The following is a 72089-nucleotide window of genomic DNA, read 5'->3' as shown; positions in this document are numbered from 1 at the left end:
TCGGGATGACGTGGGTATGTGATGATAGGTCCTCCACTAGCACCTGTCTCAGATCCTGAACAAAAAGTGCAACAAGTGTAGTATGAGTACGTAAACAACATGTACCCAGTAAGTATCAAGCCTAATCTCGAAGTGATAGAGACGAGATGGACGACTTTGACACTCACTATGGGTCAATAATAATAACTGAAATATATCTAGAATATTTAAATCAGCATGATTTATAGAATTTACAATAATTTGTTTAATCAGCAGAGATAATCAAATTCCTTCAAATGTAACAATTCTCAATATATTAATTAAATTCTTTCAATTTAGAAAAATTCCAATTTATCAATTTAAATCTCATTTACAGGAGTAACAATTAATTTTATAAACAAGCAAGAATAATAATTCATTAAATTCCAAAGATTTTTCCAATTTATTAATTAGCTTCTCAAGCTGAAATAAATTATTAAAGTATCGTGTAATTATTATTATTAAGCACGATTTCTGCCGAGGACGTACGGCGCGATCCATAGATGCATCTATCCTGCCGAGGCGTTCGGCCCGCTCCACAAGAAAGGAGGATATTTTCTTATGTGCCTCCGGAAGGACAGTATGTTTATTATAAGATAAATTTGGGAGGAGAACAATTTCTTTTGACAATTAATTGATTTAAATAGAAATAAAGCCTATGAGATTTCCATCCTTTAATATCTTTATCAAACAATTCACAATATATTCATATATATCAATAATATTAATTAATCAAAGAATACAATTTACACAAGTAATACATGCTTTGAGTCCTAAACTACCCGGACTTTAGCATTAATCGTAGCTACGCACGGACTCTCGTCACCTCGTGCGTACGTAGCCCCCACAATTAGCAACAATTATTTAATTTTAATCATCTATGAGGTAATTTCCCCCTCACAAGATTAGACAAGAGACTTACCTCGTCTTGCTCCAATTTAATCCACTATAAGGCCTTTTCCACGATTATCGAACTCCGTCTGGCTCGAATCTAGCCAAAATAATTTGATACAATCACTAAATATTATAGGAATCAATTCTATAAGAGAATACTACATTTTAAAGAAAAGATCCGAAATTAATTAAAAATTCGGCCGCGGGACCCACATCTTGGAATCCGGCAAAAGTTATGAAATCCGACAACCCATTCAATTACGAGTCCATACCATACCAGTTTCACTCAAATCCGACTCCGAATCGATACCGAAATCTCAAAATTTTGTTTCTATGAGATTTCTAAACTTTTTCCAAATTTCAATCTCAAAATACTAATTAAATTGTGAAAACAATAATATATTCGTGTATATTGATTAAATCCGAGTTAGAATCACTTACCCCAAATGTCTTTCCTTGAAAATCTGTCAAAAGTCGCCTCTGTTCAATCTCAAGTTTGTCAAAAATGGCAAATGGGTTGAATGCCTCTGTTTTTTTATAACTTACAGATCTGCCCAGTTCGATCTTGGGAGCTCGATCTGTCCAGTTCGATCTTGGGAGCTTGATATTGGGAGCTCGATCTCGGGAGCTCGTTCTTGGGAGCTCGATCTCGGAAACTCGATCTCGGGAACTCGATCTCGGGAGCTCGATCTCGGGAGCTCGTTCTTGGGAGCTCGATCTCGGGAGCTCGATTTTGTCGGGGGTTCGATTTTTGTAAGGCAGTTCAATTTTGACAGGCAGCCCGATTTTGACAGCATTTCCAGCAGAAAAAATGCAGCAGCTTTTGCAGTAGCTAAGTCCTACTTTTGATCCGTTAACCATCCGAAACTCACCCGAGGCCCTCGGGACCTCAACTCAAAACACCAACAAGTCCTAAAACATCATACAAACTTATTTGAAATCTCAAATCACATCAAACAACGCTAAAATCACGAATCATGCTCCAATTCAAGCTTAATGAAACTTAGAATTTTAACCTTCTACATTCGATGTCGGAACCCATCAAATCAACTCCGATTAACCTCAAATTTTACACACAAGTCATAAATTACATAATGGAGCTATAAAAATTTTCGGAACTGGATTCCGACTCCGGTATCAAAAAGTCAACTCCCCGGTCAAACTTTTAGACTTTAAATTCCTATTTTAGCCATTTCAAGCCTAATTTCACTACGGACTTCCAAATAAAATTTCGATTACGCTCCTAAGTCCAAAATCACCATACGGAGCTGTTGGAATCATCAAAATTCTATTCCGGGGTCGTTTTCCCAAAATGTTGACCGAAGTCAAACTTAGCACTTTAAGGCCAACTTAAGAAACCAAGTGTTCCGGTTTCACCTCAAACACTTTCAAATCCCGAACCAACCATCCCCGCAAGTCATAAATCATTACAAGCACCTACGAAAAGTTTTATTTTAGGGGACGGGGTTCTAAAAGTTAAAATGACCGATTGGGTCATTACATCCACCATAATTTAATTTTTCTTATAACACTCCTCCTTAGATGTCCATAGATAATGTGCCTCGTTAAAACCTTATTAGGGAAAAACTCTATGGGAAAAAAATTCTAGTGAAGGAAAAAGAGTACACATGTTTAGAAATATGCCTTTTGGTTGCCTCGTTAAAAACCTTGCAAGGAAAACCCAGTGGGACAAAACCTTGTAAGGAAAAAAGAGTACAATGCGTATTAACTCCCCCTGATGAGAACATCAATTCACATCCTTAAGCCTTCGCATCCCAATCTTGTACACTAGTTTCTTGAAGGTTGACGTCGGTAGAGATTTGGTGAACAAATCAGCCATATTATCACTTGAACGGATCTGTTGCACATTGATATCACCATTATTTTGAAGATCATGTGTGAAAAATAACTTTGGTGAAATGTGCTTTGTCCTATCCTCTTTTATGAATCCTCCCTTCAACAGGGCTATGCATATTGCATTATCTTCATACAAAATTGTGGGTAGTTTGTCACACTTCAAACCACATTTGTCTCGAATAAGGTGTATTATAGACCTCAACCATACACATTCTCGACTTGCTTCACGAATAGCAATTATCTCAGCATGATTAGATGAAATAGCCACGATTGATTGCTTAGTAGATCACCAAGATATGGCAGTGCCTCCATATGTAAACACATAGCCTGTTTGAGATCGAACCTTTTGTAGGTTATATAAATACCCACCATCGGCATAACCAGCAAGATCAGGACTGCAATCATTGCCATAAAATAATCTCATATCGGTAGTCCCTATTAGATACCGCAATATGTGTTTGATTCCATTCCAATATCTCATTGTAGGAGCATAGCTATATGTTATTAAGACATTAACTGAAAAAATTATGTCAAACCTTGTAATGTTAGAAAGATACATTAGTGCACCAATTGCACTAAGATATGGTACGTCGGGACCAAGAAGCTCTTCATTATTTTTATGAGGTCGGAATGGATGTGCTTTATCCATATAAAATCGCTTTAAAATCATTTTAGTGTATGCTGATTGATGGACAAAATTTCCATCTTTCATATACTCAATTTGTAGACCAAGACAAAATTTTGTCTTTCCAAGATCTTTCATTTCAAATTCTTTCTTTAAATAGTCTACTACTTTAGGAAGCTCTACTGCTTTAGGAAGCTCCCTAGGAGTTCCAATGATATTTAAATCATCAACATACACGGTGATTATAACAAATTTAGATCCAGATCTTTTTATAAAGACACAAGGATAAATTGAATCATTCTTGTACTCTTCTTTCAGCAGGTACTCATTCAGGCGATTATACCACGTGCGCCCTGATTGTTTCTATTCGTATAAGGATTTTTGAAGCTTTATTTAATAAATTTCTTGGAAACCTTAATATACTTCAGAACAATTTAAATCCTTCAATGATTTCTATTATACGCATATCACGTTTTTCTTGTATTGCCAGATTAAAACCTGAAATGACGACATCCACCACAGGAGAACATGTCTCTATATAATCAATGCCAGGATATTTACAAATCTTCTTGTGACACAAGTCGTCTTTATGTCTATCGACTTGACCTTTTTTTTTCGCACAAGAACACATTTATACCTTCACTGGCTTTATACTTTCAGGTGTTGGGACTATCCGTCCAACTTCATATTTTTCATGTGAAATCAATTTTCATTGCTATTTTTTTTTCATTTGGTCAATCATTATTCTGTCCAAATTTCATGACAAATTTGAGCTCAAGATCCTCGTCAATATTAATAATATTGAGTGCTATATTATATTAACAATATCGTCGGCGATCATTTTATATCGGTTCTACTATTACCCAATAAAGACATAACTTATTGAGATCTCTTTATCTTATTATTTTCAGGTACCTGAGCCTCTCCCATGAGGTCTTATGAAGTGTTATGTCGTGATGCTCTTCTAGAGCACTTGCCTCCTTATTATAATCATCTTGAACATTTGCTCTTCTCCTTCTTCAATGAGTTTTATCTTTGGAACCGATTAGTCTATTATGCTTTATGCATGCCATGGACTCTATTCATTATGAACTTTATTTTATTTGGAGCATTAGCAGCTGAATATGACATTTAGATTTGGGTCAGCAAATACGCCTGGCAATATTTTGCAAATGAATTATCACTTGAACTCCAAGTTCACATTTTCTCGTACGAGGATCTCGATATACTCATAATAATTCATTACATGCATTATTTTTTCAGCTGCCCATTTTCTCCCCTTATTGTTGGGATCACTAACACATATCCCTAGCCTTATTTGGGGATCCATCTTTGTGCATTGTGGTGAAATAATTAAATCATATAGCACATTTATATTTCTAGATAGAAATTATTTGGTTCTGACCCTGAACCGATTGTGATAGGGAGAACTTATCATAACTTGGCTAGATGCATACAAGTGTTGTTGTATATTAAATAATACATCACATACCAAATTTTATTTTGGAAATTTTGTTCTCATAACCAATGGTTTAGATATAATTGGAGGCATACAATTTCTGCTAAACCAACTTGGATTTAAACTAGTATTATCAAGATAAATTATCATAATTTATATTCTGGAACTGTGCTCTAATAATTTGAGCAATCAATCTTGCAAAAGTCAAACTACAAGTTGATAACAAATGCACATGTGACCATAGAATAGATGCATCTATTAAAATCATATAATAGTAAACGGTCCATATGGAAGGTGACTGGGCCCATATATTTATCACCTTTTATTCGTTCCAGAAATCAAGGGATTCAATCTCAACCTTAACTGGTATATCATGAGAATAAGCAGTACAAGAGAATTCTTGAAGAATCTTATATTTCTTCAATATATGCCAATGTAATTGTCAATTAATTTTTTCGCATCATAATTGAACCGAGATGGTCAACCGGTCATGCCAACTAATATTTATTTCAGTAAACCTCTAGTTTACTTGTGGCTTGTGATTTCATCATTATGCTTATACTTGTGTAGTACAAATAGAAGAAAAGTCAGGTAACCTTTCATATTTACCCGGTATGATTATAGTAATATAAATATATTCAATCTTCTTTTCATTCATAGTCTCAATATGCCAACAACTTTGGCTAATATATTTGTAAATCAAAATATTTCTTTTGAGACTTACTACAATATTAATATCATGAACAATTTCATTCATCCGGGTAGTAACAAATTAGTTCTTTCAGAGCTCTTAACTGCTTTTGTAGTACAAGATCTTTTGTCACACCATCCATATAATGAATGTCTCATTCACAAAGAGAATCATATCATAATAATTGTCATGTTTAAAATCATCATAAGCAAAATAATTTCTTGCTTTAATTTTGCTTTTAATAATTTCACTAGGACTCGCACTCGAACCTTTAAAATATTATTACTTCATAATTATAGGCATAAGTAAATTAACTTTCAAGAAGACATATATAACTATTTCAATCTTGAAACAGTTCCTCTGCAACAAAAATGCTAGTTATATTTTTTTTAAATGATACAATCACTTTTATATTTTAATAAATTAATTAGGAAAAATGTGCAGATAACCTACAACCACTTAAATTTCAAGGACTATAAGAACTTCACTAAAAAAAATTCAATACGGAGGAATGAGCCTTATGTTTCCAGCAAAAATATTTAAGACTCAATGCATAACCGTGACTATTATAAATTATAACTATAATGAGTTTATATTGATTGTATATTCGAATGCCAAATTTGCAAGGTACTGTAAAATCGCCTACATATTTGATAATTTTGCTTTCAATGAAATACATCATGTGATGGTAAAAATATTATTACGAAATTACTTTAATAATTATCTATCATAGTATGAACGGTCAGAACAAATATATACATTGGAATATTATTTTTGTCCTATAAGAGATGTAGCAAATAAAGAGATACTTTTTCAGTTCTTTATTTCACTGGATACAATTAAAAAAAATATTTTTACTAAACACCGCACATAAAGTTAATGCAAAGATATGAAAGTTTGAATGGGTTTAGATGGATGTAAAACTTATCTTTGTATTATCATCCAAGATATTTTTCATTATACTTGATCTCATTGCCTGCTTATAATTTACATAGTCTTGACGTAGAAGATCATGAAATGAGCAATTCGTGCTGGTAACGTGTTATAAAATAAAAGCAACTTAGTAAGACATGAACAAGACATGTTGTTATGAAATAAAAGCAATTTAGTAAAATATGGACAAGAAATGGAGATAGAGAGAAGAAAGAGATCTTCTTCTTCAATTGTGTGTATTTTTCTATCTATTACAAGGCCTTTATATAGGCATGAAAAGTGAAGAAAAATATGTCATTGAATATGTCATTAAGCATAAAAATATGTCATTGAATATGTCATTAAGCATTTGAGAAAATCATGGAGGAAGAGTAGACATCCACCATAATTTGATTTTTCTTATAACAAAGCTCAAATTTTCTGCATAAAACTACTGTACGATGTGAGATGAAAGAATTGTATAATACCAGAAAAATGGACCGATCATTTCCACATAGCAAATAGCTCTCAATTCCTGTCATATACTGTGGATTATGTAAAAATTATTATAAAATAAAAGCAACTTAGTAAAACATGAACAAGACATGTTGTTATGAAATAAAAGCAATTTAGTAAAACATGAACAAGAAATGGAGATAGAGAGAAGAAAGAGATCTTCTTCTTCAATTGTGTGTATTTTTCTATCTATTACAAGGCCTTTATATAGGCATGAAAAGTGAAGAAAAATATGTCATTGAATATGTCATTAAACATAGAAATATGTCATTGAATATGTCATTAAGCATTTGAGAAGATCATGGAGGAAGAGTAGACATCCACCATAATTTGATTTTTTTTATAATACTCCCCCTTGGATGTCCATAGATAATGTGCCTCGTTAAAACCTTATTAGGAAAAAACCCTATGGGAAAAAATTCCTAGTAAAGGAAAAAGAGTACACATGTTTAGAAATACGCCTTTTGGTTGCCTCGTTAAAAACCTTGCAAGGAAAACCCAGTGGGACAAAACTTTGTAAGGGAAAAAGAGTACAACGCGTATTAACCCCCCCTGATGAGAGCATCAATTCACATCCTTGAGCCTTCGCATCCCAATCTTATACACTAGTTTCTTGAAGGTTGACGTCGGTAGATATTTGGTAAACAAATCAGCCATATTATTACTTGAACGGATCTGTTGCACATTGATATCACCATTCTTTTGAAGATCATGTGTGAAAAATAACTTTGGTGAAATGTGCTTTGTCCTATCCCCTTTTATGAATCCTCCCTTCAACTGGGCTATGCATATTGCATTATCTTCATACAAAATTGTGGGTAGTTTGTCACACTTCAAACCATATTTGTCTCGAATAAGGTGTATTATAGACCTCAACCATACACATTCTCGACTTGATTCATGAATAGCAATTATCTCAGCATGATTAGATGAAGTAGCCACGATTGATTGCTTAGTCGATCACCAAGATATGGCAGTGCCTCCATATGTAAATACATAGCCTGTTTGAGATCGAACCTTTTGTGGGTCATATAAATACCCAGCATTGGCATAACCAACAAGATCAGGACTGCAATCATTGCCATAAAATAATCTCATATCGGTAGTTCATTTTAGATACCGCAATATGTGTTTGATTCCATTCCAATGTCTCATTGTAGGAGCATAGCTATATCTTGTTAAGACATTAACTAAAAAACTTATGTCAGACCTTGTAATGTTTGAAAGATACATTAGTGCACCAATTGCACTAAGATATGGTACGTCGGGACCAAGAAGCTCTTCATTATTTTTATGAGATCGGAATGGATGTGCTTTATCCATATAAAATCGCTTTAAAATCATTTTAGTGTATGCTGATTGATGGACAAAAATTCCATATTTCATATACTCAATTTGTAGACCAAGACAAAATTTTGTCTTTCTAAGATCTTTCATTTCAAATTCTTTCTTTAAATAGTCTACTACTTTAGGAAGCTCTACTGCTTTAGGAAGCTCCCTAGGAGTTCCAATGATATTTAAATCATCAACATACACGGTGATTATAACAAATTTAGATCCAGATCTTTTTATAAAGACACAAGGACAAATTGAATCATTCTTGTACTTTTCTTTCAGCAGGTACTCATTCAGGCGATTATACCACGTGCGCCCTGATTGTTTCAATTCGTATAAGGATTTTTGAAGCTTTATTTAATAAATTTCTTGGAAACCTTAATATACTTCAGAACAATTTAAATCCTTCAATGATTTCTATTATACGCATATCACGTTTTTCTTGTATTGCCAGATTAAAACCTGAAATGACGACATCCACCACAGGAGAACATGTCTCTATATAATCAATGCCAGGATATTTACAAATCTTCTTGTGACATAAGTCGTCTTTATATCTATCGACTTGACCTTTTTTTTCCGCACAAGAACACATTTATACCTTCACTGGCTTTATACTTTCAGGTGTTGGGACTATCCGTCCAACTTCATATTTTTCATGTGAAATCAATTTTCATTGCGTATATTATTTTTTCATTTGGTCAATCATTATTCTGTCCAAATTTCATGACAGATTTGAGCTCAAGATCCTCGTCAATATTAATAATATTGAGCGCTACATTATATTAACAATATCGTCGACGATCATTTTATATCGGTTCTACTATTACCCAATAAAGACATAACTTATTGAGATCTCTTTATCTTATTATTTGCAGGTACCTGAGCCTCTCCCATGAGGTCTTATGAAGTGTTATGTCGTGGTGCTCTTCTAGAGCACTTGCCTCCTTATTATGACCATCTTGAACATTTGCTCTTCTCCTTCTTCAAGAAGTTTTATCTTTAGAACCGATTAGTCTATTATGCTTTATGCATGCCATGGACTCTATTCATTATGAACTTTATTTTATTTGGAGCATTAGCAGCTGAATATGACATTTAGATTTGGGTCAGCAGATACGCTTGGCAATATTTTGCAAATGAATTATCACTTGAACTTCAAGTTCACATTTTCTCGTACGAGGATCTCGATATACTCATAATAATTCATTACATGTATTACTTTTTCAGCTGCCCATTTTCTCCCCCTATTGTTGGGATCACCAACACATATCCCTAGCCTTATTTGGGGATCCATCTTTGTGCATTGAGGTAGAATAATTAAATCATATAGAACATTCATATTTCTAGATGGAAATTATTTGGTTCTCGACCCTGAACCGATTGTGATTGGGAGAACTTATCATAACTTGGCTAGATGCGTACAAGTGCTGTTGTATATTAAATAATACATCACATACCAAATTTTATTTTGGCAATTTTGTTCTCATAACCAATGGTTTAGATATAATTGGAGGCATACAATTTCTGCTAAACCAACTTGGATTTAAACCAGTATTATCAAGATAAATTATCATAATTTTATATTCTGGAACTGTGCTCTAATAATTTGAGCAATCAATCTTGCAAAAGTCAAACTACAAGTTGATAACAAATGCACATGTGACCATAGAATAGATGCATCTATTAAAATTATATAATAGTAAACGGTCCACATGAAAGGTGACTCGGCCCATATATTTATCACCTTTTATTCGTTCGAGAAATCAAGGGATTCAATCTCAACCTTAACTGGTATATCATGAGAATAAGCAGCACAAGAGAATTCTTGAAGAATCTTATATTTCTTCAATATATGCCAATGTAATTCTCAATTAATTTTTTCGCATCATAATTGAACCGAGATGGTCAACCGGTCATGCTAACTAATATTTATTTCAGTAAACCTCTAGTTTACTTGTAGCTTGTGATTGCATCATCATGCTTATACTTGTGTAGTACAAATAGAAGAAAAGTCGGGTAACCTTTCATATTTACCCGGTATGATTATAGTAATATAAAGATATTCAATCTTGTTTTCATTTATACTCTCAATATGCCAATAACTTTGGCTAATATATTTGTAAATCAAAATATTTCTTTTGAGACTTACTACAATATTAATGTCATGAATAATTTCATTCATCCGGATAGTAACAAATTAGTTCTTTCAGAACTCTTAACTGCTTTTGTAGTACAAGATCTTTTGTCACACCATCCATATAATGAATGTGTCATTCACAAAGAGAATCATATCATAATAATTGTCATGTTCAAAATTATCATAAGCAAAATAATTTCTTGCTTTAATTTTGCTTTTAATAATTTCACTAGGACTCGCACTCGAGCCTTTAAAATATTATTACTTCATAATTATAGGCATAAGTAAATTAACTTTTAAGAAGACATATATAACTATTTCAATTTTAAAACAGTTCCTCTGCAACAAAAATGCTAGTTATATTTTTTAAATGATACAATCGCTTTTATATTTTAATAAATTAATTAGGAAAAAGGTGAAAATAACCTACAACCACTTATATTTCAAAGACTATAAGAACTTCACCAAAAAAAATTCAATATGGAGGAATGAGCCTTATGTTTCAGCAAAAATATTTAAGACTTAATGCATAATCGTGACTATTATAAATTATAACTATAATGAGTTTATATTGATTGTATATTCGAACGCCAAATTTACAAAGTACTGTAAAATCGCCTACATATTTGATAATTTTGCTTTCAATGATTTACATCATGTGATGGTAAAAATATTATTACTAAATTACCTTAATAATTATCTATCATAGTATGTAAACGGTCAGAACAAATATATACGTTGGAATATTATCTTTGTCCTATAAGAGATGTAGCAAATAAAGACATACCTTTCTAGTTCTTTATTTTACTGGATACAATTGAAAAAAATATTTTTACTAAACACCGCACACAAAGTTAATGCAAAGATATGAAAGTGTGAATGGGTTTAGATGGATGTAAAACTTATCTTTGTATTATCATCCAAGACATTTTTTATTGTACTTGATCTCATTGCTTGCTTATAATTTACATAGTCTTGACGTAGAAGATCATGAAATGAGCAATTCGTGTTGATAACGTATTATAAAATAAAAGTAACTTAGTAAAACATGAACAAGACATGTTGTTATGAAATAAAAGCAATTTAGTAAAACATGAACAAGAAATGGAGATAGAGAGAAAAAAGAGATCTTCTTCTTCAATTGTGTGTATTTTTCTATCTATTACAAGGCCTTTATATAAGCATAAAAAGTGAAGAAAAATATGTCATTGAATATGTCATTAAGCATAGAAATATGTCATTGAATATGTCATTAAACATTTGAGAAGATCATGGAAGAAGAGTAGACATCCACCATAATTTGATTTTTCTTATAACAAAAATAAATTTCTTTACTTTTTTGAGAATCAAAATCTATTTTTTATAACTATTTGAGCACAGGTGCCACGTGTCTTCATTATAGTTTTTATTGTCACATCATTTGCGCGTGAATTACACGCTAATAATTATTTTGACTGGTTTGTTAGTGAAGTGTTTAATAAACACAGATTGAATTAAGCCTGCTTAATGGGCGGGTTGACCCATTTCCGGATCGGACCGGTAGTTAGGGAGGCGGGTGGGCTGGGTTAGGGGGTTGGTCCGTGAAAAAAAAATTCGATTAATCGGATCGGTCAAACCCGATCAAGGAAAATCACTGTTGAACCGGTTAACCGGACCGGGCCGGCCCGGTTCAACAGTGATTTTCTTTTCTTTTTTTTTAAATTTATTTGATCGTTGGTAACGGCCCCCTCTTCTTCATTTATTCACTCATCTCTCATTTCTCAAACTCAAATTCTCAATTCAAGTTAAATCATGCCCCGTGATTCTATAATCTAGAGTGCGCTCATATATTTGGGAACACTTTGAGGTGGTAGAAGAAAATGAAGAAGTTCATAAAGTAAAGTGCAAGAACTGTGGTCGAGTCTTAAATCTTCGTCTAAGTTGATTTGAGACAATTTGTGTTATTTTAAAATTATTAAACGTATTATGCTTAATGTTTTAGTTTGTTAGATTAATTTGAAATTTTGAATTTGAATTTAACACTCCAAAAGATGGTCAAGAAGGTCATATTGATTATGAAGAACTTACTAAGGCAATGCAAAACCTTTGAAGTTCTAGATTTATATTTAATAATTAAACTTTGAATTTATTCTTTTTCATTAATTTAGTTGTTGTTAAATGTAAACATTAATTTGTAAGTTTGAACTTGCAAATTATAAGTGCAATTTTTTTCATCTTTATTGTATTCTATAATCTTAAATTCTTAATGAAATATTCAAATATAAAATTTTTAAAGTCTTTGCATCCTTTATTCAAACACTCTTTTTATAAATTTTTTTTTTTTTTTATATTTTTACTTTAGTTATACAAAATACAAAAAAAAATAAATTACACTAACCCGGCCCGGCCTGGATCGGTGACCGTTCTGGTTTAATTTTTGACCGGATGGGGCCGGACCCGTTAAGCCCGATTCGTAAAACTCGGAACCCGGCCCGGATCGGTGACCGACCGATTACTTTTTTTCTCGACCCGGACCGGCCCGACCCACCCGTTTGTCACCTTTAGTTTGAATATAAGTCTCGTGTTTAATAGGATAGTCTTAGTTAAAGTATCTATAATGCAATCAAGGATGTGGGCCTAATGACCAACAACAAGTTATTTCTGATAAACCCTCGGCTTCCTCCATCCAAGAACTCCCCACATTACTCTTGGGATGACTCGAACTCATAACCCCTTGGTTGGAAGTGGAGGGTGCTCACCATTAGAGCAACCTACTCTTGTCGTGGGCGTAATGACCAATGAAATAGAAAGAGAATCTTGAGATTTCTTGTTCAAATTTTAGTAGAGTAGGAAAATATTAGGTGATTTCTTCTCATCTATCTTAATCTTAGTGCAAAGTGTGCTGGTGGAAGTTAGCAGGTAAGTATTAATATTCTGGTGTGCAAGCTAATTTGAACGTTACCGTCGTACAAAAAATATCTCAATTAAAAAAGATGGCAAATTTAAGGAGCTGTCTATGTATTTGAAAAAAAAATTAAACTAGCAATTTCTCTAGACATGTAAATACAAAATAGCCACAGATTCAAAAGTCATTAAAAATATAAATTTTTAGAATCCTTGACAATATTATGGATTTTGAACTTACAACAATAATAACAACATACCAGTGTAATCCCACAAATAGGGTTTGAGGAGGGTAAAGTGTACGAAGTCCTTACCCCTACCTTTAAGAAGGTAGAGAGACTATTTTCGGTAGACCCTCGGCTCAGGAAAGATAAATGGAAGGGGCAATAACAAATAAACCAAATCTGACAACCAAAGCGAAAATACAAACTAATACTAAGGAATGCAAACAGAAAACCGAAACAAAGGGAGTAACAAGTAATAATAGAAGTCTAGGGATACGAAAATACACAAATGACACTAAGTGATGTATCAAAGCTACTGCTACAAACACGGATAATGCTCGCTACCTAACCTTTTACCTTTATTCTCAACCTCCACACCTTCCTATCCATGGTCATGTCCTAACCACTTCTCCGGCTCTCCCAAATACTTCTTTGGCCTACCTCTATCTCTACGTTGGCCATCCAATGCCAGCCTCTCACACCTACTCACCAGTGCATATATGCCTCTTCTCTTCACATGGCCGAATTATCTAAGTCTCGCCTCCCATATCTTGTCCTCCATTGAAGCTATGCGCACCTTGTATCTCGTTTCGAATATGGATTTTGAACTTAAAAAGGTGAAATTCCATGGGCTATTCTTCGTAAACTGGTCCGAAAAGTGACTAATCCGTACAATTTTTTCATGTATCGTTAAAAGCTTTGTTCCATCATTTATAATCCTAACAAAAACTCGCTACTCTTCTTCTTAGTGTTGTGCATAATTTGGTAAATACCGAATTACCATATTGAAACCGAAAAATTTGGTATTTGGTAATTCGATAATTTAGTATTTGATATGGTATTTGATTTAAATCTTAAAAAAGTATTAGATATGGTATTTGGTATTTAAAAATAAAATACCTAAATACTGATATCGTACCGAAATATACACTAAGTTACATAATACATATATTATTGATTATAACATAACTATTAAAGTTTTAAATTTTTCTTTCTGTTAATTTTATAGCTTTCTTTAATTTTTACCATCTTTTTTTTCCTCACTATACTTGCCTTTCCCCCTTTTTTATGGTTGATACTTACATTTCAACCATTCTCTCATCTAGGTTTAGCATTTTTAGTTTTTATCGTTTCTTTCACTATATTATACTATTTTTATTTTTGTATTTGTGAATACCTTACTTAAGAGTATTACTTTGAGTCGAACAAACCAAAGTTATGCCCATATTTTTGTCACAATGACAATACTACAATATCTACCTTTATCACTTCGCGCCTCGACACAACAGCAAGCCAACCTTATCGCTCAACACCCAACACAATAACAATATCCGCCCTTATTGCTCCCTGACACAATAACAATATCTACCCTTATTGCCCCGCACCCAACACAATAGCAATATCCGCCCTTATCGCTCCGCACCGACATAATAACAATATCAATCATAATTGTACGGTAAAATCTTGTGCCAATACTCACACAATCCGCACAACATGTCCATATGTGCCATAATTATCACAAAACAATGATGCCAAATTTTTATCAAGATATAAGCCCATTAACAAATTGTACAAGAACATGACAATAATAAAAATGCGGAACTACGATGATGGGACTAATCTTCTCAAGTTAATGCCCCTCTCTCTCTCTCTCTCTCTCTCTCTCTCTCTCTCTATATATATATATATATATATATATTAAAAGTCTTTTTTTTTTTCTAAAGAAAATCGATGATGAAAAACAAATTCATTTAAACTCGAATTCTAATAAATAGAGTATTATCTTTTGTGATTTCGGCAATAAAATAATATTAAACTTATATTATGTATATACATGGATATTTTATCTATTCTATATCGACTAAATTCCTTAAAATATTATTTCTTTAATTTGGTTGTTAGTACTTTCTTCGTTCACTTTTATTTGTTCACTATTGACGTTGCACACCCTTAAGAAATAATAAATGAAGTGTATAATTTACATGATATTCATATTAATTGATGTATATATTTAATTGATTTGAAAAAATAATTTAAAATGAGTAATTAATACTATGAGTATAAGAGAAAAAAGAAATTATTTTCAAAAAATGACAAGTAAAAGTAAAAATATATTTTTAGAATGATAGACAAGTAAAGTGAACGGACTGAGTATTTTTTTATACAAATTCACTAGTATCTAAATATACCGTAAGTAACGGAGGAACCTACCTCTTCTGCTCCCCTACTCCAAAAGATAAAACAAAATTTCAAATATTACGGGTAGTAATCTGCACCTTTTCTCTCTTTTTTTCTGTTAGTTTCGTCGTTGATATAATCTTCTCCTCTGGCCTCTGCCATTGGATCGTGGTCTTGGACTCTTCGATCCCCTTTACTTCCTTTCCTTCTTTGATCTTTCAACTCCAGCCGCTCAATTAAGCAGGGGTTTTCGCATAGATTTGCAAGACCTCATGTTTGTTCTAAAATAACATTGTTTTTGTTTTTATTGGGGGGGAGATGGGGAATATATTCGTGAAGAAACCGAAGATCACCGAAGTGGATAAAGCAATTCTCTCTTTAAAGACTCAAAGGCGTAAGCTTGCCCAATATCAACAACAGGTATATAAGAATAATTTCTGAAGTTATTTATGGAACTTGATTTTCCCCCTTTTGGATTTCATTTTTGTTGGGCTAAACTTAATTTGCTTTATTCTAGGATGGCTAATTCACTTTGCAGATAAGAGTCTTGCTACCAGCATTCTATTGATCCTTGTGTCAAAAATGATTTGATACCCATCCCTTCATTATGCTAATTTCCATCCCAAAACAATTAAATATTTAAAAAAAACCAAAAAAAGAATAAGTTAGTCTAAGATGAGTTAGGAGAAGTTTCTTGGAATTCTGCTAAAACACAAAAATTGAAGGTCCAAGGTGATTGTCTACCTTGAGAATAAGAATTCTACTGAATTCTTAAGGCTCCACTTAGGGACTGATTTACAAGATGTCTTCAAGGAATATTCTACTGAATAAGTGTTGGTTTACGACCTGCGAATCCTTTCTGTTATTCATTGCTCTCAGCTGGAAGCTGTCATTGAAGCTGAGAAACAAGCTGCAAAGGACTTGCTACGCGAAAAGAAGAAAGATAGGGCCCTTTTAGCATTAAAGAAGAAGAAAGTTCAAGAAGAACTATTAAAGCAAGTTGATGTCTGGCTCATAAATGTTGAGCAGCAAGTAAGTAATTCTTCTTATTACAGTTTCATACTTTTACTACCATGCTAAATGTACTTATTCCTTTTAAGGCATTTAAGCATTTAAATTATTCTTCTGATTCTATGTGCAAATTCTTTTAGTTGGCAGATATTGAACTGACAAGCAAGCAGAAGGCTGTCTTTGAGAGTTTGAAAACTGGAAATAATGCAATCAAAGCAATACAAAGTGAGATCAACCTAGAGGACGTTCAGAAGTTAATGGATGATACCGCAGAGGCAAAAGCTTATCAAGATGTAAGCTCATTTGATATAAAATCCCCTGTTCTCTTAGATATGGTTCACTCTTGCTACTCTTGTGTGATTTGGGAGTTCATTCATGCTCGTTAAGTCATAATATTTTTTGGAGTAGTACTGAAAGGGAGATGGATGAAAGGTAACGGGAAAAGATGAGAAAGGGGAGAAGAAAGAAAGTCAAGAGGAAGGAGATTATAACAAGGGAGATGGGACAAAGACAGGAGAAGCAAGGATAAATGGAAGAAGGGAGAAAGTTAAGAGGACAGATTATAATAGGGGAATCAATTCTTGTCTGTGTAAAACAACGTACAGAAGGGTTCGAACTCCGTCCTATAGAATAAGAGCCTTAAACAAGCTAGGACATTTGTTACAAGGCTATATCTGTATCTAAAGATACAAATGAAACCAAACGAAGTCTAGGTGATAACAATTGGAGATAGATAATGATCGGTGATAAAATCTGAATTAAAAGATCCGACATAAATTAAAAGATAATCTATAAATATTCTAGAAATAAATGTAAATTATCTGAAAATCTGGAAAAACACGCAAAGAAGTTTATTTTTGTTGAGAATCTTTTCTTTTTTGTTGAGATTCTCGATTCTTTTGCATCTATCTTGAGTAAGGGGTTTCCCCCTAGTTTCATATGCATGTTCTTAATGTTTCTGGGTGAGGAAGCGTATGTATATTGGAATGGATAGATTAACTCTGTGCACAAGAAACCTCGCGTGACTCCCCATGCTTGAAGTGGCCCCAAGGTGTTGCTTCCAATTAGATTTACGCACTAGGCACTAGTCAACCGAGCTCCCTTTCGCAATACATGGAACTACTTACCAAACAACTTTTGTGCAAATTTTTTAAAAAAAATTATTAGGATAAAGTGATCATTTGTGCAACTTTGGTCTTTGAGCAAATAACTTGACAAGGTATTAAGTTTATAGTTTCCTCTAATGCAAGATGTGAATAATCGTATGCCCTTAGACATTTTTGCTTCTAACTTTTAGATTTTGTTCACCTTCTCCAACTCTATAAGACTTAGCTTCACTCACTTTTTTTCTAAATTCAGTTTGAGAGACAGCAACATTGTATTTCATATGGTTCTAGTGCTGCTTAATCTCACAGTCAATAACTGCAATTTAAAAAGAGATCAGCCTGGCAAGGAAAAACACTCCCTTTCCTATCTTGGCTTTTTTTTGGTAACTGCTTGTATCCTTTTGCAGGAAGTGAATGCTATTCTTGGAGAGAAGCTATCTGCTGAAGATGAAGAGGAAGTTTTAGCAGAATTTGAGAATCTGGAATCTCAGGTCTGTCTTTTTATGATGCAGTTGTTGTTGCTAAAACTTAGTTCATTCATTTTTTTGCAACTATATGCTCCTTCTTTTGATAACACAATTACAGCTTTGCTGTCGCCTTTTCAGCTTATAACTACGAATCATCTTAATTTTCCTACTGGGCTATACTTTCCTTTTTTTGTTTGAGAGATAATCAACTGCACTAAATGATCACCTTCCCTATAGTACTACAACATTATCTTATTCTAGTATACTGCTATCTAGTTTGTGTTGATGCATTCTTCTTATTTGAAGGAAGCAAAAACTTGGAGATCAAAAAATAAGATACTGTTATAAACCCACCTAGGGGTCTATAGAGCCTTCACAATCCTGAAAGCTATTGCTTTTCCCATCCCTTGATATACTGATATTATTTATAGGCCAATTTTGTGCGCGTGAGCCATTTGGACAAGTTGATTGGAATCAGATAATACTTGAATTACGAACCAAGATGTGCTGAGTGGATTAGAAGAATTAGGTTTTGCATGAGTCGTATTCACAACTATTCTTTTTTTTTCTTAACTGAGCGCTAGTTTTTCTTTCGTGCAATATGATGTTCTTAATAATAAGGCATGGTGCACGAAGTATCCCACAATCACGCAGAGTCCGGGAAAGTGCCGCACCCCAAGGGGCTTGAAATAGTCAGCCTACCCTGATGCAAGCATCAATGACTGATTCCATGGATCGAGCCCGTGACCTATAGGTCACACGGAGACAACTTCACTGGTTGCTCCAAGGCTCCCCTTCAATATGATGTTCTTATTGAGCCATCAATTTAACTATCATGTTTGATTCCCATAGATGATAGTTGAGACTGTATTTGGAAAAAGTTGCATGTTGTGACCCGTGTTTGATGCATATCCATTTACAAACTTCAGTGACATAGTGCCAGGTTCTTTTCTAGTTTCAAGATTCTAGCATCAAAAGTTGCTAGCGATGCCTTCTTTCTCGATGTATGGTGTTAGTCGTTATAGGCTGTGGGTTATTTTACCACATAAGGATGCACTGGAAATAAAAGGTGTCCATACATGTATTGATTAGTTGCCCCGTACAACTGTTAATGCTTCTTTCTGCTGAAAGTAGTAAAAAAACTTCAGCATGTTAGGAGCGGAGTTATTCTTAGATTTGTACAGTTGTGAGTTATTTCCCTTACCCTCTTCCGTAACCCCTCATCTTGGTCAGTTAACACTTCAAGATCTGCCAGAAGTTCCTTCTGCAGCACCTTCTGCTGAGAACGTTGAAGAGAAACTGGATCTACCTGATGTACCAACTAAATCACCAGTCATCACGGAAGCTGTTATGGAGGACGCTCAAGATACGTCAGCTGGCGTGGCTGTGCAAAAGAAAGGTTACTGTTCTTTTCTCCCTTATTCTGATACACTCACACACACACAGTGACATCTTTTCTAAATCATGTATTCTTTTGAATTTTCTGTTCAAATTTGCACAGTTCTGGAGGAACCAATACCTGCTTGATTCCAGCTCAACTTTGTTAATTTTTCAAAAAGTGTGTCAAGTTTCAGAATGCTATAAAAGTATTCGATGCTAAAAATTTGTAATGTTTCAAAAGTTTGTATCATATCTCTTGTGACTTGTGCAAATTGTGGTTCTGGGGTCATGTACAAGATTTCAGATTTGGACCGTGCTCTTGTGCGTTGCTGACTCGTACGAAGTCATTTATTTACCATTACCTTCATGCTCATGTCTGAGTAGTTTCATGTAATTCTGTTACCTTTGTATTATGCAAGAAAGAAGCCAATTGTCTCTTTTAAGACCTAACTCATTCTTTAGATTGACCAAATGAGCCACCAGAAAATTTTTGGCTCATAACTTCATTGAAACATCTCAGAACTGGTTCCAACTCCAGTATGTGCTAATTGCCCTACCAGCGTCCAAGCATTCTAAGCAAGGAGTTGCCTTTCAAGGAAAGTTCCGTATCAAGTAGAGGGGTTAATTTGACACCTTTTCCTATGGTAAAATATCTTTTTAGTCCACTGTAAATCGTACTATCAGTACATAAGCCTTCGTTAATGTTATGTTCCTAAGCTTGAGGAACTACTCTAACATATACTATGCAAAAAGCACAAACGCCTAGCGGTTAATGAAGTGGATGCAAACCATGGAAGATTAGAGTACACTTCCTATGAAAAGTAGTTAATAAGTAAAAGCATTATACAAATACATTCGTTCATATTGTGTGAGAGGGATTGGCAAGAAATATTTCACCTTTAAATTTTTCCAGCCATCTAATTTCACCATTTTTTGCATAGCATTTGCTAAGAGACCGTAAATAATATGCAACCTCTAAGAGGAAAATAAGGTAACTGTAGAAGCAAAAGAGGACAAAGAAAGCAACAACAGACAAACAGGAAAAGAATGTGAAAATAGCATGGACCAGTCAGTAACTAGCGTTTGTAAAGTCATTAAAAATATTCATTATTTTATGCGGAAATAAAATCTGGACATAAATACCTTAGTTGAAATATTAAAAGTTCCAGCGTAATATGTTGGATTATGGAGCTCATTCGTATAAACTTCTAGCATATTATGAAATTCCAGCATATTATGTTGGAATCTCTTATGTAAAAATTCGAACTCCATCATATTATACTGAAATTTATCCGGATTTTAAGAGTATTTTTGTTTAGATTTTATTTTTATATGAAAAAATGACTAAATTTTGATTACTTTTGAAACTGTGGCTATTTTTCAATTACGAGTAGTAAATCATGCTATTTTTGATTTTTTCCCAAAAAGAATAGACAGCAAACAATTCTTAAAATTTTACAACATAATTAAGACATCCGAAATTTCTACATTTTTAGAACTAATAAAGTTGGACATATTACTAAATGATTAAAGCAACCGTCTCATACATGAGAAAACAAGTACACAAAAGAAGACCGAAAGTTTAAGTAGCAAGGAAATCCAAAAGGGGTAGAGGTATTTTGATATTTTGTAGCTGGAATAATGCTGGTTTCTTGCACCCTTAGATCAAGAGGCTCTAAATCTGACCTATAAGAGAAAAATTTGTTTACCCGAAAAACGGATAGAGTTGAATTTGTACGTAGTTCTAAGGATATGTGATGTAGCTTAATACAAATCGTAAGGATAAATAGAAATATCAAACATGGATTGCAAAGAATGCAAAATAAACAGGGTTGTAAAGAAGATGATTTTTAGGACTAAGCAAGATGAATCAATTTATGAAACTTAAAAGAGTAACTCTTGAATATAAGAGAATATGGTGCTTGAATTACAATGTAAGCCAAAGAACTGCCCTCTACAGAAATGTAGCCATCCTCTTTATAGTGGAGGATCATACTTTACATATAATTAAAAATACATAGTGGAGAACCCATGATAAATAAGTTTTTCCCTAATTTCCGTCGAGATTCTCTCCCTTAGTGTGTTTGCAACGACTCTTGTCTGTGAGCTCGAGTTCGATCGGCCTCGGTGCTGGTCGGTATTGCTTCTAGAGCTCGATGTGGACTCGGAATCAGGTGATGATTCGGGCTCGGTATCGGTTGGCCTCTGCCCCTTAAGCTCGAAATCGTCTCATCATAGTTCGATTCAGACCCAGCTCGATAATGACTTCGAACTCGGTGTTTGACCTATACCTGAAATCTGAAGCTCGTTCATACCATCTTCGGAACCCATCTCGATATTACGAAATCTTTCTTTGATCGATTATGTTTCGACCTCGATCGATCGTACGAAGGCCGAAATCAATTTTGACCGTATACAAATAGTTCCTTCGTTTCTCGAGAAAGACGTGGTGAGAAACGATATGATTTCTCAATGGCTCAATTGGATATGCACTGACGTTTGCATCGAGCCCGACCATGACGTCCGTGATAACTGTCTGTTGGCTTAGCTTACCAAGGCATTTAATGCATGTCAGACGGTGGTCGGCCACCGCTGATATTGAACCGTCATTGCTTCAATCTATAAATAGCCATTCCTTCCACTATTTATCACTTTTATGTCTTCAATCTTCAAAAAACATTTAAGTTCTTTTTCATCTCTTCTTAGTTCATTCGCTGATCTGTGACTCTTTTCTGCAAAATTCTTCTTCTAAATCACCAAATCTTTGTCACATTCTTTAAATCCAAAAATGGTGAAGACATCAAAAACCATCCCCCAAAAAGAAAAAGCTTCTTCTTCCCAATCTGCCGCCGACAAAACACTGGTGGATCCACGGCCTGAGGAGTGCATTCCGGTGGCGTGTGTTCTTATCTCCGATTTCAAACTCGATAAAGGTTCGTCGGTTCCTGGCCGATGTGAGACTGTATCGAGATATATTTGTTCGATAACCGGGGGTATATCGAGCAGATAAAAAAAGATTGTAACTGGGGGAACAAAGAGGTGGTAGTGCCGTCTCCCGAAGAGGATATTACTACTCACGTGAGAGGGTTTTTAAGTGTGTACACTTACCCTTTCACGTTAGGTCCCCTCGACCCTGTTATCATATATTTTTGTCGTAAATACCTATTAACCCTAGGCCAGATCCATCCTTCTTTTTGGCGGATCGTTATTTTGATCCGATACTTTGTGAACAAAATCGAGGGGATGCCTTTCACCCTTGATCATCTCATCCGATTGTACCGTCCTCGCCTTTTTCGAGGAGGGTTAATAAAACTACAACGTCGAGATACCAAGGCTCTGTTCTCGAGCATAGACGAGGACAGAGATCGAGGTTGGATGGGCATGTTCGTTCGAGTAAGGACTTCGGACCTGATTCCGACTGAAAAGATGCATTTTTCCGATGAGTGGAACATGAAGCGTAAGTGTAATTCTGCTGTTATCTCCTACTATTTTGTCCTTTCATTTCTTTTCTCACCGATATCCCCCTTTTTGTGATGCAGCGGTTTTCTGGATGCCCGGCGCAGTGCCCGATCTCAAGAACTGGGTACGGGATCTGGTTTCGACCTTCTCATACACCGAGCACTCATGGCGTGACTTGTCAAAGGGCCGATGGGAGGCCAAAAATCATGGTAAGCCCCTTTCTCGTATTTTTTAGTAGTTCGAACAAGATGTTTTCCATACACTTTAATAAAATTTCCCGTATGTAGGTGTGGGCAAAGATGCAGTTTTGAGGCCCTTGTCCGTTGAGGAAGAGGCTTCGGCCTCTGTCTCAAAGCCGGTGAAAGATAATAAGAGGAAAAGACCCTCCGTTCTCGAAGATCCAAAACCAAAAAAGAGGACGGCTCGTAAGCCGAACAAGAATACCATTCCTTTGACCGTAGAATCAGTTCTGCGTCTAATGGATGAAGACGAATAAGAAGAAGAAAATGATGGGTTTGCGCTGGCGGCCCGAACGAAGAAGACCACCGACGTTCCACAGGCAGCTGGATCGATGGTGGTTCATAAGGCTTCGCCTCGAACTGAGGATATATTAGAGAAAGATTCGGGCAGAGTCCCCGAGTTGTTAGAGATCGAAGATGCTTCCCATCGAAGCCAACGGATGGGGGATATGTCTGAAGGGGCTCTCCCTGAATCTCTTCGAACTGAAGAGAATGCTCTAAGTGATTCACTTGGGGCAGTAGCAATCGAAGACTCGCCAACCTTCCTTGCGTTTTCCGCAAGGGCGATTCGGGAATCCCAAGCTTTGGGGGCCCTCGAACTAGACATGCCTCATGATGGAGAGGATCCTTTTCGTGACCTGTTTACCAGTGTCGAGGACGTTACCGGTACAAGTGACGCATCAGATCTTTTTCACGGAGTGCAGCAGGCTTTGAATCAGGTAAGCCTTAAATTATTTTGTTGGCATTACCTTTATGTTTGCTTTTCTTTTCTAACTTCGTTTCTTCTTTCTTTGCAGGCCGCGACAGTTCATCGAGAAGCATGTTCTCAGTCCCGAAAAGAGATGCGTCGATATGAGGCCGACCTTCAATGGGTTACGGAGGAGAGGAACTCCCTTAAACTCCTCTTAGAGAAAAGGGGAGAGGAAATAAAATACCTCCGAGCTGAGTTGGCCAAGGCTTACCAAGATTAGACCGATCTGGATGAGCAGGTAATGATACTTTTAAAAGCCTATGGGCTCGATACCGGAACGATAGCTAATTTTTCGGTCTCACAGCTGCAGCATAAAATTGAGATGATCGGAAAACTCCGTGAGGAGGTCGATGTGATAAAAGCAGAGTCTTTAAAGTGGAAAGAAGGTATGGATCGCTTTGCTGCAGATAAAGAAGATGCTCGAGCCCAATTATCATCGGCCGAAAACCAACTTCATAGTATGAAGGAGAAAAGCTCAGTTCAAGCAAGAAGAATAGAGGAGCTCGAGGCTCGGTTGGCCTCTGAACTTGCCAAGGCCGAATCTAACGCCAAAAAGTCAAAGGCCGATGCAGATGCACTCGTGGCCGTCTATCGGGTCGATGCTGAAGCTGCCCAGGTCCAAGCAAGAGAGGCAGCCGAAACCGCCGATACTCGAGCACATTGGGTCGCTGAACTTGCTAAGTGCCGATCTCGGAGGGAGACCCTCGACGAGATCCATGCTCGAGGTTTCGATCTCGCTGAAGAGATAAAAAGGGCTAAAGAACTCAAAGCTGATGCTGAAGCCTTGGCTTCCGATGATGACGATGATGATAATGATGACGATGATGGAAGTAAGAGTGGGTCCGAGAACGGGGGGAGCTCGGTGGAGAAGAGACCTCTCCCGGAGATAACCAAGAAACTTAGCCCTTAGTTTCTATGTTGTAGTCAATCATGTAAACAATCTTGTATATATATATAAATATCTTTTTATTTTACCGACTTGCTTCTGTTTTGTTTCCTGCCCTGTGAAGATTTTATTCATGCCTTATGAATATTTTCATAAGGATTTAGGCAATTTGATCGAATTTGGACTTCACAGTCTTTATAACCAGTGAGTGCTTACTCAAACTTGAAATAAGGTAGCCCATGCGCTTAGTAGTCGAGTTGAGTGATTGTTTGAACTTGAAGTGATGTAGCCCTTAGGCCTATTAGTTGAGTGAGTGATTCGAACTCGAAGTAATATAGCCCTTAGGTGTAATAGTCGAGTAAGTGCTTGCTCGAACTCGAAATAAAAATAGCCCGTGGGCTTAGTAGTCGAGTGAATGATTCGAACTCGATGTAATATAGCCCGTAGGCGTAATGGTCGAGTGAGTGCTTGCTCGAACTCGAAATACAAGTAGCCCGTAGGCTTAGTAGTCGAGTGAATGATTCGAACTCGAAGTAATGTAGCTCGTAGGCTTAGTGGTCGAGTGAGTGTTTGCTCAAACTCGAAATAAAAGTAGCCCATAGGCTTAGTAGTCGAGTGAATGATTCGAACTCGATGTAATATAGCCCATAGGCGTAATGGTCGAGTGTGTGCTTGCTCGAACTCAAAATAAAAGTAGCCTGTAGGCTTAGTAGTCGAGTGAATGATTCGAACTCGAAGTAATGTAGCCCGTAGGCGTAATGGTCAAGTGAGTGCTTGCTCGAACTGGAAATAAAAGTAGCCCGTAGGCTTAGTAGTCGAGTGAATGATCCGAACTCGAAGTAATGTAGCCCGTAGGCATAATGGTCGAGTGAGTATTTGCTCGAACTCGAAATAAAAGTAGCCCGTAGGCTTAGTAGTCGAGTGAATGATTCGAACTCAAAGTAATGTAGCCCGCGGGCTTATTAGTCGAGTGAGTGATTTCGAACTCGAAGTAATGTATCCCGTGGGCTTATTTGTCGAGTGAGTGATTTCAAACTCGAAGTAATGTAGCCCGTAGGCTTGATAGGTGAGTGAGTGTTGCTCGAACTCGTTGATTTACCTTAAGCTTGTTTGCGTAATAAATCTTGGATATAAGATATCGGTAAAGAAGAAATTTTTCTTTACAAGTCATTGTACATGTGTTCATGTTTTGTGTCAGGGCTCAGGCCAACTACATGAGCATGAATCGTTTTGACCATTTAGCTCTTACAATTTTTCCTATCGGAACCCTGTTGTTATGAAGTAATTCTCTTGCATCGAACTTGATATATTTGAGGGCTAATGCCCCCCAGTATTCGAGGTCGATTGTAAAGTGGCCTCGGGTACTGTCGATTTATTTCTAAGTTAGCACGATCAGTGGTTGCCTCATTAAAAACCTTGCCAAAAAACCCATTTGGGATAAAACCGGTCTAAGGGGAAAAGAGTGCAACGCGTGCTTTCAGACCTAGGCCTTCGTTTTGAAGGATCCATCCTAGATCCTGATCGGACTCCTGCAGGAGTTAGTTTTGAAATGTAAACGAATATGGGAGGGTCGTACCTTAGCAGTAGTATCGTTTTAGGTGCGACACATTACAATTGCTTGATAGTTGTTTTCCGTTTATGATACCGAGCTTGTATGATCCTTTTTCGACGTTTTCGAGAACCTGATACGGTCCTTCCCAGTTCGGTCCTAGTTTTCCACTCGTTTGGATTTCGGAGCTGAGGGTGACTTTCCTTAGCACCAAGTACCCGAGTTTAAAATGGCGAAGCTTGGTTCTTCGATTATAGTATCTTTCGATTCGCTGCTTTTGTGCGGCCAATTAGAAGAGAGCAGCTTCTCGTTTTTCATCCGATAATTCGAGGCTAATGTTCATAGCCTCATTATTTGACTCTTCTGTTGCATATCGAAACCTGGCACTGGGTTCCCCGATTTTGACTGGAATCAAGGATTTAGAGATATATACTAAGGAGAATGGGGTTTCCCCAGTACTAGATTTTGATGTTGTTCGATATGCCCAAAGAACTTCGGGTAAGATTTCTCTCCATTTCCCCTTAGCGTCGTTCAGCCTCTTCTTTGGGTTTTGAATGATAGTTTTGTTCGTTGATTCGGCCTGTCCGTTCCCACTGGGGTGATACAGTGTTGATAATATCCTTTTTATTTTGTGGTCTTCGAGGAATTTCATCACTTTGCTACCGACAAACTGTTTCCTATTGTCACACACTATTTCGGCGGGTATCCCGAATTGATATATGATATGATCCCAGATAAAGTTTATAACCTCTTTCTCTCTTACTTTCACGAGCGCATGTGCTTCAACCCATTTAGAGAAATAGTCAGTCACAAATAGAATGAACTTAGCTTTACCTGGGGCTGATGGCAGATGGCCGACGATATCCATTCCCCATTTCATGAATGGCCATGGGGGATAGGACTGAGTAAAGTTGCTCTCCGGGCTGATGAATCATTGGTGCAAACCTTTGACATTTGTCACATTTTCGAACAAACTCCTTTGCATCTTTGTCCATATCGATCCAATAATACCCTGCCCTGATTATTTTTCGGACTAATGAATCGGCACCAGAGTGATTTCCACAAGTGCCCTCGTGCACCTCCCGTAGGATGTAGTTGGTGTCTTCTGGACCTAAGCATACTGCCAATGGTCCATCGAATGTCCTTCGGTATAGCGTTCCATCTGCAGTTAATGTGAATCGAGCAGCTTTGGTTCGTAGGGCCCTCGAATGTTTAGGGTCTGATGGGAGCTTTCCATCCTTCAAGTGTTCAATATACTTATTCCTCCAATCCCAGGTTAAGCTTGTAGAATTTATCTCGGCGTGACCTTCTTCGATCACGGATCTCGAGAGTTGAACGACAGTCCTCGATCTTATCTCGTCTTCCTCGACCGATGATCCCAAATTCGCAAGTGCATCGGCCTCACTGTTTTGCTCTTGTGGAACATGCTGTAAAGTCCATTCTTTGAAATGATGTAAAGTGACCTGCAGTTTGTCCAAATACCTTTGCATTTTATCTTCTCGAAATTCGAAGGTTTTGTTTACTTGATTTACCACCAGCAAAGAGTCACACTTGGCTTCAATGACTTCTGCTCCCAAGCTTTTAGCTAGCTCGAGACCTCCAATTATGGCCTCATACTCGGCCTCATTGTTAGTCAACCTAGTAGTTTTGATAGATTTCCTAATAGTGTTATCCGTGGGTGGCTTTAAAATGATGCCTAGCCCGGACCCCTTCACATTCGAAGCCCCGTCCGTAAAAAGGGTCCATACCCTCGATGACGTACCCGATTTCAATAAGAGTTCTTTTTCAACTTCAGGTACGAGGGTCGGCGTGAAATCGGCCACGCAATCTGCTAAAATTTGAGACTTGATGGCCGTACGGGGTTGATATTCAATATCGTACCCACTGAGTTCGATGACTCATTTGGCCAATCGGCCTGATAGTTCGGGCTTGTGCAAAATATTAAGGAGTGAGTAAGTGGTCAATACACATATATGGTGACATTAAAAGTACGGTCTTAACTTTCTAGAGGCGCTTATCAGTGCAAGTGCCAATTTTTCTAAGTGTGGATATCTAGTTTCTTCTTCTCCTAAGGTTCGACTTACATAATATATGGGAAATTGCGTACCTTGCTCTTCTCGAACTAGGACACCACTTACCGCGATTTTCGATACTGCCAAGTACAAGCAAAGTTTTTTATATGTTTTTGGAGTATAAAGCAGTGGTGGGCTCGATAGATATTGTTTTAATTCCTCTAATGTCTGTTGGCATTCCGGGGTCCAAGCGAAATAGTTCTTCTTTTTGAGTAGAGAAAAAAAATTGTGACTTCAATCTGACGACCTCGAAATGAATCGGCCTAAGGCTGCAATCCGTCTCGTTAGCCTCTGCATGGCTTTTATGCTGTCCACGATGGCGATGTCTTCGATGTCCTTGATTTTATCGGGGTTAATCTCGATCCCCCGATTTGACACCATGAAGCCGAGGAACTTGCCCGACCCGACCCCGAAAGCACATTTCTCGGGGTTGAGCTTCATGTTGTATTTCCTAAAAATCCCGAATGTTTCCTGCAAATGGGTCAAATGGTCCTCTGCGCGAAGTGACTTAACTAGCATGTCATCAATATAAATTTTTATTGATTTACCTATTTGTTCCTCAAATATTTTATTTATTAGGTGTTGTTAAGTAGCTCCTGCATTTTTTAGCCCGAAGGGCATCACATTATAACAATATGTTCTATACTTGGTGACAAATGAAGTCTTTTCCTGGTCTTCCGGGTTCATTTGGATTTAATTATACTCGGAATAAGTATCGTGAAAAGTAAGGATCTCGTGGCCGGTCGTGGCATCAATCATGCGATCGATGTTAGGCAGTGGAAAAGAATCTTTGGGGCATGCCCTATTTAAATCCTTGTAATCTACACACATTCTAAGTTTGTTCCCTCTTTTAGGGACTACAACTACATTGGCTAACCATTCAGGATATTTCACCTCCCGAATGGACCCTATTATGAGAAGTTTAGTTACCTCGTCCTTTATGAATGTGTGCTTTACCTCGGATTGGGGCCTTCTCTTTTGCTTTATTGGTTGGAACCTAGGGTCCAGGCTTAGCCGATGCGTCGTTATATCCGGTGGGATCCATGTTATATCTAAATGGGACCAAGAAAAATAATCCATGTTATCGATAAGAAATTGAATAAGCTTGTTCCTGAGTTCGGGGGTTAATCCCGTTCCTAGGTATACCTTTCGTTCGGGCAAATGCTCAATTAATATGACTTGCTCCAACTCTTCAATCGTTGGTTGGGTAGCATCGGAATCATCGGGAATCATGAAGGATCGAGGAATCTTTTGATCATCATCTTCATCGATCTTCTGATTTTCTGGTTGGGTTAAAGCTGGTGTCTGTGATTGTTATTTGGCATCTTGTTCCCCTTTTGAGCTCGATCCTTTTATTGGCGAAGGCGAGGATATCAGATTCGTTTTCTCGACAGCAAATATTTCTCTTGTGGCCGGTTGTTCTACGTACACTGTTATGACCCCCCTTAATGTTGGGAATTTAAGAACCTGGTGTAGGGTCGAAGGTACAACTCTCATGTTGTGGATCCATGGCCTTCCAAAAAAGGCGTTGTACCTCATGTCACCTTCGATTACGTGGAACTTCGTTTCCTGGATGGTCCCGGCCATGTTTATCGGCAGAATTATCTCGCCTTTAGTGGTTTCACATGCCATATTGAACCCGTTTAGAATCAAGGTCGCGGGTACGATCTGGTCCTGTAGACCGAGCTGTTGTACGACCTTCAATCTAATATTGTTGGCCGAGCTAGCTGGATCAATTAACACACGCTTAACTTTAGTTTTATTCATAAGTACAGATATTACCAGTGCATCGTTATGAGGTTGTATGACTCCTTCTGGATCTTCATCATTGAAGGACAAAGTTCCTATGGGTGCGTAATCCTTAGTTCGAGATCGCTTTTCTCTCACAATCGATGTCTTAGTGCGTTTAAGCACCGATCCTTGAGGGGTATCGACGCCGCTGATAATCATGTGAATGCCGTATTGTGGTTCTTCTTGTTCGTTTTGCTTGCCGAAATCCCTGTTTTTGAAATGGTTATTCGCCCTGTCGCTTAAAAATTCTTGAAGGTGGCCTTTATTGAATAACCGGGCTACCTTCTCTCTTAGTTGCATGCAATTTTCCGTTATGTGGCCATGGGTGCCATGATATTCGCACATTTGATTGGGATTTCTCTGGGCAGGTTTGGTATGCATGGGTCGAGGCCATTTAGTGTCTTTAATGCATCCGATAACCGACACGATGGCGGATGCATCAATGCTGAAGTTATACTCTGATAACCGAGGCGCTTCCTTATATCCGGTAGGCCTGTCGAACCCACTTCTGTTCATCAGCCCCCGAGACCCTTGACCTCGATCACTTCTTTTGTTGCTTTGTCCGGGGTTACGTCTCGATTTATTGGTCCTGTGGTTTCTGTCATACGGTCGGTATCGATCCCTGATCGGACCTTGTTCTCGATTGATATCCCTTCGAGCAGCGGGTTCAGACCCCAACTGATCATCTTCGACCCTAATTTTTGATTGGTACTGATTGTGCACGTCGTCCCAAGTGATAGCCGGGTACTCGATCAGGTTGTGCTTCAACTGCCGTGAAGGCATCGAACTTCGTTCGTTCAAATCTTGAGTGAAAGCCTGAACGGCCCAATCATCTATGACCGGAGGTAGATCCATTCGTTCCATTTGAAAACGAGACACGAATTCCCTTAGCATCTCGTTATCCTTTTATCTTACCTTAAATAGGTCTGACTTTCTGGTCTCGATTTCTATGGCCTCGGCGTGTGCTTTTACGAAGGAATCCGCAAGCATAGCAAAAGAATCGATAGAATTAGATGGCAAATTATGATACCATATCATTGCTCCCTTTGACAGGGTTTCACCAAATTTCTTTAACAATACGGATTCGATCTCATCATCCTCTAGATCGTTCCCTTTGATAGCACATGTGTATGGGGTGACATGTTCATTGGAGTCAGTAGTTCCGTTATATTTAGGAATCTCGGGCATGTGGAACTTCTTTGGGATCGGTTTAGGAGTCGCGCTTGGGGGAAAAGGCTTTTGTATGAATTTTTTGGAATCTAAGCCCTTCAATATTGGTGGTACCCCCGGGATCTGATCAACCCTGGAGTTGTATGTCTCTACCTTTTTGTCGTTTTCTTCGATCCTCCTTTCTCCCGATTCTATTCGTTTGGTCGGTTCTTCGAACATCTAAGCAAATTCGGGATTAGTCCCTTACTCCTGCTCATTTGATTTCACTATAGCTGGTTCCGTTGTATGGGCAATTTCTCGGGGTTGACTGGGCTCCGGTCTACTCGGTATCTGGGTTTGACTCTGCAACTGAGCGATTGCTTCCTGTTGAGCTTGCAACATTTCGAAAATCATACTCAAGCTGACGCCATTTTCCTCGACGTTATGGGTATCTCGAGCTGCAGAGAGAGTGCCACCATGAATGCTATTTTCACGTTCAGAATGTAGGTTCACCTCAATGGCCACATGCGAATTGATATCTATCGGCACTTCGATTCGAGCTCTAACGGCGTTGACAAGTGGTCTTTCGGTACTGGGTGTCAAGTTGTTGTTTTCATCTTGAAGACCAGCTTCGTTATCGAGAGGTAAGGCCATTTGATTGGTAGTTAGTCGTTGCTAATCCAAAATCCAAGATACTTTCGGAAATAAGTGCAAAACGGTGTATTTTTGTAGATTCGTATCAAATAACCACTGTTATCCTTAGCCCCACGGCGGGCGCCAAACTGTTTTACTCGAAAAATAGATAGGGTTAAATTTGTACGTAATTCTAAGGATATGTGATGTAGCTTAATACAAATCGTAAGGATAAATAGAAATATCAAATGTGGATTGCAAAGAATGCAAAATAAACAGGGTTGTAAAGAAGATGATTTTTAGGACTAAGCAAGATGAATCAATTTATGAAATTTAAAAGAGTAACTCTTGAATATAGGAGAATATGGTGCTTGAATTACAATATAAGCCAAAGAACTGCCCTCTACAGAAATGTATCCATCCTCTTTATAGTGGAGGATCATACTTTAGATATAATTAAAAATACATAATGGAGAACCCATGATAAATCAGTTTTTCCCTAATTTCCGCCGAAATTCTCTCCCTTAGTGTGTTTGCAACGGCTCTTGTCTGTGAGCTCGAGCTCGATCGGCCTCGGTGCTGGTCGGTATTGCTTTAGAGCTCGATGTGGACTCGGAATCATGTGATGATTCGGGCTCGGTATCGGTTGGCCTCTGCCCCTTAAGCTCGAAATCATCTCATCATAGTTGACCCGAGCTCGATAATGACTTCGAACTCGGTGTTTGACCTATACCTGAAATCTGAAGCTCGTTCATACCATTTTCGGAACCCATCTCGATATTACAAAATCTTTCTTCGATCCATTATGTTTCGACCTCGATCGATCGTACGAAGGCCGAAATTAATTTTGACCGTATACAAAATTCTTGACTGTAGAACATTTATCCGATTTCACCACATTAAAAACTCTTATTATCTTGCAGCTTGTAGAAAATAACTCCATTGTAATCCATCATTAAAATGGAGATTTTCCTGAACACCCTTCATCGATACAAACTCCGTTACATACTTGTTTTTCGATAAAAACTGGACAAAATAACATGGTGCATGCGGAAGCTAATAATGGAAAACTTGGTGGGCGATAAATTACTAGGTATAACAATTTGTTATGATTTGGTCAATCGACCTATATATGATCTATCACTAATATAAAAAGAGAAAATAAAATTTTTGAGAGAATAATCTCCCCTAGACATGATTGAGGTTGTTGTTCTTGCTGTAAGAAGAAAACGTCAATTTATAGAAGTACAAAACTTTTCTCCAAGAAAAGAATAAGACATCTGAAGGAGATTTATTCATTCTAGGAGTCTTTTTCCCTTCTTTCAAGAAAGATAATCCTAATAGATTAGAAATTCAGGGCAAAACTCTAACACAAATGACATATAAAATATTGAAAAACCTAATGGAGTATTGTTATTTTACCAATTACTAAATAGAGCTTTTGTGTACTTAATATTATTTATTCCAAATGACATATAAAACATTGAAAAACCTAATGGATTATTGTTATTTTACCAATTACTAAATAGAGCTTTTGTGTACTTACTATTATTTATTCCAAAGCTTTAATAATTTTTGGAGCTTAAGTTATACACGATCCGTGTAAGAAATATTTTACATTATCAAGTCATTTAAAAGATATTTACAAATAAGCCTTTTAAAATGTGAAATTTATAATTCTGAAAATAAAATAAAGGGGAGTATAATTTAAACTTTCTTTTTGTATGAAATTGATACATACCAATTTTACCATTTGCTATTAAATAAAATTAGCTGTTGTGCAAGTGAAGCTCGCATTATCCTCAATTCTCCCGAACTCTGCTCCTCTTCCCATGCATGTCCACTCCCTCTGCTTCACTCTGATCTATTCTTCAAACATACCCAATTTTGATTCCATTTTTTTGTCTCATTTTCCTCCCTTGTTTACAAAATGAAGCTTTTCCCAATTTCCTCTGTCTTTCTTAATAAAGAAAAAAAAAATCTTCTGAAATAGAAAAGTCTGTGGAGTTGATGAATTCAAATCTTTTTGCATGTTTTTGAAATTAAAATATTGTCATTAGACAACTGACTCTGTTTTGGAATTAAAATTTAGTACTCCTACTAGATTTGGTTACATGGACGAAAGCAAAGACGATGATGTGCGTGCATGGGATCAGAATCCGAGTAGCATACAACCTGTTCGACAAAATGTTCAATCCAAAAGCCAACAGCTGAGAACATATACGGGGACGCACCACAAGCGTGGGCCCCACCAGCACCAGCTCCGCAATAATCGCAGCCTCGATAATCGCATCATTAATCACAAGCATAATTATGGTTTGCCGCAAGAGGATTATTTATCAAATGATATTAAAGGCTCCTCTGATTTGGTTAATCAAAAGATTGAAGGTATTGGGCTGGCGGCGGATGGTTCAGATGATAACAATCATGAATTGCCATTGCCGGAGTTTGAAGGAACTGGTGGTGGACTTGGAATCTTTAAAGTCCCAGTTCGTGCCCCTCTTCATCCTGCACGTCCTTCTTACCTTGAGCTCAGGCCACACCCCCTCAAAGAAACCCAGGTGAACAAAATTATGAAACAAAGACTTTTGAAACTTGTAGTCTAAAACAAGAGTAATAGACATTTGTATAGCTCAATATATCATTGAGGATAGAATAGAAAGTTTATAAGTTAAACTGTTTCCAAATATAAAATGTGTCATCATGCTCAATATTTTTATGGAGGAAATCCAGTGGAAGATGTTTTACCTTGGGGAATTATTTGGTTGTTCATTAACCTATCTCACATATAGTACAGCTATTAGACAATGGCGGAGTCAAAAATTTATGTAAAGGGATTTAAAAAAAATTAGAACGTCAGACCTGAGATTTGAACCTGTGCCTAAAGCAATTTTTGGACCCCTTTGCCACTTCATTCTAACCACACAAAAAAAAATCGTTTTTACCCTATTTGCACGGTGGATTTTTTCAACGAAGAGGATTCAGCTGTACCCCTTTCCTTGACATAGTTCCCCCTGGGTATTAGACGGAGGGCAGGGTATGATGATGGTGCTCTGTTATTATTTTTGAGCATTAAGGTTAACAACTAAGATACACATGTTGGTTAAAACAAGTGATATGGGATAAGAGTTTGAAATATCTGTAAAGGAAAATAACACCCACTCATAAGTGACGAAATAATTGTGTCTTTTGGTGAAAATATTTTCTTTAGAGAAAACAGTTTACAAATACTAGAAACTGAATTATTCAAGAAACATGATACCAAACACATCCAGTGTACTGTGTTTGTTGGTAGAAACAAGTGTACATGTTGGAAACACAGTTTTAAATGTGCATTGTCCCAAAAAAAAAAAAAAAAAAAGACGAAATCAGGAATCAGTTAAAAAATATTTAAAATGGATGGATATTTTTAGATGAGTAATGCATGCACTTCTGTACCTTTTTTTCCTTTTTATCCTTTTCTCTTTTCAAAATTTTAATAACAATACAGGTTGGGAAATTTTTGAGGACCATTGCCTGTACAGAGACACAACTGTGGGCAGGACAAGAATCTGGGGTAAGAGTGTGGAATTTTTCAGATCAGTATGAGCCTGGAATGGGAGCTGGAGGTCGTGCAAGGAGAGGGGATGAGGATGCAGCACCATTTTATGAGTCGGCTGATATGTCACCCACATTATGTTTGATGGTTGATTCTGGGAATGAGTTGATCTGGAGTGGGCATAAGGATGGCAAGATTAGGTCTTGGAGAATGGACCAGCCTAGTTCTAATGACTCCCCTTTCAAGGAAGGCCTCTCCTGGCAGGCTCATCGTGGTCCCGTTCTTTCAATGGTGATATCTTCTTATGGTAATGTCTAGTTTTTCCTTGTTCACGTTTTCAATTCATATATTAAATTAACCTATGATCCTAGTCAATGTTTATCATTTTGATCACCCTATTTAACTTCTATTGTTATCATACTCAAAAAAAAAAAAAAAAATTTCTATTGTTATCTTGTCTTACTGGTCTACTTCACTGACCTTATCTTAGCTTTAATTGTGCTGAAATAATCTTTTGCTTCTGATAGTGTTCAAAAGAACAATATATCATAACTACTCACTTCTTGGAGAACAATATATCATGACTGCTCACTTCTTGGTCCAGGTGATATATGGTCTGGGTTTGAAGGTGGTATCATAAAGATTTGGCCACGTGAAGCAGTAAACAAATCTCTCTCTCTATCACCAGAAGAAACACACATGGCTGCTTTACTCATGGAAAGGTCATTCGTTGACCTTAGAAGCCAAGTTACAGTTAATGGTGTATGTAATATCTCGTCTTCTGACGTAAAGTGTTTGCTCTCTGATCATGTAAGAGGAAAAATCTGGGCAGCTGGATCTCTATCCTTCTCGTTATGGTATGTTCCTCTACATTGCTTCCAGATGAACATGATGTATGTATTTGCTTAATGTTAATTCATAAGGGAAGAGGTAAAACTTTCTTTATTGGTTAATTGTTTAGCCACTAATTACCCTGATAGTTGGACAACTGCAGGGATGCTCGGAGTAGGGAACTCCTGAAAGTGTATAATATAGACGGTCAGATTGAGAATGGGGTTGATATGTCATCGATGCCAGACCAAGCAGTGGAAGATGAGAGGAATGTCAAGCTTGTCTCCAAATCTAAAAAAGAAAAGTCACAAGGAAGTAACTTTTTCCAGCGTTCACGCAATGCTATAATGGGAGCTGCAGGTGCTGTACGTCGAGTTGCAACAAAGGGGGCAGGGGCATTTGCAGAAGATGTTAGGAAAATAGAGGCCCTTGTGCTTGCATCTGATGGGATGATTTGGAGTGGATGTTCAAATGGCTTACTTGTGCAGTGGGATGGAAATGGCAATCGTTTGCAAGATTTCCATCATCATCCTTGCGCTGTTCTTTGCTTATGTGCTCATGGTTCTCGAATATGGGTTGGCTATATAAGTGGTATGGTACAGGTCCTGGACCTTGAAGGGAACTTGCTAGCTGGTTGGGTTGCTCACAACAGGCCTGTAATAAAAATGGCAGTCGGGGATGACTATGTTTTTAGCTTAGCTAATCATGGAGGTATACGTGGATGGGCCCTCGCCACTCCAGGACCTATTGATAACATATTACTATCAGAAAGAGCTGAGAAAAAATATTTATACACCAGACAAGATAATTTTAGGATTTTGGTTGGTACGTGGAACGTTGGTGAAGGAAAAGCGTCACAGGAAGCACTCGCAACTTGGCTGGGTTCTGCAATTTTGGATGTTGGGATTGTAGTAATTGGTTTGCAAGAAGTAGAAATGGGAGCAGGTTTTCTTGCAATGTCTGCTGCAAAAGAAACTGTAAGCTATCAAAGCACACCCTTTACATCTTGTAAAGAAAATGGACCTTGCGCCTAACTCAACCTCAAAAGCTAGGTCATGAGGTGAGGATTGTCCAAGATAATATAAGAAAACAATAATTCATTCCCTCACCCAATGTAGGACATTCTAGCCCCTGCATGCCCAGGGCTAGACATTTGGAGCGTGGAAAATATAACATGGGAGTCCAACATTGGGTAACTAGAGAGTTGAGATGAGGCTAGGTCTAATATCATGCAAAGAATGTACCTTGGGCCTAACTCAACCTAAAACTAGCTCATGAGGTGAGGGGTTATCCAAATCCATATAGCGAAACAACATCTCATTCCCTCCACCAGTGTCCCAAAAACTAATTAAAAGGGAAAAGGAGACAAAGGCCAAAGCATTGACTGAAGAGAGGGCAAAGAGATATTCGCCTTTGACTTCTTCTCCGCTTACTGACAGAGACATGCTAACACATCTTATAGGTATCCTAGCCAATCTAATTGAAACACCACCAGCAACTGGTAATTTTGGCATTCAGTAGAAAACAAAAAGTAATTAAAATACTTGAGCTATCTATTATTCAGGCCCAAAAAGTCAAGAATCCATTAGCTAAAAGATTTGACAAGATACAATGTCTATTCTGTCTCTAATTGGTTATCAAATACCTGAGCATGATTAAGAGATTTGCGGACATGGTCTACCATTGTATGTATCCTGTAGGTAGAATCTTAGATCCACTAAAGAAACTTTTGCATTTCAAGAAGCAATCATTGAGCACAGAAAAGTTGATACTCATTGACTTTTCTTCTTTTTTTAATTGTTTCTATTACATAGGGGTGTCAGGGAAGGGCAGGAAGGGCGGGGTAGTGGGAGTCAGATCCACACCTATTGTATGGGAGACTCCCACTTACCACTAGGCTATAAGCCTTGGTGATGTACTGGATGGCTTTAAATGCTCAATTTTGTTAGCAAGACTTGATCTCTTTAGCATCTCTTTTAATAGTTCCATGTCCATCATTAATTCAATTTTGTATTTGATATTACTGATAATTGAGGATACTCATATTGGCAACCATGTGGATAGTGAAACCTTATACTTTCCTGATCTTGTCTAATGTGCATAGCATTATCCTGCAATGTCAACTGTAGGTAGGACTAGAAGGAACTTCTAGTGGGCAATGGTGGCAGGATGCAATAGGAAAAACTTTGGACGAAGGATCAACTTTCGAAAGGGTAGGATCAAGGCAACTAGCTGGCTTGCTTATTGCTATCTGGTAAGAACATATGATGGTTATTTTAATGAGCTATTCTCCATTCTTCAAGCTGAAATGAAAGTTGTGCCTCAAAAACCCCATTCTTCGTAAAACTTCGTATTTCGAACTGAATTGGCTGAAGTATTTCTTTCATTGACTCCTGCCTATTCATACTACTAAAATATTATGTTTATTGACACCCTTTAACTTACCGTTACTATTTTGGGATTGAGGTGCAATTGATTTATTGATTGGTAATCTTTAACTTAGGGTGAGAAAAACTCTTAGAGCACATGTGGGGGACCTTGACGTTGCGGCAGTTGCATGTGGTTTAGGACGTGCGATTGGTAATAAGGTAAGTATCTCTTCATGTTAAGAGGTATAGCAAATCATTGATCTTGTCCAGATTACAATTCATCAAACTATTTAAGTAGTCAAATTGGACAAAATTCTAGGTAGTCATTCAAGGTGAGGTAATGAAGATGATTGAGACACTACTTAAGAAAATTAAGGGCTTCGTCTTCTAGTCTAAGTTATTGTCTTTCCCTCCTTGAAAAGGGAAATGAACTGGCTGGCACAATGTTTTTATGGTTATACAATTATAATGCAGGGTGGAGTTGGTCTGCGGTTAAGAGTACTTGATCGGATTATGTGCTTTGTGAACTGTCACTTTGCAGCACATTTAGAAGCAGTCAACCGCCGCAATGCTGATTTTGATCATATATATAGAACAATGGCTTTCACTCGATCTTCTAACCTTCTGGACAATGCTGCTGGTATGCTGCGATACCTGTTTTTGACTTGCTCTCTTGTCTTCTCCACATATTTACTGTGGCTGCTTTACTCTTCTGGTCTGCCATGGATCCTCTCTCTTGCAGCTGGTGTTTCATCTGCTGCTCAAATGCTTCGTGGTACAGATGTATGATGCAGTATTTGTGTTCATCAGTTTCATACTATCTTTACAATTGAACTAATGCTTAACATCCTCTATAAAAGGCTGCAGCAATTAGTCCGGATGAGGGAAAGCCTGACCTTGCTGAAGCTGATATGGTGATTTTCTGTGGTGATCTTAATTATCGTCTTTTTGGAATATCTTATGACGAAGCAAGGGACTTTGTCTCGCAAAGATGCTTTGAATGGCTTAGAGAGAAAGATCAATTAAGAGCAGAAATGAAAGCTGGCAAAGTCTTCCAAGGGATGCGTGAAGCAATCATCAAATTTCCTCCAACTTACAAATTTGAAAAGGGGAAACCAGGATTAGGAGGTGAGATATATTTGTAATGATTAACATGTGACTCAACATCTTACTTTCTTACACTTTGTTAAGTACTAGTTAAACTGTTTTTTTTGGTGTGTTCTAATGACAAAGATATGTCCAAGAACCAGTTCGAGATTGCCTTTGGAATGTATTTCTTATTGCATGAAATGTTAAAAAGGACTGAAAGATGTTTTCTCTTTCCACCTTAGGATATGATTCTGGGGAGAAGAAACGAATTCCAGCTTGGTGTGACCGAGTGCTATATCGAGATAGCCGGGCAGCTCCTTCTATGGAGTGCAGTTTAGGGTGCCCTGTAGTTGCCTCCGTTTTACAGTAGGTTTTCTCAAGGCTCAGTAGGCTCTTTCTTGCTTCATGTAAAAACTAATTTCTCTTATGTGATAGGTATGATGCTTGCATGGAAGTGAACGAAAGTGATCATAAGCCCGTAAGATGCAAATTTAACATTGAAGTTGCCCATCTTGATAGATCAGTAAGGAGACAAGAGTTTGGAAAAATTTTCCGGTATAATGATAAAATCAGGTCTTTATTGGCAGAACTGCGTTGTTTACCTGAAGTAGCTGTCAGCACCAGCCAGATATTTCTTCAGAATCAAGAAGCATTCAGCTTAATAATTACCAACAGAAGCAGACAAGATAATGCTTTCTTCCAAATCACTTGCCAAGGTCAATCAGCTATCTACGAGGACAAGCAAAAATCAGAGAATCGTCCCAAAGGTTCTTTTGGCTTTCCCCGTTGGCTTGAGGTGATTTCCAAGGCCATGGCTTATTGAACAATCACTCTTCTCGAGTCCCAAGAAAAATATTTTTTGGTGAATTTACTTATCCATCCAAAACTTCACCGGTGATGAAAAGAGCCTAAAAATAGATTCAAGCTTCAAGGATTGTTTGTCCCTTATTTTTTTCAATTCTTGGCTTCTTACATCATAATTATAGTGTGTCATCATAAAATGGATAAAGGCGAAACTCCCTCTACATAATACATTTTGTAACATGTTGTAAACGACGGAAAAAGCATACTTAATCCAGGAACCTGAGCTCATATACTTTACTTTCTATACTAAAATAGAAAATTAGCATTTTATACTACTCTGGACTAAAAGTAAACCTCTTCTGCAAGCAATGCCTGCTTATAAGTTTGTCTGATTCAGGTCACACCTGCGGCTGGCATGATCAAATCTGATCAAGATGTTGAGATCTTGGTACATCAAGAAGATTTCCATAATACAGAAGATACTGCAGATGGTATTCCACCAAGAAAATGGTCTGAGGACACAAGAGAAAAGGAGGTGATTTTGATGATCAATGTGAATGCCAGTCGCTCAACTGAGGTGAGAACACATCAAGTACACCTCCGCTGCAGTTTCTCAGCTAATGCAGTATGCATGATTTCAAGAAGCAGTTCCATAGGAAATGAAGGGAGCTCCCACCAAAGGTCAAACAGTTCCAGAAGAAATGAAGGGAGCTCTCACCACAGGTCAAACAGCTCGAAAAGAAATGAAGGGAGCTCGCACCACAAGTCAAACAGTTCCAGAAGAAATGAAGGGAGCTCCCACCACAGGTCCGGTCTTCAACATGTGGGGAGTGCGTCTGACATGATGAATGACCATCAAGGCTTTCATCGTACCTGATATCTGCATGAAAGCCTATGAACACAAAAACAAAACAATTGCACCACAAGAGGGTTCCAAGCTATTTTCTCTGATGTAAAAGGTTGGGATTCCCTTTGCTGACAATACGTGATAGATCTTGATGTATATACTCGTAAGATGATTAGTGTGGAGCTTGGTATCCAGCTCAGAAATCTGGGCATAGAGTATTCATTCCCTCTTCCATTTTTGCAGTAGAACTAGGTTCCTAGATTTTTTATTGTTACTTGTATCTCAAAATTATATGATAAATTTTGCATTTTTGATCAGTCGAAAGCTGTTTATGGTTCACCAAAAGACTACTTGGTTGTAGATATGCATGATTCTTGCCAATTCTTTATTGTACAGTTCTTTTTTTGACTAAGCTGTTCTCAGCCGTGCTACATTCAGAGAATGGCTGCTCTGCAAGTCTCTTGCCCTGCATATATGCTGATATGCATGCCAAGAAACATAAAAGATGCTGGATATATTGTGATTCTGGTACCTTATTGTAATTACCACCTCATGTCTAGAATCAAGATACTCTAGGGGGAAGAAAGAAGGAAGTAAAAAATTGTTAGATGATGCAAATAAGGTAAATCATGAATGAAAGCAAGACACTTTAACTTGATTTGAGTGCTTCTTCCATGGTCCGGGACCATGCCTAGTTGACTCATCCGAAAACTGAATACACTACCTCAACCAAACAGTGCAGTCTCATCAGCTCAAAATCATGTCAAAGGGGAGAACGAAGAACGTAACAGGTGGACCAAATTTGAAGGATGGAGAGCTCATTCTTGGTGTTGTCGAAATTTGGCATCATTCAATGACACTTCCATTCATGTGACCGACTTGTCTGGGAAAGGAATCCATGGTTCGTATCACTGATGGTATGAAGGTTTCTAGCTGATAGGTATGTATCTTCTCCAGAGCTGTGCTTGTAGCCAAAATGTTGTTTACTGGATGCGAAGTGGCATGAATGTATCCTTCATATTAACACTACAAAGGATGAGGCTGAGGTTATTCGTGGCGACTCTAGGGTCATTGGGAAAAGTCTAGTCGCTGAAATTTATTTGTGGCAACAGGTGGAAACAACGCTACAAACACCTAGCTTTGGTGGTCAGCGCTCTCAGGTCTTATGCTCACTGCGTAAAAAAAAATTGACAATAGAAGTGACATTTATATTGTACATGAAATTTCACTTCTTTCAGCGTACATTCCTGGACTTCTTTATATATATATATATATACACACACATGCGCGCATACACACACTAAGAAAGGCTGCTGGCACAACAAATACTAGAGAGAGAGAGAGTGGCCTGCGCCTCAATCTTGCTAAATGCACAAACTAGAAACTCTTAGCCAACTGAAAATAACCGGCAAAATTAGGACAAAATGGGTTCCCAATGTTCTGCCTAAATACTGTTACATGATTCTTGGAGTTGGAGAACTTGCTCAAACTAGAGATTCTGCTCCTTTAAAACCTACTAATTATCAAACAAGCTCCATGTTGTGCTCTTATTCTACTATATTATAAGTGCGGGTTAACAGCTGAAGCAGGCGCCTCTTCGTCGACATCTCTGCTTGCCGCTGGAGGATATCTTGGTCTTTCAAAAAGGATTTCAAGTCGCTGCAACTCGCTTCAGCTTTGCCTTTATCCTTTGCGTTTTCTGGTCACTTTTCGTTTCCACTTAGCTACCTTCTTCCTACTGCTTTCCGCACCACCTCTCACCAAAATTCCTTCTGCTTTTCGCATAATCTATCACCAAAAGTTCTCCAGTAACACAATCGACGTTTGCAGTGCTTATTGGTTTGAAAAGCTCTTCTCTTTTCCCCTGGTTTAACCCTAGATCCATTTACCCTCTAATATTCTCAACTGTTGCTGGGTTTCTATTGTTTCCTCCAGGATCCAGGTAAATTAAATCAATTTAGCAGTTTAGATTCGATTTATGTATAATATTTGTGTGTTTGTCGAAGCTAAATTTTCAATCTTTGGACCCTAAAACGAACATAAAATTGGGAAGAAAAAAATCCAACCTTTGGTTTCGTGTTTCTACAATTTCTCTTTGTTCCTTCTCCATTGTGTTATCGAAGCAAAAATTCAGTTTTTATAGAAGCACAAAATGGGGATATAACACCTGAGATCATCTTTCAACTTTTGTTTCCAATTGTCACTTTGCATTTAAAATTCTTTTCTGCTGTTGCAATTGTTAACTTTACATGAAGTAAAATCTTGTTAACAACATATAGTTGTCTTTAATTCTATCCCTACAGTTGCAAGGTAATTACTTGGTTAAAACAACTATTTCTTTTACTCTAAGATTTATGTCTATTATGGAGATTTTGATCAACGCTTTCAAATCGATTAATAGCTACAACAGAATACTTAATCTATCTTGACCATGCTTAGTAGCTATATTAGCAGATATTGCACTGCTGCTTTGATATGATGAAAAGAGGAGAACCAAATTTTTGTTGCTGCTATCTAAGATATTAACTGTGAAATTCATTACTTCTCGAAATCATGTTGTCCGCTGCATTTGGGATCAAGTTTTCGGCTGCCTTGGGTTGATATGTCTGATCTTTCATATTTTTTTGGATACAACAACATTGTAAATAGAGTGATATAGTAGTATTTGTAGCTAGGTAGATAGTCAAGAGAAAAATATCTTTGTAACTGGAATGAGTAATTGAAGTTACATTCATCAACTGTGGAATAGTTAACTTTTATACACGTCTAAATAGAATATTTATTATGCAGTAAATTAACCAAAATTTTCTTCGCTTATATCGCAAACATAACAATTTCTGGTTGACCATGTTCTCAGAAAAAAGTTACTTCTGCGGCGACATCGAAGATTCTCTTCGTTGTACATAGAAGGTCCATGTTGAGCTTTCTACTTGATTTGATGTACCTTTCAACACATTGAGACCTCAGCTTCTGTCAAAAGATTATACTTCTTGTTTCAATCTCCTTACTTATGTTTAATATCTCAGAAATTAACATGGAAATATATTGTTCTATAGCCAATATAATACCTAATATGTTTGTCAGAAAACTAATACTTCTTTAACACTGTTCCTATCAATCAAAATTCTATATGTAACATTTTTGAACCTTCTGCCATCTACTTAAGTTCTTGTCATGGATGATAGCATTAGTAATTTGTAAGTATTAGTGCTGGTGACCATAAGTGCAATCTATTAGAATGAAGTGAAAAGTAGTACTACTTGTTAAAAGTAGGACCTCTTGCTAATTTCTTGATGTAACATTGAACTCTACAGTTCTTTTCATTTATCATATTCATGACATGTTTAGTTGTGCTGAGGTACAGGGAAACTTGTACGCTTTATTTGTTTATCCTTTATGTTCTTGTTTTTAATTAAGCTGCCTATTTTTCTTCCATTACATACGCTGCATAAAAATTGATGTACTTGTTCTATTTATTAAAATTTAGCAACTTTCTGTCCTTTTCATTTATTTGCTCCATTGCTTTGTCTCTTCAGTTGTACAATTTGCTCAACTCTCCTTCTACTAAAAATATCCACGTCTTAGCTTTTGAGTCTCTTCAGCTGTACAATTTTCTCAACTCTGCATTTACTAAAAATATCTACGTTTTAGCTTTTGTTGCCTGCTAAATTTCTTTATTTTATCGTACTTTACCAACACTTTATATCAACAATTCATTAGTTTGTTCTGTGTATCGTCTCCGCAATGCATGCTGATGTTCATTGCTGTGTAGTGCATATATTTTATTTGTAAGTTTTGATTTGATTTATGTGAAACTTTTACAGACAAAATTACCAAGATGTCTAGGTTGGGTAAAAATGTGGACTCAATATGCTGGCAAGAAAAAGGAAAACGCCAATGCTCTGAAGAAAGAGGCACCAAAATAAAACAGAGACGCCGTGAAATATATAGGGCGACATCGGCTGATAGAAGAGAACTGAACTTATTACAGCGACGATCGACGTATCTTTATTCTAGAACGCAGAAGCCAATCAGTAATTCCACTGAAGTATCAACTTCTTATCAATTTAATGGAGAGTTTGCTGAACAAACAGTTGCTCTAAGAGGAGCCTCATCTTCTGTTTTGAGAACATGTTTGTAAACTAAGATTTTGTTATCCTGAACTGAACTATGAGACATTAACGTTCATAACACACTTTTTTTTCTTAGAAAATATGTCCACAGTTCAGGATTCCCATGTTTCTAATAATGTCAAAGATGTCCGTGATAGCTCATGTATTTTTGAAGTTGGTAAGTGTGGAAGTATGGTGTTCAAATTTGTAGAATGTTTAAACAGCCAGACTTATATGCTTAATTCCTTATATCTTAGGGAACATGCGTTGAACAGTATGATATTACTATGCAAAACACTGCAAATAGAGGTTTGGTTTCTTAAAGCTTTAAAGTCATTTCAGTCATTTATTTTCCGAGGGTGACATTTTTTCCCTTTGGTTAACCCCCCAAAAAACAGGTCGTAGATCTAAAAGATTGGGTCAGTGGAACACTATTGACTTGCCCAACAGCCCTTATAGACTGAAAACTGTACCGAATTGTAAATTTTGTAGAGCCAAAAGATTTCAATATGAATTACCGAGATTTTGCTGTGATAATAGATCAGTGAAATTGATTCACTATGGACTACTTGTTAACTCCTAAATCTTTATTTAGGAAACTTTGAGGAGTCCAAACATTTTCGCACTTATGTTAGATTGTATAACAATATGTTTGCATTTACTTCTCTTCTCTTGGAGTGAACTATGACAGAGATTTAGCAAGAAGAAATTGTGGTATTTATACGTTTAGAGTTCAACGGAAAATGTATCATTTCATAAATGACCTCCTGCCTTCGAGTCAGCCAGCAAAATACCTACAGTTATATTTCTATGATACTGATAATGAACTAGCAAATCGGATGGCATTCTCTGACAAGCTTAACGAATCAGTTATCAGGACTTTGATGGACACATTAAAAGTTAATCCATACACTTTTTTTTTGTTGAAATCTTTAACAGATATCCCAGAATTATCAAACTTCTATATTGCGCTTAAGTCTGACTCTGGTTTAGATCAAAGAACATATAACTTACCAACATCGTCTGAAGTAGCAGCGATATGGATAGAAGATGGAAGTAGTTTCAGTATTTCTCTACCACATTTTCGAATTTATACACACAGTAGTAAAAGCCAATTGGTAAATTACTACTATGGTTGTTATGATCCATTGCAGTATCAATTACTATTTCCTTATGGACAGAACGGATGGCATTGTGGTATTAAAAAGATTATGCGAACGAATAATACTATTAGCCATGGAACTTATTGTGAAAATGAGCAGCTACCAAGTGTACAAAACATGTATTCAGTTGACATGCTACTTGACATGGAAGCAGAACTTCTGGAAAAATAGAAACGAAAAAGAAATACTGTGTCATGTCGTGAGTATTATTGTTACAAGCTCCAAATGAGGGATGGCGAAGAAAATGGAGTTTTACATGCAGGAAGAGTATTCCAACAATACCCAGTTGATGAATTCATCAAGCTTGAGACTCAAATGTTAGATTTCTATTCATTTAATCAAGATTTATTTCGAATTGATGCGTTAGCGGGGATTCTTGACGTTCTAAGACATGGTGAGCGAGAGGCATGCAACATAGGAAGACAAAGTTTTTTACCTGCAAGTTTTATAGGAGGTCCTAGAGATATGCGCCAACGATATATGGACGCTATTGCGTTAGTGAAAATTTTGGGAAACCTGATATATTTTTAACAATGACATGTAATTCATCATGGCCAGAAATAGAAGAACATTTATTGGTAACACATGAGGTACAAAATAGGCCCGATTTAATTAGTCGAGTGTTTAGAGCTAAGGTAGAGGAGATGAAAACAGATATACTGAAGAGAAATATATTTGAAAAAGTTGTTGCTTTTATGTACACTATTTAATTTCAAAAGTGTTGTCTTTCACATGCCCATTTTTTTTATCATACTTAATAACGAATATAAATTGTTAACTCCGGAAGCTTATGATAAATTTGTTTGTGCTGAACTGTCCGACTCTGGTAAGAATGACTACCTGTATTCACTTGTTACTAAACATATGATGCATGGACCTTGTGATAGCTTAAATCTTAAATGTCCTTGTATGAAGAACATGGAATATTGTAAGTTCAAATATCCAAAAGAATTTGTTGATCATATATATAGGGGGAAAAATGGATACCCAATTTATAGAAGGCGAAATAACGGTAAATTTGCAAATATTAGAAGCCAATTTCTTGACAATTCATGGGTCGTTCCTTACAATCCATATCTATTGAGAAAATTTAACTGCCATATTAATGTTGAAGTTTGTTCTGATATTAAAGTTGTTAAATACCTTTATAAATATATTTGTAAGGGACATGATAAAATTACCTTTTTCGTACATGCTGATGATCCAAATATTGAAATAGATGAGATCAAAGAATATCAATCTGCTAGATGGGTTTTTCCACCGGAGGCAACTTGGCATTTATTTGGTTTTCCCATTAGTGAAATGACTCCATCTGTTTACCATCTTCAGCTACATCTTGATGGACAATAATTTGTCTCTTTTAAAAGCACACATACCATAAATTCAATTGAATAACCCCATGATCAGAAAAACCATGTTGACAGAATTCTTTGTGATGAATAGAGAAAATAAGGATGCAAAGAAGTTAAATTTACTCTTCAAGGAATTTCCGGAATACTTTATATGGTCCAAACAATATAGAATGTGGGCACGTCAAAAGCAATATGTTGTTATTGGACGTATAGTCACATGTCATCCAATAGAAGGAGAAAGGTACTATCTTAGATTGTTATTAATGAACATTAGAGGACCGAAATCATACCAACATTTGCTAACCGTAAATGGAGTATGTTGCAGTACATTTAGAGAAGCAGCAGAAAAACGAGGCTTATTACAATGTGATAATAACTTAGTTGATTGTATGTTAGAAGCTGTAAGATATCAGATGCCTTATAGTTTGAGACGTTTATTTGCAACACTTCTTGTATATTATAATCCTGCTAAACCAAAAGAACTTTGGAATCCATTTGAAGATTTAATGTCCGAAGACATCAAGATTTTGCCAAACTTAAACTCGAAACAGATTCGTCATATGGCCTTAAACCATATTAATGACATTCTGCATTCAATGGGTCGTGACATAAATGAATTTACATTCACACTAGAAAGAATTTTAGCTTCTTCTGCTGCTAGAGAGGCTCAAGATTCTCATTTTGAAAGAAATATAATTGTTAAAGAAGAGGATTTGTTATTAGAAATAAAATTGAACGATGATCAACGAAAAGCATATGATATAATCCTTGATAAAATATTTAAGAATAAGTGTGGAGCTTTTTTTATTGATGGTCCAGGAGGAACTGGTAAAACCTTTTTGTATCGCGCATTATTGGCTACTGTACAATCAAAAGGATTCGTAGTTCTAGCAACAACAACATCTGGTGTCGCGGCTTCAATTCTTCCACGAGGACGAACTACTCACTCCCGTTTTGAATTTCCTATTGATATTGATGAACATTTCTCATGTAATATCAGTACGTAAAGTTCACTTGCATCATTGATACGAGATGCCAAACTAATCGTGTGGGACGAAGTATCTATGGTCAAAAAATAGCTGATAGAGGCTTTTGATTTACTACTGAAAGATCTAATGGATACAAAGACCATCTTTGGTGGAAAAGTTGTCATCTTTGGTGGTGATTTTAGACAAACTCTCCCGGTTGTTCGGAGTGAAAAAAGAAGAAGATTTCATACGAGGAAGTTTATTATGTTCTGAAATTTGGAACCAACTTGAAAAATTGTGATTATCAGTAAACATGCGAGCAAGAACAAATCCTGCTTTCTGCGACTATTTGATGCGAATAGGGAGCGGAAAAGAAAAACTAAATTTTCAAGGTAAGATTGAAATTCCTGATTGTTTCATTGTTCCTTTTATAAGTGAAAAAGAATCATTAAATCTGTTATTTAGAATTACCTATCCGGATTTGTATACATCTACTTGTGATATGTCTTCGACAAATTCTCGTGTTATTTTAACAACAAAAAATGATTTTGTTGACGAAATAAATGATATGCTCATAACCCAATTTTTGGGTGAATCTAGAACATATGTAGCGTTTGATGAAACTATTGAAACGAATGATCAAAGTCAATATGAAGATTTCTTACATACTTTACACCCACCTGGCTCACCTCCCTGTAAATTAACCGAGAAAATAAATTGTCCCGTTATTTTACTACAGAATTTAAACCCCTGCGAAGGTTTATGTAATGGTACACGACTTATATATTGTAATTTTGAGAGGCATGTCATAAGCGCAAAAATTACAAGTGGTGATTCAAGAAACACGCACGTATTTATTCCGAGAATACCGTTGTTGTCTTCACAAGATGAAAAACTACCTGTTCCTTTCAAAAGAACACAATTTTCGATTAGATTATATTTTGCTATGACTATTAATAAAGCTCAAGGTCAAACATTAGATTTTGTTGGAATTTATTTACTGAGAGCTTGTTTTTTCACATGGTCATCTTTATGTTGCTTTATAGCGAGCAAAAAACTCAGGTGCAGTGAAAATGTTGATTCGACAGCCAATAGCTGATAGCAACGATGGTCACACAACACAAAATATAGTATATGATGAAATCATTGAAGCGTCCCTGTTGTGAATTGATAGTTATATTATGAGCAGTCATTTGTTTGAGATTTGACCTACAACTGATCAATATTCTGCAAAAATTTGATCGTCAATGCTTTAAAAGTTAAGTTATTATCATTTAGATGCTTACTGAGATTTCTCTGTATCCTGAATCCTTGCATAGAGATTATGAAGTTCTAATACTACTTGGACAGACCAACAACAGTCACGTAAGTGATTTTCCTCTTGAATAGAGGCATCTAATACTTGAAACCTCGCAATTATGAATACGAATACAGAAGAGACGTTATTCTATTATTTTATATTATTTTTTCCTTCACATAAAAAACTGCCTTCTGTGTTCTGTTGGGAATTTTTTGGCAGCCCGAACAACAGGAGAAGAATGTGAAAGGAGCAGAAGAGAAGTGGTCAGTGACAAACATAAAATAGAAACAACAGGATCAGTGTTTCACATGTCTACGAACTCGATATGCCCCGGTTTTTGCCCTTTTAGTTTTCTCAGTAGTTGATTCTATAAACAATTGATGAATGCTCCTCCGGAAGCTAGCAACGTTCCAAAGGAAGCCTCTAGATAACCTGTGAAACCCATACTTGATGAACAGAAACATTCAGCAGGTATATCTCACCGTATAATCTTATTGACGGAGTGGAAATGGAGATTTGACCTTCCTCCTACTCCTCTTTTTCTTTTAAGTTTCTCTGAAGCATTACAAATAAATATTAACTTAAAGGAAACACTCCAGGAAAATATACTTCTGAAAATATTCTCAACTGGGATGAACATATTGCACTTAATGTCTCTCCTGAACATACATACATACATCCTTTCCTGCCACAGAATAAGTTAAATATCAGGATTGGCCAAGTTTCTGTATTCCTTTTTATTAAAATCATCTCTTTATCGGTGCATCTCTTGGAGCAGATGGTTATGGTTCAGTCTTTAAGTCTTCTAGAACATCATTTTATTCATTGTGCATTACCATCTCTCTATGGCACAATCTGGATTTGCTTAGGTTATTCACTTAGGTCCTATTTCTGCAATAGATGTACAACTCTCCACACTATGTAGTTCTACTTATTTATTTATCACTGGTTTATCACATTCAAAAGTTGGCTTCCAAAAATGTATTACCACAATAACTTGAAGCTTGAAGCTAATAGTTTACATTTAGGAATTAGTCATTGAGCTACACTAATAGCTTCCGGATTCATTGTGCCTTATTACGCACATGTGCTAAGGCATTTTTTACTTCTGCATTTTTCAGATCAGCTTATTGCCTCGGCCGCAAGGAAAAAAAAATCTGCTTCCTAAGAACACGAAAACTATTAGGGATCTAATACAACTGGTAGAATTGCAGCAACAAGAAGAACAATATCTTGATTTACACACCCACATTGTATATTTTTATTAGTTTCATAAAGTTAATTAGTTATATTCTTAGTTTTCAAACATTTTGAATCAAACTGTATAGATTTTGTTTAACTTTGCTTCGCAGTCTATAAACAAGAGTTCTTTATGTTAAATAGAAAATTAATAAGGTCAATGGGCCCGGGCACTACCACCAACTAGTTATCGTACAAGCTCAACTTTCACAGAACTAGCTCATTCTCAGGGCTTGTTCTTCATGTTGGCAGAATTCTAACAAATTATTGCAGCTAGAAAAGATGGACCTCATGATGAGGCAAAAAAACTATAATAAAATATACAACGACACCATTTTGTTTGATGAAGTAAGGAGTTGATCAGGTATATAGGCATAAGAAAGTAAATAGCAGCCATCCCCACATTCTTGTCACAGAGTGCCAATCTGGTGTGCTAGTATTGTAGCCATATAATTAGTCAACTTCAAGAAAGCATGCTTCTCGAAACTGTTGCATTTTCATGAGGAGAAAACTGAAAGATCTGCTAAGGCTTCATTTTGAACTTCTATGGAATATGCAACCCCAGTTTGCAACAATTCAGTGGTTGCAGGAACCCACATTAGAGAATTCTGCGGGGACAGATATAATAGAAATATTATTGAGAATCTATTGAAACTCTCTGCTCATTTGTTCCTAAGCAGCACAGATCCCTTTTGTACTTTCACCATTCTGAATCTGATGCCGTGGCACAAGTTCTTGGACCTCATGTTTGAGAACTGCATATATTTGCTTATAGTTTTAATTACAAAGCTCCGTTTTTTATGCCATACGCAGAAAGCTACCTGATTGTTCTTCCTAGACTGCATACATCCTCTTGTAGTTCTCACTGCAAAGCTCTGTATCTGATGCCACAGACAATGGGAAAGAACGTGAATGAGTCTCATCTCTTCTAATGCTCCTCAGCCTCGATTCTTCTAGCCTATGTTGAACCACACAATAGCACATGGAGCCAATTGTAGTGAGCATTATTATGCTACCAATCACAGTTGCATAGACAGCAAGCCATCTTTCCTTAGATCCAACTACCACGTAACTAAGAGAGATAAAGGCGATCGAGATGAAGAGGCAAGCTGCCCACATGAGCTTGTTTATCCAAAACATGAGTCGCTTCTTTGCTTTCTGTTCAATCACGACCACAGATGTCTGGACCACGACAACAGCAACTGAAATAAACAAGGCCATACTGTCGAACAAGAAGAAGATTATGAAAGCTGCTTTTCTGCCTACATTTGCTTCGCCAAGTGAAAATCCATCTGTTTTCTCTTCAACATATTGGCCAGGTACAGTGAAGATGGCAGCAAAAGCAACAGTTGCAATAAGGACAGCGACAACAGTTGCATTGTTGATGGCATTATTAAGCCCACTAATGTGGAGCTTCTTCACCTTCAATGCAATTTTCCGTACTCTGAAGCCAGTCTGACGACTCTGTTGGAGCTGGGAGTGCACATCATGTTTTATGTCACTGACAGTCTGCTTGAGTTGCTTTGCAGCACCGGGGGGCTTCCCTTGATCTTTGGAATGCGTAGCTCCGGCCTCTTTCAAAATAGAAACAAGCTCTGGAGTTCCAAACTTTTCTGCAATATCAAGAACCGCTTCTCCAGCCTTATTAATGGCATTGAGATCGATGCCCTCAATTGACATAAGACATTGCACCATCTGCAATTACACATAGCAGAGTTTTATTAGGACGTCGGTTTTTGCTAGATTGAACATGCAAAAGACATTGTACCATCTGCATAGTTTCATACAGACAACTAAAAAGGACACATGAAGTAGGACTTTGGTTTTCCTAGATTAAAAAAAAATTAAAGCCAAAGAATATCTCTCAAAAACTTTCTGTCACTTAAACTGGCCTGAACATCCAATGCACAATTTCGAGCTAGAGACTGCACAGTAGCTTGATTCTTGATGTCCCTATATATGAACATTTTAAACATAACAGCAGAACAAGCCTGCACTTGGAAACGTACTTGGGAGCTATATCGCCAAGGTATCATAAATGTAAACACAATAATTTACCAGAGACCATATGTAAACGACCTAATCCCAGAAAAGATGTATTCGGAAGAAACAAGCAAGATAAAATTTTGCTTGGTAGTCCTTGTGGTTTCTTTCTTCCTTGTGGTTGAATTAAGTAAGCTATCTTGCTTTCAGGAGGCATCGAAATCAGTTAGCAGTTTACGTCAGCTCTTACAGATTTTAGGTTTAGTGATAAAGAAAATGCTGGATTTTCTGGAAGGAAAAGTGCATTTTGGTGACAGATAAGCTACTTTTCTCTTAAATATATATGAATCCATTTATCAGTTTTAGCTGGAAATTTTTAAAAACGTTCCAACATTTCAAAAGCTTTTCCAGCCTTCAGAAACTAGTAAATAAGATTAAAATAATAGGATAATTATTAAATATTTCTCCAACTTCTACATTAAGTCATCAATGAAGTACCCCTTTTTGGTTGCTCTTACGTCAAACACAGCCATCTAAGATAAGCTACTTCTGAATGAGGAACTTATCACATACGTACAAAGAATGCAACTTATGTGGGTCAAAATTTTCATATTAAATTAAAGTAACCGACACTGACCAAGTGCGTGCAAATCATAGAATGAAATCAGATCACGTGTGTGAGGACATGATATATGACATTAAAAGATTAAGTGTTTCTAAATATTCCTTCTCTCCAGGAATATAACTGTCTAGCAAACTGGAACTTATCAGTAACTCATTTCAATAACCATTTTGTGGCACAAAATGAACTCAGTCTTCACCTGCCCATCATCCCTCAAGTTTGAAACTTTCTTTCTTGATTAACCATATAAACAGTATTCGCTCAATCTACGAGCATTTCTTCAAGATAGAAAACACGTACTACATTCGCCTCACACATAAAAAATCTCAACTTCGTGGAAGTTGCTTTACGAGAAAAAATTGGTTAAACAAGCAAACCTGTACCCTTCCCTTTCTTGTTGCAATATGAAGTGCTCTGTTTCCTTTGTTATCTTCCAAGGCCAATACAGCAGGATTTGGTTTGATTAATTCAAGCACGATGCCAGCATTTTGTCCCTTTGCAGCCATGTGTAGGGCAGTCTGGCCTTTTTTATCTGTTCTAAAACCAATATCAGGGTCCTTGCTCAGAAGGGATCTAACTATCTCCAAGTGGCCCATTCTTGCTGCTGTATGGAGCACAGTCTTTCCATTGTTCCGAGCAATCTTAGCAAGGTTTGAATCAATCTCCAGAAGCATATTTACTACATGAATATGTCCCTGTGCAGCTGCTGTGTGTAACGCCGTAGAATTGGATGAATCTGTGGTCATTACTAGGTTTGGAAATGAACGCAGCAGTTCCTCCAGTACATCTGCAATTTTGTCCTCAGTGTTTACAAGTGCAAGTGAGAAAGGAACATACTAAAGTCCAGTTTAACAAGTTTCCTAAACAAGCTTGAAACAGCAATAATAGATCAAGACTTGACAACTAAAATTTCTTTTTCCGATCCCCACAAATATATAAGCTCTAATGTGATTGTGTTACACAGGCCAAGTGTTAGGATCAAGGTTCTGGATGATACATGCAGTTTGATAAACCAACTCCTAATTACATAATTAAGACTACAAAGAGAAATACACTACAAAGAAATCTTTGTGGTTCGATCATCGGATATACATCTACAGATGGAAATTAGCAATCCACCATTTCAGATATGGCATAAAAGAGAGTACAAATTTAGAGACACTCTAATAATCTTGGAAGTAACATGAGAGAGAATAACCTTACATAGTATCACTCTCTATGAATTCTCACAAGTGGGTTACTCACATTCAACGCTGGTGATAACATAGGTGGCTGCACTTCAAAATTATTAATAATTTCAGCAACTAGGCTTATGGTCAAACAAGAAGTTTAATCAGAAATAATATATACTACAGCATCTCAACTTAAAAGTCCGGAAACTAAGATTCAGGATAGAAGTTGCAGACTCTAGTCACCAATATTAGCATTAATAAACTGCATGTGAAGTACCGAGTTCAAGTCCACAATGTACCAAATAAAGCACAATTATCCATTTCATCTACGAAGTCCACATCTTTACTGGAAATTTTGACTCTTCAAAAGCATTCTGGAATCTGCATTTAGTAAATTCAGACCTCAACTTTTTCTTGTTCCTTTTTTTGTTCTTTTTTCTTTTTAATTTGGGTTTTGGGGGGGGGGGGGGGTGGTTCTGTGTTAGAAGACTCACCAAGATGACCCTGCCTTGCTGCAACATGGAGAGTATCATAGCCATTATTTGCCACAATTGAAGCAGTTTGAAGGTCTAAATGTTTCAAGAACTCTGCAACAACAAAACTATGGCCATTTTCAGCAGCAACATACAAAGCAGTCTCACCCTCTTGGTTTTGCTTACATAGAAAATCTTTTATGCCTTTCTCATCAAACTTGTCAACAATTTCTTTCACTTTTCCTAAATTCCCTCCTCTAGCTGCAAGGTGGAGAATCGAATCCCCTCGTTTCCCCGGTGATTCCTTGCCCCTTTTCCTCTCACCACCAAAACTTAATTGCCTCTCCATTGATATCCTAAAGCTTTTCTGTTTTTCCATTATTCCTCTAAAGCTTTTCTGCTTCTCCGTCGTCCCATTTCGAAAACTCTGTTGCTTTTCCATTGTTGGACCCTGGAAACTAACCTGTTTCTCCATTACCATAAAAAAAACTCAATCCAAAATCTTAATAGATTTCTTATATATCAGTTCTCCTTATAATAAAAATCCCAACTTTTTCCACTTTCAAGAACTACAAAGGTTGAAACTTTTCGTCATTATCAGTTCAATTTGGAAAGGTATGTACTAAGATTCCTAAAAATATCACCTTTTCCACATTTCTGGCTAAGAATCTATAGTAGCATTAGTTCCATGGAATCTACTAAATCAGCAACTAAACATACCTGCCCTACAAAAATTTGAAGCAATTTAAACAACCTTTTACGTTATGAGTCTTGAAGCTATCCAGAAGAAGCAAATCACAGGTCAAAAAAGTAACGATCTTTCAGTGGATTTACAGAACAGGAAAGCAAAGCAAAACCTCAAATTAAATAAATTGAGACAAAAGAACTGATCTTTCGACAAATATAGAGCTCAACTTCATTTTTTATGAAACCCCAGAATCTGAAGATCAGAGAATCTTGTTTGGTGACAGATGAAATCTTGAAAAAACCCAAAAAATATCAAGAACAGCAAAACACCATCAACCTTATGGGATATACCATTTACATGTAATACCAAAAGCAGTATATAAGCAACAAAAAAGTCACTGAATCCAATGGCTTTGCCCACTTTTTTGTGGTCAGGCTATTTTTTGTAATTCTCACGGGTCAAAAAGAATTTTTTATTATAAATATTTTAAAAGATGAGTAAAAAAAGACTTTTGCTCTTAAAGCAAGTTTCGTGGTCATGATATTTATACGGTTATAAAAGATTTTTATTAAAAGTAAAATAGATAAAATAAAAAATTTAAATTTAAATTATTTTTAAATTCAAAAATATATCATTTATTTTAAAATATACTAAAAAAAAAGAAAAGAAATTATTACTCTATCCCAACAGAAAAGACTTTTCCTTATTACTTTTTCACCTTTTTCATAAATATAGAAGTTGGTTACTTATAGCTTGTTTGGATGGTTGTTACCCGTTGTATTGTATCGTATTGTTACTTTAAATACGATGTTTATTTTGATTGTTACTTAAATTTTATTATATCGTATCGTTAAATTCATCGTTACATAACGACGAAATGGGCCACTTTATGTAACGATCGATTTGGTGTAGTCGCGTCGTTACCTTATCTTTTTTTCTCAATCTCACCCTTCATTATTATTAAATAATTTTATTTAATCGTTTACCCTATCTTTTTATTTAATAGTTTTACCTTGTATCATAATTATTCTTTATAATATTATAAGTTTATTTTTTGTATTGTTAGTACGTGATATCATGAAATGATGGCAAATGATATAATTTATCTAAACATTATATTTATCAAATAATATAATATAATACAGTACAATACGATACATTATGAAACGATAAGTAACTATACAAATAAGCTATTAAAGAGGCAACTTGTGATGTTAACGTCAAACGTGCACTAAAAGACAGACAGAGATACATACAGCTGACAGCAAGGGAGCCGTTGGTATACAGTTGCTATATTGTGCAAAGCATGAGATGATAAGATAATTGGTGGGGTCTCCTATGTTGGGTCCCACAGTGTGATTTATGAGGGGTTAAAATCACAAGGCAGTTAGTCACAGAAGATTCAGATATTAGCAAGAATAAAAGAGAAAAATACAACAGCAAATTTTAAACTAGTTTAAGTTTGTCTATGTATAGTCTTTTGTACTCAAAGGTGCTCAATAAAATGAACTAAAATAATGGTGTACAATTCAAATTTTAGTTCAAACAGAAAATGTCAAGTGGTTTCTTCTTTTTAAACCTGTTAAACCTTATAATCGGCGTGACGTTAATATATAACCTTAATTAAAATGAAGGAGCTCATCTAAGTACCTAATATATAGCCATAATAGTTACAACAACAACAACATATCCAGTCTTATCCCACATCATGGGACATGGAGAGAGTAGTGTGTGCGCAGACCTTACCCCTACCTTGTGATTTGTAAGTATAGAGAGGTTGTTTCCAATAAACTATCGGTTCAGGAAAACATAAGTACTACATTAATGAAAATATAGACAAGAAGGCACAGTACCAAAAAATCATATAAAAGTAGAATAAAAATAATAAGGTAAAAAGGTTATCCACAATGAAAGAAAATAACGGTTAGTCATAAAACCTACTGCCCACAGAAAGCGAGATTATGTGTCAATACTACTGTTATGAACACTCTAGACTATCTATTCTACTACCTTAATCCTCGACGTCCATACCTTTCTATCAAGGATCATGTTCTCGGTCAGTTGAAGTTGCGCTATGTCTTGCATAATCACCTCTCTCCACCTTTTCTTTGGCCTACTACCTCTCCATAGGCCATCCAATGTCAACCTCTCACCCTTCCTCACCGGGATGTCTGTGCTCCTTCTCCTCACTTGATCAGACCACCTAAGTCGCGTTTCTCGCATCTTATCCTCAATAGGAGTTACACCCACCTTATCACGAATATAGCAATAATAGCTACTATATACTAACTGTGGATTAGAAAATATCACAAAATAATTCAAGGAGAGAGTGTGTGTAATAACAAGAATTGTCCCTTTAAGTATGAAGAAAAGACACCGACCCTCAGTGGACTGATTTCAGTTTCTAAGAAATTTAAAGAATTTAGGAGTCCCATTCTGACAACCCTGAAATGCATGCATGTCTTTTCTTGTATTCTTGAAAGATTCCCTCTTCTTTTTGGTAAATATTAGTATCCTCTTATATTTGCCCCTTTTACATAGAAACGCGAAATATTTTTTAATAAAATATACTTCTTTGTTTACTTTTACTTGTCCAGTATTTAAAAAATAAATTTTTACTTATCACTTTTCGCATATTAAAAGAAGATAATTTTTTTTTTCTGTTTCATAATATTAATTACTCATTACAAATTATTTTCTCAAATCCATTAAAAATATACATCAATTAATATGGGTATCATAATAAATTATATACTTCTTTTATTATTTGTTAAAATGTGTGGAAAGTGAAGAATAGACTAGTAAAAGTGGACTGACAGAGGATGTATATTCATGTGACTCATTCTCTCATTTATTGTAACGAAGACAAATCGTACAACCTAAAATTTGGATTATTTTTGGTTTAATTTTGGGATAATTGATCTCAAAATGAGAAAATCATTTAATATCATTTTTATGTTTACATATATGCTTATCGTTTCAATATGTGGATTGGTAATTAAGTAAGACCTTTAAGGGTCGTTCGGTAGGGTGTATAAGAATAATACTAAATAATTTACTAGTAATGCTGAAATTAGTTATGATGTGATTATTTCTTATCGAATATTTAGTTTGGTGTATTAACAATAATATGCATAGCATAATATTTTTAAAATATTATTTGTTTACAAAAATACCGGGTAAATTTTACAAATGGTCATATAACTATGATTTTTTTCACCAAAGTCATATAACTTTATTTTCTCACATAAAAATCATATAACTATGACTTTTTTTCACTAAAGTTATATAACTTTATTTTCTCACACAAAAATCATAGTGATCGGAAAATAAATTTTTTGGTAGTATTTTCTTATTTTACCCAATTAGAATAGAAGAAATATGAGTATATTTTTAGCCGCTTCTAAAAATAATAGCTGATAATATATATATATATATATATATATATATATATATATATATATATATATATATATATATATATATATATATATATATATATATATGTATGTGTGTGTGTGTGTGTGTTTGTGTTATTATATACATATAATATACACATTCTATATATATTTTGCCTAGCAAATGCAATTAGTTTCGGCCGGTCGATTAATTTTATATTTTTTCCTTAAAATAAAAATGACCCTACCCATCCTGACCCAATACCCATATATGTAAGTTAAAATAATACTAAAAGTGAATTCTTCCCCAATAAAAAATTTAGTTCGTAATGCATGAGATTCTGACAAAAAAATAAAGAAATAAAAGGTATAATTAGAGAGTACTTGAAATAAAAATGCTATTAATTTGAATAAAAATCTTGAAAAGAAAAATAAAAGACAGAAATATCATATTTTTGAAGTATTTACTATTCACTTTTAGTATTATTTTAATTTATATATATGAATATTGGGTTGGGCGGGTCAGGTCAGGTTGAGTCATTCCTATTTTAATTGGGTAATTATTTATTAGACTGAAAATAAAAAATAAAAAAGCGTAAAATAAGAAAATACTATCGGAAAATTTATTTTTCGACCATCATGATTTTTGCGTGAGTTAGTGAAGGTTTTGTGATTTTTGTGTGAGAAAACAAAGTTATATGACTTTGGTGAAAAAATATCATACTTATATGATTTTTGTGTGAGAAAATAAAGTTATATAACTTTGGTGAAAAAAGTCATAGTTATATGACCATTTGTGAAATTTACCCCAAAAATACCCTCTGAAAAACATTGGACAAGATTTTGAAAGGATAATTTTATCTTTATACATGCTTATCCATTTATTAAAGGCCATGGTATTGTTAATATCATGGTTTGCTATGTATAAGAATAGTATTGAATAGATGTACAACTAATACAAATATTAGTTATACATAGGTTGAAAATACTATCAAACAAGGAATTAATAATACCAAAACTAATACATGTATTATTTTTCTTAATACATCCTACAAACGTCTCATAAGGAATAAAATAAATAATAGTTAATTAACCAAGTATACGTTATAATTAAGGCTTTTAAATATCTTTTTTATGGAGTTTACAAAATCTTAAAGAACAAATAATATGAATTAGATGTAGTATAATTTAAGGAATTAATTTTGTTGAAGCATCAAAATAGGAAAGCTATTAAGATTAGACGTACGTTCTTTGGGTACATTTAGTGAGATTAATTTTAGTTTACCTTGGGCTATTTTGAATGAAAATATCTTGTTATGGAGATCTCGAAAGGGCAGAAAGCATCAACGTTATTGAATTATATTGTATTACAAAATTAGTTCTGATACTTTCTAATTTCGAAGGAAATGTGTTCAAAGAAACATGTGTATGAGATCAAAAGAAAATGCAAGGGAAAAATATATTAAAAATAGACAATTACTAAACACGGCTTGATATCAAACTTTCTTCTTACAACATATTGAATTATCACGACCCAAAATCTCACTAGATCGTGATGGCACCTAATCTTAATGCTAGGTAAGCCAAACATACAATAAGATAACTAAAATGATAGATCATTCATAGCAAGAAATAAATAACTGAATTCTATACAACCTCTCAAGGACTGATAGTACAAGTCACGAGCGACTACGAATAATATTACAAATTCGGTTTGAGAAAATATACATCATCTGTTTAAAATTTACATAAACAGAAATATAAATCCTAAACTACCACGAACAATGGTAGTCCGTGTCTGGAATGTTGATACGCCTCCAATGCCAGGCTCTGTCCTCCACGGCTACGCAGCTCCATGTACTCCGTAAGTATCTTGACTAACCTCAATGAAGTAGTGACGAGATTTTTAAGTCAAAAGATATTCGTTAATATAACATATTCAGTTAAATTTGCAATAAAAACAATACTAAAAATACAGTGAAGAGTACAAGAACAGTGCTGTAGTTTATCGATCTGGTCGCTGAGCAGACAAGAGGTGCAATTATGTATTTACCCAAAAAATTGGATAACAATTGAATTTGTACGTAATTTTAAGGATACGTGATATAATTTGGTACAGAGTGGTAAATCAGATCAATTATGAAAAATAAAAGATAGAAAGGTAAATGCAAACCATGCAAGTTTGAGCAATCCTAGCCTTGTGAGATTAATCTCCCCCGAGCTAGAAATAATATAACTGATAATACTATTGATGTTGAAGTGCAATGAACTATGACAAAGATAGAAATAACAGTATATTGCCTTTTGATCTCTGTTACAATATGTTTTATGAATTGTCAAGTCCCTCTTATATATTAGGGGAGATCTACCCTTTGAGATATTATTTTATTGTTCTATAAAAGGCAAAAATCCTTAATTTGCTGATCGTGGGTCCCTTTTTTGAGCCGTTTCATGATTTTTACCACAATGATTGGTTAATGGCGATAATTATGGACCCCTATCGGATGAGTTGGCAAAGCTTTCTTTGAGACCGTTAGAAACATGACCGGTCACGCCTTCGGCAAACTCGAGGGAAAATCTGATGGTTTCGATGGCTAATTTTGATAGTGCTTTGGGTTCGATCATAATTACCATATGCCAATCTTTGAGCTTGACTTCACCCCGATCATAGGTATTTCGGCCTTGCCCTAATCAAGAAGTTTGGAAGCTCGATCGAATATCGAGCTTCGCTTTACCCGTATACAGATAGTCCCCTCATTTTTCGGAGAGTAGATGACGAGAAATGATATGAGCCTCAGATTCTCACTTCGATATATCATGACGCAAGTGACAAAAATATAACGTCAAAATTCCCTTATTTTTCGAAGAGCAAATGATGGAAAACGATTAGAGCTTTTGATTCTTACTTCAATAAAATATGACGATGAATTCATGGCGTAAGTGATAAGAATAGTGGAAACATCCTGTCGGTCCAGTCTTTGAGGCATTAAATGTGTGTCAGTCAATGGTCGACCATCTTGGGATATGAACCGTCGTGATGTGAACCGTCGTTTGGGAACACTACAAATACCCTTCAACCCATTTATTAGAACCTTTTCCATTTCAACTGTTGCTCTTGTGTTTTAAGAGAATTTCATCATCCTCACCTTCTGGTTTTCTGGTTCTAAGCTTAAGAACTTCCTTCCTTGTGAGTTTTTTGAAATTTCTTCATAAGTTACCTACTAGTTATAACTCTTCCTTTACTAACATCTTCTTCTCCCCTCTATTTAGAAGAAATGGCAAAGACTTCAAAATCTGTTCCTTAGAAAGAAACCCCTTCTTCCTCGAAGCCATCGGAAAATATTTCAGTTGCTACTACTGAGGAACTAACACCGGAACCCCCTCTAAAATCGTTTGTCCCTTCGGGGTGCCCAACCGGGGGCGACTTCAAGATCGAGCAAACCCCATTGGTACCGGGTCGGTGCGAGCCGGTCTCGAGGTACATATGTACTATTATAGCTGACATCCTCAATAAGGTTAAAAAGGACTGCAACTCGGAAGATAAACTCGTAGTGGTCCCTACCCCTGAGGAATCGATCACCACCTACGTGGAGGGATTTTTAAGGGTTTACACTTACCCTTTCACGCTGGGTTCTTTAGACCCAATTATCATAGCCTTTTGCAAAAGGTATGAGGTGACGCTCGGGCAGATCCATCCTTCGTTTTGGAGGATCGTTATTCTGCTTCGTTTCTTTGTGAGCAAGCTCGAGGAGTGTCCATTTACCCTCGACCACCTCATGCGCCTGTATAGCCCTCGACTTTACCGAGGGGGATTAATCAAGCTTGCACGTCGAGTCACTAAGGCTTTATTCTCAAGCATCGACGAGGATCGGGACCGAGGCTGGTTGGGCCAATTATTTCGAGTGAGGACCTTAGACTTAATCCTGGCTGTGGATATGTCATTTTCTGAGAAATAGAATATGAAACGTGAGTGTAATTTCGCCTTCAAGATTTCTTTTATTACTTTTCTTTTCCCTCCCTTCTTATTGATGTTATGTGATGATGCAGTTGTTGCCCAGATGTCGGATGTCGTTCCTCGACTCAAGGAGTGGGTCGAAGGCATTGTGACACAGAGACCTTATTCTGAGCGCTTATAGCGTGAGCTCTCGAAAGGGCCGATGGGAGGCCCGTAACCATGGTGAGAATTTTTCCTCTAAGTTATATTTGATCTTACTTTCACACCATCAATCTCTAAATCTTTTTACTTTCTTTTTTGCAGGTTTATCAAAAGATATCAAAATGAGTCGCCCATCAGCCGATGATGATATATAGGCCGATCCCCATGATTCGAAGCAGGATAAAGAGAAGAAAAGAAGAAAAGCTGTGAGTTCCTCGAGCCCTGAAAAGAAGAGACTGAAAAAGCAGCTGGCGCACAAACCAAAAAAGCATGCGCCCGAGAACTCTCATCGGACTCACTCCATCGGTTGAGGGATGAGTTCGAAGAAGAAGAAGATTCTAAATTGGTGACCAGCGTGAGAAGAGGTTCCGAGCTGGCTCAAGCCATGGAGGTCGTAAAAGAAGCAGTGGCTGAGGTCTCCGAACCAGGGAGGGTCGAGACCGTGTTGTCCTGGGCTAGGGAAGTCGAAAAAGAGACCGTGACCGGTACTTCTCGGTCAAAAGTTAATGTGCCTAAGGATGTTCTTAGGGTGATCGGTCTCTCTGGATCACTCTCATTTACCGACTTTATGATAAACGAGGCTCAAACATTGAAAGGTAACCTCGGCGAAGGGACCCAAGGAGCAGCCGATACTTTCCACAATTTCTTCGATGGCCTGGACTCTACTACTTCGGAGGATGTCACCATATTAGGTGACATACCGGTACCAAATAAGATACCATCCCCGGGAGCTGGCGGGTCCTCTTCGAGCCCAAAATTAGTGAATCAGTTCCCAGCTCCGAGTGTTGATCCTACTCGGAGGCGAGCAATTTATATGTCCATTTTGGAGGACGCCTGAGTTCTCTCTGCCTCAGTGGGGATTGTCAGTTACCTTCGGTGCTTGATGTCCGAAGAGGATCAAGCTAGAATGAACGAGGTGGAAGCGCCCTGCCTGTTCAACGAAGCTCAACAAGTGCTGAATCGGGTAATTTCGAATGTCCTTTCATTATGTACTTAGATTTTATCACATACACTCGTAACATTCTTCTTTGTGCTTGCAAGCCTCGGTGCTTTATCATGAGGCCTTTCTCCGATATCGAGAGGAGTTCAAGCATCACGAGGCCGTGACTCGGGAGCTTGCTGAGAAGAAGGATGCTAACAAGCTCCTTAGTGAGAAGCTCCATGCCGAGTTAGAAGCGGATCGAAAGGAGCATGCCGATCTGGTCGAGCAGGTAAGACGAATATTCGAACTTAGTGATGATGATTTAGAAACATTGGCTAACGACCTGAGCCCATAGGTTCAAAAAAGACTTGACCAGATCGAGTAGCTCCAGGGGGAGGTGGACACGGTGAAGACTGAGGCCGAAGAATGGAAGAAAAATATAGACCGCTTGGCCCCGAAAAAAGAGACTGCTCGGGCGCAGTTAGCTTCGGCTGAGGTTCGGCTTCGGGCTATAAGGGAGAAATACTCGGTGCAGGCCCAAAAGATCGAGGGGATCTAATCTCAGCTAAACTCGGCTATTTTTGATCAAGAGAATTCGGCCAAGGAGCTCGAGGCGGCCAAGTCAGAGGTTGTTATGGCCAAGACCGAGGCTGATGAAAAAGTGGCCCAGTTCAAGGCCGATGTCGAGGCCATTCAGGAATAAGTGAGACACATGGTAAAGAATGCGAGGTGCAATCCCGAAGGGAGGCCATCGAGGGAGTCCATGCTCAGAGTTTTGATATATTAGATGAAATCGAGAATGCTAAGATCTGCGAAGCCAAGGCTCGGAAGTTGGCTTATCCGGAGGAGGATTCCGAGGGGTGTGAAGAGTCTGGTGGGTCGGATGGTGGCGAAGACCCCGTAGGCGATGATGTAGCCCCCGATGAAGATTAGGCCATTTAGGACCTTTTTGCTTTTTGTACAATATTTTTGTTGAGGTCGTTTGGCCTTTGTAAAAAATGCGTATTGGGGCTATTCAGCTCTTGTAAAGAAATTTTGATATATATATATATATATATATATATGTAAAAGGATTTTCCCTTTCATTGTTTCTTGAATTGTTTCCCTTGCCTTTTTATTTATCTTCGCAAAGGTCAAAATGCCTTAGCATGAAATAATCAACTCGGAACGATCTTAGCCGTTTAATTCGGACAATGCCAAATAAGCTTTATGCCCTCGAGTTTTATTAACTCGGAATGGCCTTAGCCATTTAATTCGGATAATGCCAAATAAGCTTTATGCCCTAGAGTTTTTTTTAACTCAGAACGGTCTTAGCTTTTTAATTTGGGCAATGCCAAATAAGATTTATGCCCTCGAGTTTTATTAACTCGGAATGACCTTAGCCTTTTAATTCGGGCAATGCCAAATAAGTTTTATGCCCTCGAGTTTTATTAACTCGGAACGACCTTAGCCTTTTAATTCGGGCAATGCCAAATAAGCTTCATGCCCTCGAGTTTTATTAATTCGGAACAGACTTAGCCTTTTAATTCGGGCAATGCCAAATAAGCTTCATACCCTCGAGTTTTATTAACTCGGAACGGCCTTAGCCTTTTAATTCGGGCAATGCCAAATAAGCTTTATGCCCTCGAGTTTTATTAATTCAGAATGGCCTTAGCCTTTTAATTCGGGCAATGCCAAATAAACTTTATGCCCTCGAGTTTTATTAACCCGGAATGGTCTTAGCCTTTTAATTCAGGCAAAGCCAAATAAGCTTCATGCCCTCAAGTTTTATTAACTCGGAACGTCCTTTGCCTTTTAATTCGGGCAATGCCAAATAAGATTTATGCCCTTAAGTTTTATTAACTCGGAACGGCCTTAGCCTTTTAATTCGAGCAATGCCAAATAAGCTTTATGCCCTCGAGTTTTATTAACTCGGAAAGGCCTTAGCCTTTTAAGTTAGGCAATGCCTACAGTCCCCGAGTGAAGTGAATGTTCGAACTCAGATTAAGGTAGCCCTTGGGCTTGATATCTTTAGGGGATCAGGTGTAGGAAATTCCTTGAGAAATGCAAGCAACGTTTTTGAGGACGAGAAATTTATATGCAAAGAAGAGTCTCCTTTTTTATTCATGTGCATAATAGTTGTACATGTATACACGTTTTATGCCAGGGCTCGAGTGATTTGAGCGGGCACAGTTTATTTGACCGTTTGGCCCTTACAATAAATCCTGTTGATCGAGGCCTTTCAATCACGAAGTCAAAATGCCTTGTTAAATCCGATATCCGAGGATATTGCCCCCCAGTGTTCGAGATTGACCGAAGAGAGGCCTCGAATGCTGTTGTGATCATTGTCACCGGTTCGTAGCCAGCCTTCGATTCTAAGTTAGCACGATTTACTTGTTGCCTCGTTAAAAACCTTGCCGGAAAACTCATTTGGGAAAAAACCGATTTAAGGGAAAAAGAGCGCAATGCGTGCATTCAGATCTAGGATCTAGGATCATCCCTTGTTGGTCACTTGCAAGTGTTAGTTTGAAATGTAAAATAAAAGAAAGAAATGGTGCAGTACCTTAGCAGTAATATCGCTTTAAGTGAGTTATATTCCAGTTGTTCGGCAATTGTTTGTCGTTCATTGTTTCGAGCTTGTAAGAATCTTTTTCGGTGATCTCGATAATTTGGTACGGTACTTCCCAGTTTGACCCCAATTCGGGTGATCAGTGTAACTTTTATTAGTACTAAGTGCACGGTATTGAAGTACCGAAGGTTGGCCCTTCGATTACAATATCTCTCGATTCACTATTTTTGGGCGGCCAACCGAACAAAGGCGGCTTCACGCCTTTCATCTAATAGTTCCAGGATCGTACTCATAGCCTCGTCGTTTGATTCCTTTGTTGCATGTTAGAATCTGATGCTCGGTTCCCCGACCTCGACCGGTATTAAAGCTTCGGTGCTATAAACTAAAGAAAACGGGGTGGGCCCAGTACTGGACTTCGAGGTTGTATGATATGCCCCCAGGACCTCTGGTAGCATTTCCTTCCATTTTCCTTTGTCATCGATCAATCTCTTTCTGAGGTTTTGGATTATGGTTTTTTTAGTGGATTCTGGTTGTCCGTTCTCACTAAGGTGGTAAGGAGTGGATAAGATTCTTTTGATCTTATGGTCTTTGAGAAGCTTGCTTACTTTGATGCCAATAAACTGTTTCCCATTATGTCACACAATCTTGGCTGGTATTCCGAATCGATATACGATGTGGTCCCAGATAAAATCGACGACTTCTTTTTATCTGACATTTTCATACGCCTGTGCTTTCACCCATTTAGAAAAGTAGTCAGTCATAAACAAAATAAATTGGGCCTTACCGAGCGTCCGTGAAAGGGGGCCAACAATGTCCATCCCTCATTTCATGAACGGCCATGGTGACAAGACCGAATATCGCGGCTCTCCTACTCTATGAATCATCGGAGCATGCCTTTGGCATCCATCGCATTTTCGAACGAACTCCTTTGCGTCTTTTTCTATGTCGATCCAGTAGTAATCGACTCTGATTATTTTTCGAACCAATGATTCGGCGCCCGAGTGATTTCCACAGGTACCTTCTTGCATTTCTCTCAAAACATATTCGGTATCCCCCGGTCCTAAACATATCTCCATTGGGCCATCAAACGTTCTTATGACTAAGGTTCCGTCCTTGGATAAACTAAATCGGGCTGCCTTTGTACATAGGGCCCTCGATTCTTTTGGGTTCGAGGGTAGTTTTTCGGTCCTGAGATATTCTACGTACTTATTCCTCCAATCCCAAGTTAGGTTCATTGAATTGATCTCGGTGTGGCCTTGTTCCACCACCGATCTCATAAGCTGCATAATTTATCCCGAGTTGATCTCTTTGTCTTTGACCGATGATCCCAAGTTAGCGATGGCATCAATTTCGCTATTTTGATCTAGAGGTACATGTTGCAAAGTCCATTCTTTGAACCGATGTAATATTACCTATAACTTGTCCAAGTATCTCTGCATTCTTTCTTCTCTGACCTCGAATGTCCCATTAACTTGGTTTACCACAAGGAGTGAGTCACACTTGGCTTCGATCACCTATGCCCCCAAGCTTTTGGCTAATTCAAGGCCTGCAATCATGTCCTCATATTCGGCCTCATTGTTAGTCAATTTCACAGTCTTAATAGATTACCTAATTATATTACCTGTTGGTGGCTTTAGTACGATGCCAAGTCTGGGCCCTTTTGCATTTGAGGCGCCGTCCGTGAAGAGGGTCCAGATTCCCGAAGAAGTCCCCGAGTTAATCAATAACTCTCTTTCGACCTCGAGTATTAAGGTCGACGTAAAGTCAGCCACGAAATCTGCCAAAATTTGTGATTTAATGGCGGTCTGGGGCCGGTACTCAATATCGTAACCACTTACTTCCACGGCCCATTTGGCCAATCTGCCTGAGAGTTCGGGCTTATGCATAACGTTTCTTAACAGGTAAGTTGTTACGACACATATGAGGTGACATTGAAAGTATGGTTTTAGTTTCCTGGAGGCGCTTAGCAAGGCGAGCGCCTGTTTTTCTAGGTGAGGGTACCTAGTTTTTGCCTCACCTAAGGTCCTACTAACATAATAGATCGGAAATTACGTACCTCATTCTTCCCGAACTAGGACTCCACTTACCTTTATCTCCGTGACCGCCAAGTACAAGTATAGTTATTCGTCTGTCTTCAGTGTGTGAAGCAGCGACTGGCTCGATAAGTACTTCTTTAGTTCCTCCAAAGCTCGTTAGCATTCTGGAGTCCATGAAAAGTTATTCTTCTTTTTTAATAGTGCAAAGAATTGGTGGCTTTTATCAGACGACCTCAAAATAAATTGCCTCAGAGCAGCTATGCGCTCGGTTAGCCTTTGCACGACCTTTACGTTGTCTACAACCGTGATGTCTTCTATGGCTTTGATCTTGTCGAGGTTGATCTCAATTTCTCTGTTGGACACCATGAATTTGATGAATTTTCCCGATCCAACTCTGACCGGATTTAGCTTTTATATTGTACTTCTTCAATACGCTGAAGGTTTCCTGCAAATATTTTAAATGGTCATCTGCTCGCAGGGACTTAACCAACATATCGTCAATGTAAACTTCCATCGATTTTCCTATTTGTTCTTCAAACGTCCGATTTACTAAGCGTTGGTATGTGGCTCCAGCATTTTTTAATCCAAACAACATTACATTATAACAGTATGTGCCATATTAGTGATGAAGGAGGTTTTTTCCTGATCACCTGGGTCCATCCGTATTTGGTTGTACCCGAAATAGGCATCGAGAAAATTGAGGATCTCGTGGCCGGCCGTGGTATCGATCATACGGTCGATGTTGGGCAAGGGAAAAGAGTCTTTGGGGCATGCTTTATTCAAATATTTGTAATCTACACACATTCTTAGTTTATTTCCCTTTTTAGGGACTATCACTACGTTTGCTAACCAATCCGGGTATTTAACCTCCCGAATGGACCCTATTTTAAGCAGTTTAGATACCTCGTCCTTGATGAAAGCATGTTTGACCTCGGATTGGGGCCTCCTCTTCTCCTTGACCGGATTGATTTTCAGGTCCAGGCTTAGTTTGTGAGTGGTTATCTCCGGTGAGATCCCTGTCATATCAAGATGGGACCAAGCGAAACAATCTATATTAGTTACAAGAAATCGAATAAGTTTTTTCTTGAGTTCGGGAGTTAACCCCGTGCCTAGGTATACCTTCCGATCGGGCAGATGCTCGACCAATATAATATGTTCCATCTCTTCAACCATTGATTTGGTTGCATTAGAGTCATCGGGGATTATAAAAGATCGGGGGACCCCACAATCATCGTCTTCATAAGTCCCCTGCTTATCCGATTGTGTCATGGCCAGTGTCGGTGACTGCTAGTTGGCCTCTTGGTTTGCGCCCGAATTTGGTTCCTTCGATGTTGTGAGTACTGACATTGGAATCACTTCTTCGACTGCAAATATCACTTTTGCGGCCGATTGTTCCCCGTAAACTGTCTTAATCCCTTACGGAGTTGGGAATTTTAACACTTGGTGAAGAGTTGAGGGCACTGCCCTCACGTTGTGGATCCACGGCCTTCCGAGAAGGGCGTTGTACCTCATGTCTCCTTCGATCACATAAAGCTTGGCCTCTCGTATGGTTCCGCTGATATTGACCGGTAACGTTATCTCCCCCTTAGTGGTTTCACATGCCATGTTGAGCCCGTTTAGAATTCAGACTGCAGGCACGACTTTGTCTCATAGACCGAGCTGTTCCATAACTCTCAACCGAATGATGTTGGTCGAGCTACATGGATCAATCAACACACGTTTAATTCAAGTTTTATTTACGAGTACAAATATTACTAGTGCATCATTGTGAGGCTATATGATCCCTTCCGCATCCTTGTCACTGAAAGATAAAATTCCTTCTGGTACATAGTCTCGAGTTTGTTTCTCCCTAGTGATGGATACTTTGGTGCGTTTCAACATCGTCCCTTGTGGGATATCGACTCCACCAATGATCATATTTATGACGTGTTGAGGTTCAGTATTCTCTTATCTTGTCTGTTTGTTAGAATCCCTATTTCTAAAGTGGTTCTTGGCTCGGTCGCTCATGAATTCTCGAAGGTGCCCATTGTTGAATAAACGGGCTACTTCTTCTCTTAGTTGTCGACAATATTCCATTCTATGACCGTGAGTGCCATGATATTTGCACATCTGGTTAGGGTCCCTTTGAGATGGATCGGATTGTAAAGGTCGAGGCCATTTGGTATCACTGATGCGCCCGATAGCAGATACGATGGCGGCATTATCGATATTAAAGTTGTATTCTGATAGCCTCGGTGCTTCTTTAGGCCCGATG

At 37.1% G+C, this 72089-nt stretch overlaps 4 protein-coding genes across 8 annotated transcripts; 3 read left to right on the top strand and 1 right to left on the bottom strand.

Annotated features, from left to right (window-relative positions):
• The first annotated feature begins 15780 nt into the window (after positions 1-15780).
• On the top strand, positions 15781-20069 carry LOC104115813 (vacuolar protein sorting-associated protein 20 homolog 2-like). Its single transcript, XM_009626528.4, has 6 exons — positions 15781-16152; positions 16612-16764; positions 16884-17036; positions 18257-18340; positions 19550-19715; positions 19818-20069. The coding sequence occupies exons 1-6, from the start codon at positions 16051-16053 to the stop codon at positions 19841-19843; spliced, it is 684 nt and encodes a 227-aa protein (XP_009624823.1). The 5' UTR covers positions 15781-16050; the 3' UTR covers positions 19844-20069.
• Positions 20070-34003: 13934 nt separating this feature from the next.
• On the top strand, positions 34004-49082 carry LOC104115812 (type I inositol polyphosphate 5-phosphatase 12-like). Of its 4 annotated transcripts, none has more exons than XM_009626524.4 (13): positions 34008-34786; positions 35716-36070; positions 36368-36620; positions 36758-37571; positions 38724-38848; positions 39098-39182; positions 39438-39603; positions 39706-39746; positions 39824-40091; positions 40295-40418; positions 40488-40848; positions 41254-43645; positions 45528-49082. In XM_009626524.4, the coding sequence occupies exons 1-12, from the start codon at positions 34340-34342 to the stop codon at positions 41731-41733; spliced, it is 3519 nt and encodes a 1172-aa protein (XP_009624819.1). In that variant the 5' UTR covers positions 34008-34339; the 3' UTR covers positions 41734-43645; positions 45528-49082. The 4 variants fall into 4 exon arrangements, with proteins under 4 accessions (XP_009624821.1, XP_009624819.1, XP_070050992.1 ...); XM_070194891.1 differs by having other exon boundaries at positions 39438-39746; positions 45528-45836; positions 45913-49082; XM_009626523.4 differs by having other exon boundaries at positions 39438-39746.
• LOC138906828 (uncharacterized) lies at positions 48501-49337 on the top strand. The gene has a single exon (XM_070196532.1). It carries the CDS (start codon positions 48501-48503, stop codon positions 49335-49337), a length of 837 nt encoding a protein of 278 aa, XP_070052633.1.
• A 2615-nt stretch (positions 49338-51952) lies between these two features.
• Positions 51953-57199, bottom strand: LOC104115809 (ankyrin repeat-containing protein At5g02620-like). 2 transcript variants are annotated; one of them, XM_009626522.4, is made up of 3 exons: positions 56109-57199; positions 54826-55229; positions 51953-53532 (listed from the first exon to the last, which is right to left on the bottom strand). In XM_009626522.4, exons 1-3 carry the CDS (start codon positions 56566-56568, stop codon positions 52672-52674), a joined length of 1725 nt encoding a protein of 574 aa, XP_009624817.1. In that variant the 5' UTR covers positions 56569-57199; the 3' UTR covers positions 51953-52671. The 2 variants fall into 2 exon arrangements, with proteins under 2 accessions (XP_009624817.1, XP_009624816.1); XM_009626521.4 differs by having other exon boundaries at positions 54820-55229; positions 56109-57198.
• Positions 57200-72089: the final 14890 nt, after the last annotated feature.

Source organism: Nicotiana tomentosiformis, chromosome 2 (assembly GCF_000390325.3).
Source record: "Nicotiana tomentosiformis chromosome 2, ASM39032v3, whole genome shotgun sequence".
In the NCBI taxonomy this organism is placed as follows: domain Eukaryota; kingdom Viridiplantae; phylum Streptophyta; class Magnoliopsida; order Solanales; family Solanaceae; genus Nicotiana; species Nicotiana tomentosiformis.
The sequence above is the reverse complement of the archived record's forward strand: the minus strand, read 5'-3'. Positions and strand labels throughout refer to the sequence as shown.

Bases quoted from the DNA above. Each gene is read 5' to 3' on its own strand.
- LOC104115809 (XM_009626521.4), bottom strand. From the start codon at position 56,568: ATGGTAATGGAGAAACAGGTTAGTTTCCAGGGTCCAACAATGGAAAAG. The intron at 55,230-56,108 runs GTGAGTCTTCTA...ACAAAATTGCAG, and splicing joins AGCAAGGCAGGGTCATCTTG to ATGTACTGGAGGAACTGCTG. The intron at 53,533-54,819 runs GTTTGCTTGTTT...GTGTAATTGCAG, and splicing joins CAAGAAAGGGAAGGGTACAG to ATGGTGCAATGTCTTATGTC.
- LOC104115813 (XM_009626528.4), top strand. From the start codon at position 16,051: ATGGGGAATATATTCGTGAAGAAACCGAAGATCACCGAAGTGGATAAA. The intron at 16,765-16,883 runs GTAAGTAATTCT...AAATTCTTTTAG, and splicing joins TCATAAATGTTGAGCAGCAA to TTGGCAGATATTGAACTGAC. The intron at 17,037-18,256 runs GTAAGCTCATTT...ATCCTTTTGCAG, and splicing joins AGGCAAAAGCTTATCAAGAT to GAAGTGAATGCTATTCTTGG.
- LOC138906828 (XM_070196532.1), top strand. From the start codon at position 48,501: ATGTGGGCACGTCAAAAGCAATATGTTGTTATTGGACGTATAGTCACA.
- LOC104115812 (XM_070194891.1), top strand. From the start codon at position 34,340: ATGGACGAAAGCAAAGACGATGATGTGCGTGCATGGGATCAGAATCCG. The intron at 37,572-38,723 runs GTAAGCTATCAA...TGTCAACTGTAG, and splicing joins TGTCTGCTGCAAAAGAAACT to GTAGGACTAGAAGGAACTTC. The intron at 39,183-39,437 runs GTAAGTATCTCT...ATTATAATGCAG, and splicing joins GACGTGCGATTGGTAATAAG to GGTGGAGTTGGTCTGCGGTT.